Below are 72,089 nucleotides of genomic sequence, written 5' to 3'. Positions count from 1 at the left end.
CCAATATCACCAGAAAAATTAGCTAGATTTGTTGCTAATCGCTTTTTTGAAAATAAGTCGCTAGAGGTGATTGAAAACTGTAAAAGGTGTGCGCCCTTGTTCTTTAGGCAGCTTAATGAAGCCTTGGCCTTGCCTTCGCCCCCTGGTGGTCGGCAGACTACTGGTTGAGAATGTGTGTGATCAGAGATGCATGTCCTTAACCTCGTAGAAAACCTTTGGGGTATTGTAAAGAGGAAGATGCAATACACCAGACCCAAAAATGCAGAAGAGCTGAAGGCCACTATCAGAGCAACCTGGGCTCTCATAACACCTGAGCAGTGCCACAGACTGATGGACTCCATGCCACATCGCATGCTGCAGTAATTCAGGCAAAAGGAGCCCCGACTAAGTACTGAGTGCTGTACATGCTCATACTTTTAATGTTCATACTTTTTAGTTGGCCAACATTTCTAGAAATCTTTTTTTTGTATTGGTCTTAAGTAATTTTCTAATTTTCTGGGATATTGAATTTGGGGTTTTCATTAGATGTCAGTTATAATCATCAAAATTAAAAGAAATAAACATTTGAAGTATGTCAGTCTATGAGGAATGAATGTCTACATTATACACGTTTTACTTTTTGAATGGAATTACTGAAATAAATCAACTTTTTCAGGATATTCCCATTTTATGACGAGCACCTGTACATTCAAATCTACACTTTTCAGGGAGCAAGTGTAGCAAGGCCAAGGATACAGGCTGTACCTGTAGCATTCTATATCAGCTGGAAGATTTTTAATAAATTATTTAGACAGCCATTTAAGCCAGCATTATCTTGGTCCAGCCTGGATGTGATGAATAAAGCAATGAAGAAGTTTATAAGTAAAGGCTGTCTGATATATTAGGGCGATATTTCAAAAACTGCTGATCTGCTGGGATTTTCACACACAACCATCTCCAGGGTTTACAGAGAATGGTCTGAAGAAGAGAAAATATCCAGCGAGCAGCAGTTGTCTGAACCAGGATGGTCTGGTTGATGTCAGAGGTCAGAGGAGAATGAGCAGACTGGTTGGAGATGATAGAAAGTCAACAGGAAGTCCAACCAGCACTGGTTCCAACCAAGGTCTGCAGAACATCATCTCTGAACACACACGTCCAGCCTTGAAGCAGATGGGCTACAGCAGCAGAAGACACACCGGGTGCCTCCTGCCAGCTAAGAACAGGAAACTGAGGCTACAATTCACACACACACTCACCAACACTGCAGGTTGCTGCTGGTGTGATGGTGGGGGGGGTATTCTCTTGGCCCACTTTGGGTCCCTTAGTACCAGCTTGGCCTGGTTTCAACCACCACAGCCTACCTGAGTATTGTTGCTGACCATGTCCATCCTTTTAAGACCAACAAAAATGCCAAATATGAAGCAACTGTGTGATGCTATCATATTTATTTGGAGCAAAACCGCAGAGGAATGTTTTCAAAACCTCTGTGAATCTATGAGACTAAGAATTAAGGCAGTTCTAAAGGAAAAAGTGGATCCAACTTGGTACTAGCAAAGAGGACCTAATAAAGTGGCTGATGAGTGTATCATTCTATGTTCTGTCTACTGGTTTTGAGTTTAAAGTTAATGTAAAACTACTATTGATGTCTTTGTGGTGGTATGAAGTAAACACTTTCAGAGATGGCTTTATCAGGAAGTGGAAGATGAATCCTGATTCGTGGGGAAAAGATAAAATGACTCATCTGTTGCAGCTGTGTATTTACTTCCTGCTAGCTTATCTCTCAGGATCTGATTCCCCACCTATTCACACACACCTGACACGGAGAAGTTGACGCTGTTTACCTTCATTTCTGTGGGCCAGGGAGTCAGAGCTTCCTAGTATTCAGCTAAACGACTGGTAGTGAAGCCAGGTTGGATGGAAGTAAGTGTCTGGTTGCAATGGGAGGACGCTGTGGAGCAGCAGAGCTGTTGTTTTGATGTGAGCAGGGAGCTCTTAAATGTGATAAAGAGCAGGAGGGCACCTGATTGGCTCTGCTATCTGAATGAGAAGAGTTACTGTAAATAAACTCATCTGTATCTAAACACCCCAAACCCAGAGCAACCGTTCCCTCTTAGAACCTGGAGTCAGACCACCCAATGAAACCAGTGATGGAGGCTAAAATAATGCTTCCATCATTGTCCCACACCAGCAGTATATGGCTGAATGTTTACCTCTGTCTGAGTCCAAGCTTATCGCTGTCTGTCAACGTATTGATCGGCGGTCTTAGCGGCGTATTGTGTGGGGGGCAGAAGGGATCAGTCATGTGGTAGGAAAGGCCCGTATGCTTGTGTATGTTGGGTCATAACAGGGATTCCTGCATGCCCATCTTTGTGGTCAGTCACGTGTGGAATGTCAGATATGTGTGAGTGAGCGTCTGGGCCGAGTGAAATGCCGACAGCGTGTATGTTGTTATTGTGTTTGCAGCAGGGGGGCGGAGCAACCCACCACTCCAGTGCTTAAGGTCGAGTCAGACTCCCAGTCTGAAGGTTGACCATTCATTGGTACCTCGTTTCTTTTCTGGAGTTGTTAATTCTGCTGCATGTCTTCTGGATTGTCTGAAAGATCAGTTCTTGCAAATATTTTCTGCTGATGTCATACAATACTTCTAAAGAAACCCCCAATAATCTTAATCCAGCTGGAGCGCTCTGATAGAAATGAACTGTGCAACTTGTAGACACCCGGAGAGCCAAATGAAACAGTTCAGCTCCACTGATTGTCTCAAAGCGTGCTTCAAAATAATATAGTTTTATTAGATATAAAGCAGTGATCAGGAAGTTAAACCATCTATACTTGGTTTCAGCTTGCTTAAAAACAACCATGATTTTCTATTAAGTGGGGGAGGAGCAACACTTTTTGTATGTAACAGCAAGAATTACTGAAGAAGTAGAGACAAACACCGAAGAAGAAAACTGGTTCGTCTGTTGGTTAATGCAGAACAACTTGTTTCCACCACATCACAGTAAAACATGGAGCTGCATCAGATCCCAGCCGCCTTGTGATGATCAGATTTCTATCGCAGCTTTTACCGAGTTCTTCCATGTCTGACTGCGAGACGTTTTTCCCGGCCAGAGCCTCCCATCTTCCCACACACGCTTGTTTTGGTTGCCTTTACCCACAATGCCCCTTGCTTTGTAGTCCACTTCCTGTATTTGGTTCACTTGAAGCGGACTGGATCAGCTACTGATAATGAGACGCATCAACAGTTCTTAATGTAACACTGTGGATCAGGTTGAATCTGATTCCATGGAATCCATGAAAAGTGACCTGATCGTGGTTTATAAACCGAGTGTGATGGATCAGGTCATCATGTGTTGGAAAAGTTGTATAATTTGAATGAAATAAAGGACAAATTCCTGAAGTTGGTTGATCTTTCTTTCTTCCTCAGCTCTTCACTGATGGAACCACCAACAAACTCATGGGCTGCTACGTGGATGAAAGTCTTGAGGATGTGGTCCTGGTCCGGGTGTACGGGAATAAGACAGAGCTGATTGTGGACAGAGATAATGAGCTCAAAAGCTTTCAGGTGGTCTTTGTGTCATTCAGCATTATTTTCGTTCATGAAGATGTATCTTTTACCAATTCATTCTTCTTGCCTCCTCCAGGTGCTACACGCTAATGGCTGTGCTCCCCGTCTCTACTGCACCTTTCAAAATGGCATCTGCTATGAGTTCATGCAAGGAGACGCCCTCGGGCCGCAGGATGTCAGGGATCCTACCTTACTCAGGTCAGGACCAAACCCAGTCGTGGGACTCTGCAGCCAGCTCTGACAGAGAATGATGATGATTCCGTTCTTTCTCTGTCCCCCTCAGATTGATAGCCAGGGAAATGGCTCGCATCCATGCCATCCACGCACACAATGGCTGCATCCCGAAGCCCAACCTTTGGATCAAGATGCGGAAGTACTTCTCCCTCGTGGCCACAGAGTTCACCGATCAAGCCTCCAACGCCAGGTAAACCCTGTCACTGCTGCAGCCCAGGGCCTCTGCCCGGGGCCTCTCCCAGGGCCACAGCCCCAGGGCATCTGCCCGGGGCCTCTGCCCGGAGTCTCTGCCAGGGCGTCTGACAGGGCCTCTGCCAGGGCGTCTGACGGGGCCTCTGCCAGGGCGTCTGACGGGGCCTCTGCCCAAGGCCACAGATAGCATTTTGGGTTCACAAAGCACAACTGATAGATTTTTAAGGCAAAGACGATTCTCTTTTTTGTGAAGTGACAAAATAATCAACCAGAAAATGTTTTTTGTGATGATTTTTTAAATACTATATATATTTATTTTCTTTTTACCGTTCAGGCCCCGTTGTAGGCCTGTGCATGGACAGCTGTTAGTAAAAATAAAAGCTGTGGAAAGACTACACTGCATGTGCACCAACAGCCAAAAGGATGGCCAGAATGAGGGGAAGAATTTCCCCAAATGGACAAAAACCTTCATAATGATACAAAAAGTTTAATATTCTCGAAGTAGAGTTCCAGATACAGACTAATATCAGCCACAGTTTCACCAAATCATGTTGTAGAACTATAAAATAAATAAATCGAACACGATATAAACTTACCACCATTTTATCATTTATATCAATCATGATTAATACGTTAGTTTTTTATTGTTTCTGTGTGTTCATGTTTTCTGTGTGAGTGTGGAAAGACGACGGAGTGAGTCGGTACAGAGCTGCTCTTACAGCTGTTAGCAGCTGCTTGCAGAGGTGGTCTTTTGGTTTGTGCTTTTGGCCCACAACAGCCTGAGTCTGGATCACACTTCACCATCCAGAATGATCCAATATTTATGACTTTACACTGCCATGGTTATGTTTAAACAGTAGCGCAGCTCTTTTGTTGCCCTTCGTGCGGCGCTTGGTGCAGCTCTGCTGCTCCCTCAACACACTGCGGTATCTATGCAAATGTTGAAGGAAACGTGGCCTGATTTGCCTGTAACTTTAGTCGTGCCGAGAAGCTGATACGGTGGAGAAGGAGTGCAGCAGTTTATGTTGGTTTGCATCTTCAGATATCGAGCTCACGCTCCAGTCCTGCAATCAGTTGCTTTGATGAAAAATGTGTGGATAATGCTGTTTGTGCAGCGATAGCCCAACATAGCAGTTGATCAGGAATGAGGCGTTAACAAACTAATCTAAACTTTCTGAAAATAACCTTCGACATCAGATGAAGTTTTAGAGCTGTGAGTTAACATGATCATAGTGTGCAGTTGCTCTGGGGCAGGAGTGGGATGGCCTGGTCCTCGAGGGCCACTGTCCTGCAGGTTTTAGGTGTTTTCCTGCTGTTTTAAATCAAATGGATCCAACAGCTTGTTGTCAGGCTCTGCACGATGATGGTTTTAAATGTTTCTGCAGGGAAACGGCTAAAGCTTGCAGTCTGTTTTGCAGCTTCATACAGCCTAAAAGCTGCATTTAACGGTGGAACAGCTGAGTTCTCAAAACCTTTTAGAGGGAGCCTGTTTTCAGCATTTAGGAGAGGAGAAATGGGCAACTTGGAGGCTTTCCTGGTAACATAACATGAACTATATCAACATAAATGATATGGTTTTATTCTAAACCTTGTTTAAAATGATACCTCGGAATAATCTAATGACTTGTGTGGGCTGATTTTCCTCCTGCTGCATCTCTCTGCGGTACTCACCTGCCAAAGCAACCACACCACTTCCAGGTCAACCACACCGCTGACCTGTTAAAGGGAATCACTCAGCTGCTGATGCTGCACTTGTGTGCAGCATTTTTACATTTATGATTAACAACAGATTGTTAAAGACTTATAAAAATGTTTGGTCCCTTTCATTCCCATCTTTTTTTTTTCTGGTTCCTCTCTGGGTGAAAAAGAAGGAGCCCTTCCACAAGCTGGCCAGCTGCTCATTTCCTGCTGATACCTCTGTGGTGATGGCTATTAGACTAAGCCCAGCCTGCGTCTTATATAACTGGAACAATAAAAGCTGACTGGATTAGGGAGTCTGAGGCATGTACCTGGTCAGCAGATGTTTGCTTGGCTCCAAGTGTTGGCTCAGTTCACTGCCTTCCTTAGTAACTCAGACAGGTGGCATCCTGTTTTCAATTTAAATTTCCCTCTAGGATTAATAAATAATTTTTCATTTATGTTTCTTTAAGAATTTAGTTTAAACTTAAGTAATCTAGGTAGATGATAGATCCACTCTCAGATCAGTTGAAGCTGAGTCAGTCTGGAAGAAGCTGCTACCCAGGTGGATATCTGCTGGGGAAAGGTGTTTGATCCAGCCAAATGGCCTGTTTTCTCTCTTCTCCTACTATCAGGCTGGCTGTGGATTAAGCACCATAAGCCCATTACAGTCAGCACAGGGGTCTTTACTCAGCACTCGGGATTTGGTTGACTGACACATTAACTCAGTGACTCAAATCTTAGTCCACATGCTGGTAACTCACTTTCAGCCCACTTTAGAGGCAATCTGATGCTGACTGAGTTGTCAGCATGAGATCTGTGCAATACAGAAGATATTTGCACAAGAAACAGCAGTCCTAACATCAAGCATAGCAACATGACGGGGAGAAACTCAGCTAAAAAACTCTACCAAGCATCGCATCCAAACCAAACACAGTTCAAACCCCAAGCAGTTCTATGGGAAAGTAGAAAACCAGGAGAACATCTCTGTCCACTTTAGAGCTTCTGCTAGTTTCTCCACTTCAAGCAAACCACACAAACAAGGAGTCACATGACAGCAGAGACTCTGCTGGTTACAAAGACGTCTGTCTCATCACTGTGGGACAGAAACTCTGGAGCTAGCAGCCAGAACCAGAAATCATGTCTTACTTTTGCTGTTTGTGGTGAAAAGTTTGATTCCAGCTCTAAAACCTCTGCTAATGTTTCTCCTATGACTCTGCCTTGTTTGAAATGAACCATGAAGGTCCTGCTGGTTTCCATGGAGATGAAGGAGGTTTATAGTGAAGGGTTCACTCTTCCTGTCATAGACTATCTTGGCTTCACTTCTTCCTGGACCCTCATGGTGTTTCTAAGGTGAATGTGGGGCTATCCCTGGATCCTCCTGACTCTGACCGTTGATGGAGGCGTCCATCATCATCATCATCATCATCATCCTGAGATATTTACCTGCCTAACACCTCAATTAAACACCTGGAAACCTGCTCAGCTTCACTTTTTATCTTCTACTGTAGCACAGTTCCTCACCAGATATTACTTTACTCATTCCTAGGATTACTTTACTCATTACTAGGATTACTTTACTCATTCATACGATTACGTTACTCATTACTAGGACTATTTTACTCATTCCTAGGATTACTTGACTCATCCCTAGAACTACTTTATTTATTCCTGGGATTACTTTACTCATTCCTAGGACTACTTTACTCATTCCTAGGATAACTTTACCCATTCCTAGGACTTATCTAGTAATATCACATGTCTCAGCTTTCTGCAGAAGCGGCTCTTGTTGTGAAGACAAACTTCATTTATTATGGGCCTTATATTTCAGACGGGAGGCAGAAAAATAGGGCTCATCTAGATGAGCTCAATGTGTTCCCAGGAGCCAGCTGGTGGAAGCCCTACCCAGCCTGTGTGCTGCCTGAGCGTGTTCGTGTCAGTTGTTTTCAGTTCACATATGTTCCCACTTTACAATGATTCCAAAACAAAGAAGGCAGCTTGCTTTGGTTTATAACATGTAGGGAAAATAATTCTGCCATAGTGTTTACAGACACCTGTCGTCGTCACGGCAGCAGTAAAAAAAGCTGACCTTTTCTTCATCTCCTTCCTATCCAGAATCCAGCAGGAGGTTCCCAGTAAGGCGGTGCTGGAGCAGGAGATGGTGTGGATGAAGGAGCATCTTTCCACGCTGGGATCTCCTGTGGTGCTCTGTCACAATGACCTGCTCTGCAAGAACATCATCCACAACAGCAAAGAGGGTAGGTTGTGGCTTTGCTTCCCATTTTCTTCCATATTGTTATTATTGTTTTGTTAGTGATTTCCAGCACGTTTCCCAAACCTGAAGATGCTGACAGCTGTCAGGTATCCATTTACATCTCAAAGGAGAGACGTGAGTCCAGTGTGTTTCTGGTTTAATGTGCATGAATTAGTCCTAACCATCAACAAATCACATGGAGAAAAAAAGGGGAAGGAAAATGGAAAGAGCTTCTTTTTTTCAGGCAGTACTTTAAGTTCTGGGAACGCAGGACTCCAGACTAACTCTTTTTTACGAGGAGCACAGGGGCCCCTAACTTAAATTTTTAGGAGCGCAAGCAGAAAATTTAGGGGGGCATACTAAAATCGCCTTGCAAAGCAAATATTCACATTTCTTCTCATTTTCACTGTATTAGTGATAATACAGGCAATGACCGGCAAATGTTTTGGTCGCCATTGCGCAAGTAGATGAAAAATTCACTTGCGCTGTCTCACATTTTAGTCGCAAAATGCAACCATTTGGTCGCAATCTGGACTCCAGGAACGGCTGTAATGTTAAGACATACACACAAAAAAGTCCCCTCCTGGATTTAATAAAGAAAACAGGTAAGAGATAGTTACTGCATAAATGATGATGTTTCAGCTGCAACAAGTTCTTTAACCCCAACTCATGCAGTGAGTATCTTTTCATTTCTGAACCATGTGTGAAGACACATCCTTTGTTTATGGAAAAGATGTTAGTCTGTCTCAGAAGGGTCAGATTACTGGCAGCAACAGAGGAAACATCTAAGGAGATGCAGAAACTATTAAAACTAAGTTAGGAACTATCCACCGCATTATTAAAACCTGGAAGGATGGTGGGAAACTATCGTCTTCCAGGAAGAAATGTGGCCAGAAAAAAATGTCCTGAATGATGGTGATCAGTGATCACTTACACATTTGGTGAAATCAGAACTCAGGACTATGTTAAATAGTGAAAGTTAGAACATTTTCACATGAACGATGTGAGGGAACTCAAGGGACTGAACAGCTGTGTAGCCAGAAGAAAACCACTAACCAGTGAGGCTAACAGAGAAAAAGACTTCAGGGAGTATGAAGACTGGACTCTGGAGCCATGGAAGAAGGTCATGTGGTCTGATGAGTCCAGATTTATCCTGTTCCAGAGTGAAGAAGCATCAGGATAAGAAGAGAAGAGGATGAAGTGATGCAACCATCATGCTTAGAGCCTAATGTACAAGCCTGTTGGGGCAGTCTGTGATCTGGAGTTGCTGCAGTTTGTCAGGTCTGGGATCAGGTCTAGGACCAGGTCTAGGCTCAGCAACGTTATGTGTCCAAAGAATGAGGTCATCTGATACCTGAATACACTGAAGGAGCAGGTTATTCCATCTTCCCTGATGGCAGTGCCAGGATTCATGGGGCTCAGATTGTAAAGAGTGGTTCAGAGAACAGGAGACATCATTTTCACACAGGGATCGGCCACCACAGAGTCCAGACCTGAACCCCATGGAGAATCTTTGGGATGTGTGGGAGGAGGCTTTGCACAATGATCCATAAGTAGCTTTATAAACATTTTTCATGCATTAGTGAAAGTTTACTTTTCAGTTTTTGCCATTTCCATTCAGCTTTTCACATTCAGTCTCTCAAAGTTTGCTTTCTTAAATGACTTAAAACGTTCTAGATTAAACTTCCTACAGATGCAGGATATGGGCCACTTCAAGTGGACCAAATTCAGGAAGCGCACTACAAGGCCAAGTGCATTGTGGGTAAACACAGCCACAACATATGCTTACGTAGGACGATAGGCAGCTCTGTCTGGGAGAAAAGTCTCGCGGTCAGATGTGGAAGAACTCAGTAACAGTTCTGATAGAAATCTGATCAACACTGGATGGCTAGGATCTGATGCTCCATGTTTCCTCTGAGGTAGAAACAGAAGTTCTGCATTAACCACTTTTCTTCTTCATTTTTTTTCTTACTTCTCCTTCAGTAATTCTTGACGCAGTGCTGCCTCTGGCGAGGAGGGGAATAGGTTATTTACAGGTCTGATTTGTTTGAGTTGTGCAGTATTAACTTTGTCCAGAAGGATGTTTCAGCCCCCAAATGAACAGAGTCCCCAAAAGTACAGAGTCTATCCTGGTGTGAATACACCCAGAACCTGCATACAAACAGCTGAACCATGAAGACAGATAAGTGATCGAATCAAACCCACCCAGCTCAGTTTTAAGAAGGAGTTTAAAATAAAATCAACAAGAAATTGAAACTACAGGAAAAATGCTGCGTATCAAATCCAGAAATCAGTCAGGGCGATTTTTCTACATTCCCAGTTATGGATTTGGTTTGTTTCACACATGAAAGCAAATTTTCTAAGACAGGAAAGTTCTGGGTTCTGACAGATCAGACAGGACATCGTTGGGGGTGTGTTGTGGTGAAAACATAAAATCTGAGCGTGCACACGATGATCTGCCGTACACGTGATGCCTCTTCTTGTCTCTCAGGTCATGTCCGCTTTATCGACTACGAATACTCCAGCTACAACTACCAGGCCTTTGACATCGGAAACCACTTCAACGAATTTGCAGGTTTGCTAACCGCAGCGTGATTTCCTTGTGAGCGTTGATGTGGCGTCTGATGTGGCACAGATTATCAAACAGCTGTGTCCTTGTGTGTGATCAGGCATGACGGAGCTGGACTACGGACTCTACCCCAGTCGGGACATGCAGATGGACTGGCTGAAAGAGTACCTGCAGGCCTACAAGTTCTTCTCCAAGAAGACGGAGGAGGTCAGCCAGCGAGAGCTGGAGACGCTCTACGTTCAGGTCAACAAGTTTGCTCTGGTGAGGGGAAAACTGCCGGCTAACACACCAGACCCACAGTGTCTCACGTTACTTCACCACATCTGATATCTAATGTGTCTCCCTCAAGGCTTCTCACTTCTTTTGGGGCTTCTGGGCGCTCATCCAAGCCAAATACTCCTCCATCGACTTTGACTTCCTCGGGTAAGTCTTTGTGTGTGTGGAAGGGCGACCCTTTGTCCCCGCCCCCCCACTTGTGCTGTATGTTGCGTAACTAATGGGTCAAAGCATTTCTGAAAACAATCTGTCAGCATGGCTGAAGAAGAGCATTGAGGCAGAATGAAACCAATAACCCCAAAAGCAAACCGGTCTCACGTTTCTTTTATGAGCCTCCCAACATTTAATACACCCTGTTCTCACACATGCAAACACACACAGAGCCCAGGTGGGTCTCCCCTCATTGTGGACTGAGGGTTTTAATGGATGCAACTCCTCTCATCTTCTAAACTGATTTGTTTTCTTAACAGTAGATCTGCATTTATGTTGATGAGCAACTTTTTCTGATTATAGAGACTAAAACTGAGCAGTAAAACCTTCAAAAGAGCCCCGTCAGTTTCAAGATCTCGCATTAAAATGTGTATTTATTTGCTCGTCCAAATAAAAAAAAAAAAAAAAAAAAAAAATGAAAAGCAACAGGAAGTCCAACCAGCACTGGTTCCCACCATCTCTGAACACACAACACGTTCAGCCTTGAAGCAGATGGGCTACAGCAGCAGAAGACACACCGGGTGCCTCCTGCCAGCTAAGAACAGGAAACTGAGGCTACAATTCACACACACTCACCAACACTGGACAATAGAAGATGGAGAAACGTTGCTGGTCTGATGAGTCTCCATTTCAGCTCCACATTCAGATGCTAGGCTCAGAATCTGCTGGAAACATCCTGGCTCACCCATTAATGTGGCAAGGTGTAAGCGCCACATCTTCCTGTAATAATAATAATAATGTAGTAATTTTGACCATTTTATATGCAATAACTTGCTAATAATGTACTTTATTATGCCACTGGTTGGTTATTGGACTAGCATGACAAAATCCTTTGAAAATGTAATAATAATATAATAATACATAAATAAGACTATTTCTCAGAAATCCAAGATTTTTTTTTACATTTTTGTGCAGCTTGCTCATCAAAAGTAGGTATGATGACATTGTTTGTCAGTTATTATGTTATTGGCTTTATTATATTTAAAATTGGAAAAATGATCATATTAGTGGTTGCTACACGTGCACAAAAAAATCTTAATCTTGTTTGAGCATAAAACGTTTCTCCAGAAAGCTGCTTCTTCCAGAGAAGCTTCTTCAGCCTCCTAGTTCACGGTGACGTAACTTCCATCACCAGGAAGCTGCTTCGTTCCTTCCTGCAGTGCCGTCACCTCTCCGTTTCTCCTGTTGGTTGCAGGTACGCTGTGCTACGTTTCAACCAGTACTTCAACACCAAACCTGCATTGATGGCCCTGCAGATCCCAGAATGAGCCGCCATGACAGGAGGGGAAGCTGCAGCGGGTGGGATGCTGGGACTTCCTGCAGACTGGGACCGTTCTCTGAGCAGGGCGTTGCTGGATGGCTGCTCGGTCCACCATGCATCTCTTCTCTGCAGCAAGCGCAATTACACTTTTCATTCCTTCAGACTTACCTCCACGTCCGTCACGACTCTAGCTCAGAAACTGCAGAACCTCCAGGTGTATGTTTGACTGTCTTTAATTTATGTGGATGAACCCGGGACGTTTGTCTTTTCCAGAATGAGCTCCTCAGCCTGCGTTTGAAGGTCAGCAGAGACGACTCTGTATGTTTGATGCTGACACTTTGTCCAGATTGCGTTCTGTGACTTACGCCTCCAGGAGCGTTAACCTGGTTTTACTGACACTGTGTGTGTGCAATGAGACCATTCTTCCCTCCGTCTGCTGACACTTCACCACTCGTAGCTCTGATCTTCGTCACCTCTCCTCCTCTTCCATCTTTGGTGCTAAGCGCTGGTAGCCGCCGTGTTTCTACACGAGCCACGGATCATTAGCGCGTCAGGTCCTCCGGGGATGTCTTAGCTCTGGTTTTTCTCGGCTTTTCCTCAGTTGCTCTTCTGGTTTTCCCTCCTGTAGCAAACTGTTGCTGCTTCTGCTGCTGCTGGAAATGCAGACGCTATTTATTCTGTGTGCCGAAGGAAAGACCTGATGGACAGAAACCAAGTGTCTGCAGGTTCAATCACTATTGTGTTCTAGCAATGAGTGATAGCATAGCGACGTGTATTTATTTATGTAAAGATGTTATGGAATATTTACCATCTCAGGTTAACGACTCCTTATTTTGGGCTGCTTTGGAAAGCGATGCGTGTTAAATTGGGAGGAGGATGGTGGTACCGTGTGACGTTAACTGGGTGATTTTCTAGCTTCTTGACTTTTATGGTGTGAGGGGAAATGCATCGCACTGCTAACTTTCCATTTAACCTTTCCAGACCTCCTGGAAAATCTCAGCTTCTGATCCTCCTCCTGCTCACTTTCTCCTCACATGTCTGGCTTTGACCTCCTCCTCGTTTCCCTCCATCATCTGAGGCCGAGCAGTGGCACCTCTTCTACAAGTCGGCCTCATGCCGATCATTTCCCTTTCAGACAGATTTTGTTTCAGGTGGTGAACAAATCATTTCTACGGTTGAATCCACAGGACTGTGCAAAAGTCTTGAGCCTCATTTCTTTCCATATTGGCAGGAAAACAGGAAAAGGTTTTTATTAAATGCAAAATGAAGCAGGAACAACGTTTGAGTGATCCTGAGAGTGAATATTTGTTCTGAGCAGCTTCATTCTCCATCAGTCAGAACCTCTTAGAGAAGCTTGCTGGAATAGTTCTCCAGGCTTCCTGAAGCACTTTCCAAAGCTCTTCTTTGGATGTTTCTGCCTCATTCTGCAAGTTAATGTCATTAGAAACTAAACCCATTAAAACCAAATATGTTAGATGTCAGGCATGGTGTCACAGAACATGACAACAGTCGGAACGAGAGCTGCATGAAGGCAAGAACATTTATATCATCGAACTGTTGGCATTATTTGCTCTGAGGCGGATGCAAATATTTAGAAGTATCGGCCAACGCAGAACACCTTGACTCCTGGTGAAACTCCTGAACATGGCTTTGCAGCATCTGCTGCACGTGTTGGAGGTTTTATTTGTATTATTTGCAGCTTCTGTACACCTGGCTCCGCCTCCTCCACCTTCACCTGCCTCGCTGGTTGTTCCTCTGCCAGCTGCTGCAGGAACCTCGATGTTGGCATTTATTCCTGTAGGGTCCAGTATGTTGTAAGATACAGAACAGGTCATCACCATGTAACGCAGAATACTCCATCTGATTCATTTGGATGAAAATTCACCCAGTTTGAGGGAAAAGTCAGGAACCAGTAAGGCTTTATGGTTTTACTGGACAGAATTATTGAATGTAGAAATTTGGAACTGGTCAAAATGACCTGAGCTGTTCTCCAGCCTGATAATATCCAGATAGTAACTTAACTGTGCAGTTATTTCAGCTTGACTTGCATCTGCGCTGATCTCCCACAGAGATGGATGCAGCAGAATGTCTGATGTCTCGGCCCACATGGTGTCTGATAACGGCTTGATTCGCCTCGTGTGCATTTACATTGATGGAGCTGCAATTAATAACCAGTTTGAACTCTAACTGGAGTTTCACTCTTTGGGAATCTTTTTATTGGTCTTTAAACTGTGTGATGTTTGGCATTTTTCATAGATGTAACTAAAAAAAAAAAAGCAGGATGCAAGTTCCAGTGTAAAGTAGCCAAATTCAGTGTAGATGCAGCCCTTCAGTTAGGAGCTGTTTAGTGCCTGGTTGATTCATGAGTAACAGGGAGGGAAGAAAGAAGACACTAACCGGACCGTAAATGAGTGAAAAGGTAAAAAGATCCTCAGAATGCCTAAAAAACTGTTAAGACTACTTAGAACGATCAGAAAGTCAGACTGCTTGGAAGCAAAATATGAAGAAATGAATGATGGCTCAAGACTTTATAGAAAAAAATATATTTCCAGGATTTGTTCAACGCTGCAGAAGCACCAGTCAAACTATTCATGTCGGTTTGTCCTCCTTTGCCTCAGAGATGGAAGCACAGAAGGTGTTTGTCTTCAGCAGAACCTGGAGCTAACCCAAAATTTCACAGGTTTTAAAGACTGAACAAGTCTGTTCTGAGTTTTAATCAAACTTCAAACTGTGCTGAATTCCAGACGGTGGAGTTGGTGTTTTCAGGCCAGTAGAGATCATCCTCCATCATCTCGGGCCGAAGCCTCGAACCACAATGCTGTTTATGCCCCTGACAGACATCCAGGCTGCAACCAGACCCACTGATGCAGCTAAATGTTGCTGCATGAGTGTTTCTGATTGCTCCTGGATCGGATCCTGAAATGATCCAGTGAAGTGATGTCTTCTCTATCAGCCGCTCTCCTCAGATTATTTACTCCCTCATAAGCCCAGAGGGGGGCGCCAGAGAGCCCTGACCTTTGTCCTGCTTTGCTGGTGTCATGTAACTGACGGGGCTTAATAATTGAGCAGGTGAGTGTCGGCCTGTCAGAGCATTAACTGATGCTAATGGCTTTCATTCAGGGCAGTTAACCTCAGAAGCTATGAGGGGGATGTGTGGGTGCTTTTTATCTCAGAAAGGCAGGATAACTGGGACTCGGTTACCCAGACAAACACTAACTCACACTGATGGCACATATTTGGAAGCAGGAAGAAGTGAGATTGACTCGAAGAAAGCACACTTTTAATTTTAGAGAAGCCATCAGGTCCGAGTTTAGAGGGTCGGGTAGTCTGCTTGTAGACTTCTAGAGGCCAAATTAGTGAAGTTGCTGCTTGAACGCACAATTCCAGTCCGGTTAGAAGTGACCCAGGACACATCAGGCTTCTGTTTGCTCATCAGAAGAGACCCAGGGGGGTCGGCAGATCCTTCAAAGAAAACACGACTCGGTTTGAACTGATGCTGTAGGGTCAGTGATCTGAAAACTCGTTCCCCACAGAACCCAGGTTCTCCTAAAACACTCCGTTAGCTGAGGTTCGGACCGTTGGTCACCTTCACCCACACTTTGCTGCCAAAACGTCTCAGTCTTCAGTCTCAGGGCGGATGTATGGAGGGCGAAAAGTGCCACAATGTGCCACATAAATACAGCGTTGAATAATTAAATGTCAATTTATTAAAGCTGAAAATAAACACATTATAAATATTGCTGGTAATTAAGTGATATTGAAAAATATAATCACACATAGTTAATAAAATTTGGAAATAGATTTATAACTATAAGTAATTTAACTTAGAAAAACTGATGTTAAAACAACGCAGGAAACATAATTAAACTCTCCTGAGCTCATCAGCAGATGGTCTGACTAGTTACCCTGCTCCACACGTCTACAAATTGGTCCCAAATAAAATTACAAATATTTTATTAATCCTAGAGGGAAATAAAGTAACGGGAGAAAAAAATAAAGTAAATAATAAAATAAATAAAAATTAAAAGATCCCTGCAGAGCCTGGTGAAGTACTCGGATCAGGTGGCAGTATTTATCTACACATAAAATTATCCATGTTTTATATAAAATAAAATATTTTAATTATTTTTTTATTAATAAAATGTCAGATTTTAATAAATTGAAATATTTAATTATTCAGTGCTGTGCTTACTCATTTCATTGTGGCACTTTCTTCCTCCAAGTTAAGTTTATTAACTAGACCAGGTAAAACCTTTGTCTCGAACGACCAGTAGAAACCGCTTCTTCTGCATCGTAATGACTTCACTTTGTTTCTCTTGCCGCTTTTTGATTTGCATTAATGCTCAACTTTATCTCTTGAGGTTGTTTTTGTTCATTTCAGAAGAAAACTTGATGCACTTTTTGCTGTCGGACATTTATTTCTGTTCAGGAAAGCTACTTGTTTTCTACAGCGCCCCCCTGTGGTGAGGTTTTTATGGCATTAAAATGAAGGACATAATCACATGACTGCAGACTGGTTTGAATTTTATGAACTAGATTATATTAAAGTGTAAAAATGTCGGGGCTGCATCACGGTCGGCTAACTAACTGAACTCCTGTGATGGCACATATTTGGAAGCAGAAGAAGTGGGATTGACTCAAAGAACGCACACTCTCAGCGAAGCCATCGGGTCCGAGCTTAGAGGGTCATTCCTGATGCCAAGCTGCATCCTAACAGCAGTGGAGCTGCTCTTGGCATCAGGAATGTGGAGTAAGTGACCTATCGGACACAAACGGGACTAATGGGAGCGTTCAGCCGGGAAGGTGACGACAAGCCAAGCGAGAAATCGGAGAGTGTTTCTGATTAGAAGACCAACAAACGTTTCTTTGTTTTTGAGGCTGTCAGATCTCACTATCTTGCCTTTCAAGGTCTTTAAAGAAACATATTTATTGAGTGAATCTAACATATAACCCAACTTTATTTCATTTTCTGACTGTACCAAAATGGTTAGCTTCAGAGTTTGCATTGCAGTTCCTTTGATATTTAACTATTTTTGTGTGAATGTACTAATGTAATTCTAAGAATCACTGTTCAGAAGAGATTTCTTTGTATGCTATTATTTACTTTTGTAAATGCTTTGACTTGAACTGTAGAGCTCTGAGGATAATGAACCTGGTGTTTGGCTTGCAGATGTGACTAAATGTTCTGATCTCTTGAGTTGGAGGATGTAAATACTGTAAGAAATACTGTGAAAAAGCTTCAATTAAAAACAAATGATTTGAAAACGGTTTCATGGCCTTCCATGTTTTAATTGTGGTGTGAGACGTGCTGCGACGCCATGAGGCTACAGATATACGAGTTGTGTTGACGCTCCAGTTTTCCTCCGACTTCCAGCTTCCGCCCTGTCGGGAGGAAGGAAGGAGGGATCTTAGATGTGGAATGCCCTGCTGAGACCTAGCCAGCATAACACAACGAAAAGGATCCCGTTTTTCTTTTTCTAAACCGAGGGGACCATCACTGCATTCGATTATCGGATAATAAACGGAGGTGGCTGCCTTCGAAGGCGGGCCGTTATTTTAGATGTTAGTACATATGACACAATTCTTTGTAAGGAAGTCTCTCTTTACAATTTTTAGACTTCAGCTGACAGTATTTTATGCTCAGGGCTGTTATGGAGCTGGTTTTAGAGGTAAATTTAAATGATTAAAATCCTTAAAATTCTTAGCTTTGAGCTGGGCTAAGGTTTTTCTAAGATATTTATGTAGAAACAAGCAGAACAAATATGAATCTTTAAAGCTTTTTGGGCATTTTTGTCCGTAAAGACTTTAGATGGTTGTGAATTAAACTGATGCCTGAGTCTTAAGTAAAAATTTGCATTGGAAATAAAGAGAATTGCGCTGGTAAATAAGGAAATTGTTTTTGGGGCACGGATGAGAGGGTGTGTTTTGGGGGGCCCCACAAAGTGGTTGTGCTTAGGGCCCCCAAATGGCTAGCACCGGCCCTGTTTGGGAGTACATAGTTTTGAATGAATACGTTTTGTTTTGGCTTCGTTTTCGTTACAAAACGACCCTGTAATGTACCATTTATTTCTATTCATCTAAAATTCACCTTATATTCGGGACTATGTTAGTCCCCAAAATAGACAGATGTTAGTTAGATTTTGTTATACAAGATTAACAGAAGGTTTATTTTCTCTTTCAAAGGACAAAAAATATGTGAATGAAAGCCTTTTTTGGGGGGGAATCTGGCTGCACTTAAACATCTTTTACAGTTCCTGCAAAAAGTGAGGAGCACGTCGGAAGCACTTAAACCCATTTAAGTCCAGTTGAATGCAGGAATAAATCCACTTGCAGCTGCATTAGCATGACTTTTTAGTCTGCTGTGAGAACTTTGATTCAACGTGTTTACATGCGTTTTAAAGTTTTTTTTTTACTCAGAGTAACACTAATTTGTTTTTTCTGGTGTCATGTGCTGTCACTTAATTTACATTGTAATTAGTGCTGGGTTATTTGTTATATCATTATATTACTTCAAGTGAGGTTTTCTAATAAAGATCTGTTAAATCTGTTTAGAAACAGTCACTGCTGCTTTTCAAACTAACACATACATTGCTGCAATAAATCAAGTAATATCAGGGGTTGTAGAAAAAGAAAATCCAAACATGAAACACAATTAATGCAACCAATTTATTGTCTTTCAAAAAGAAAAAAAATCTGAAAACAGAGAAATGTACACCTTTAAATTACACAAGATCTTATAAACAAAATAAAGTCTCTTTCTATATTTACATCAGCAGGGGTAAAGACAGATGGCTCCTTAGCATCTTTCCAGTAAAATAAGAAAAACAACATCATCTGATATCCATCTCTGTACACAAAACTCAGCATCTTTAGAATAAACCCTCCCAAACTTCAGCGGAGGGCTGAAATAAATATTTTTCCGCCAAAATGTTTTGATTTGTCAACCTTGCATTTAGCTAATGGTGGATTGAAAGTTTTAACGCAGGCACACAAGCTTTTAGATTCAATCACTCTGCTGGTCAAAACCGTCACTGAGTGACGAGAGCAAAGACACCAAAAGTTCGTCCAAAAATTTTAGCTTCAATTCAAATGAAACAACTAAAGAAGTGACGTGTGACTTTTTTTTTTTTTTTTTTTGTTTGTTAAAATAAACAAACAACAAAAACATAAAATAAAGAATCTGAATACATTTAAAGACTTAACTTTTAAGCTATTTAAATTATTCAACTTAGAAAGTCATACCCAATTAATACAGCGCACGCTAAAGCGTACACTGTATTAGCGTATTACTATTACACGTACATAATAATACGTATTATTATAGCGTATTATTTAGTATTAGCAACATTAGCGTAGGGCTAACAGAGTTATTTCTGTAACTAACAAATGCTCTTTTCCTTTTCTGCGCTGGGGAAATGTCTGTTGTACCAAGAGAAGGATTCATTTTGCAACCACTGCTAGCTAAACTTACTGAGGAGTCTCCATGAACTCCATCCTCAACTTCCCTTCAGCTGGAAGAAGCTAAAGTAGCAGCTAATATGTTTTGCCTAAAATTTGGTTTAAAATGTAAAGTGTTAAAAGAAAAAAAGATCTGGAATAACTTTTAATTTACATCTAGTTGATAATATAAGTTATTTTAAAAAGCCACTATGTATTCTCAGGACCTACTGCCCTGCACGTTTGAGAGGTAAGCTGACTTTAACACACCTGGATGAAATGAATAATGTTCCATTTGACTTTAAATCTAGTGAATAAGATACATAGCCATTTAAGACTGTGTATGCTAAAGTGTTAGCAACATTAGCATGGAGCTAACAGAGGAACTGAAAAAGCCCGATCAGGTGGATTTGTCAGCCTGTTAAACCTGGTTTCCAGCTTCATTTAACCCCTTGAAACGGACTGATTTAAAAGTGTGGAACCAGGCAAAGCAGGCCTAAAATATCATTTTTAACCTGTTTTGATTTCTTTTTAATTATTGTATACTTCTGTGGCCTATGTACATTTTTCTTACTCACCCACAATATTACCTAAAATTAAGTGCTCATGAGGTTCCTAATAAATCTCAGCAAGCTAACCCACAAGCAGTGCAGGGATTGTTTTGGTATCTGTACTCTCAAGGTGACCAGTTGCTCCCCAAAAGTGGATTTTTATAGTTTTGAATTGTGCTATGACTCATATTGTGTGTCCACCATAAAACAGAGGAGGGTTTACTTCCATCCCATTAGCTCACTGTCCAACGCAGGTAACAGCCTGTCCAAAATCGCTCACCACTATATGCTGCACTAGATTTACCTCTCATATGCAGCTCTATAATATTCCACAGTGAGAACGAGCATGTCAATTATAAAGTAAATGCCAAGTGTGAGCGTTTACAGGACATAGTGAAGGAGGGATTTTGGACACAACCACATTGATTTTGAAGCGACTTGTCTCTTATTAGATGTCTGAACAGGAACATAAAAGATGACAAAAGGACAATACTTTATCCCATTTAAATGAAACGTCAACTTTAACATCTTTTTTCAAGATAAAAAAACACACTAATCATTCTGGAAGGAAAACACAGCAGATACTTGTATAAACAGACAGGCTTAACACAACAACTAAAAAAAACACTCAGAGGCAAACGCAGAAACAACGGTGACGTCAACCCACTGTGCTATGGAGCGAGAACTAATGGACACACCGATACATCTTACACAGCACAGCTCAACAGAACGATGTAATGATGATGATGAAGGAGGAGGAGGGAGAGGAGGGTCTGATGATTGATTATCTGGGCTACAACAGGGATTTTATGGGTAATGACAGAAAACCACCAGGTGAAAACCTGCCTTTTAAAAATGATTTAAAAAGACTAAATTGGTTTACCTGCATGAACCCACAGCTTAAAGCTAAACGTTTCCCTGAATGCATCTGAAATCTGATTCTAGTGTTACTGAAACTGTTTTCTTAAAACATCTGGAGAACGTCTCCTGCAGCTAAAAACAAATTAAATGATGTCATTAGCAAAATCTGACCAAAAGGTCAGGTGTCAGATGACGAGTTCAGAAGAGGCAAGTGCAACGAGATGATGAAGATGAACCTGCTTCCATTACACTTTTTTTTCTCATACTTTTCCACGTCATCTAAGTGTAAAAACTCCAGACAATCTCTGTTCAGTAATAAATAGTCTTTACCACAAGGGGGCAGTGCCTACCAACTGATTACATGCAGAGGCCTTTTCCACTTTATGGTTCAGTTGGTTGAACTTTTGGAGTTCATTTTGGAGTTTCATCCAATGGTTTCAACCCTTCTGGGGATTATTGTTTCCCAAACCTTCTATAAACCTTCTACATCGATGTTCAGGTGATGACATGAGACCTGAAAAGATGAATGATAAGAGCTTCCCTTTGTATGTGAGTGTTGGGCGGGTTTTCATTGACGATTGTGTTAAATTACAAGTGATTGTGTTTGACCTTTTCTCAACTGCTCCGTCCATCGGTTCGTTGGTTCTGAGTAACAGCTGAGCCTCCTGTCCCATCCCTCATCTTTATCTTTTCATTCATCCCCTCTTCCACTGGCCCTTCTTCAGTCTGTCAGGAGCACCAGTTCCCCCTCGCTCCTCTCTCCCACGTCGCTTTCCTCACCTTCGCTGTACGGGGGTCGCTCTCTCTCTCGCTCCCTCTCTCTGTCCCTTGCTATAGAGGTGGGCGTGGCCTGGCCTTCCGCTCTGCGTGGGGCAGGGGGCACCTGGGGCAGGTAATGCTCCAGTAGCGCAGGGTGAAAGGGCATGCTGGAGATGGAGACTGAGCCGCTGCTGGGGTACTGGCCGTCACTGTGGGAGTACTGGATCTGCTGTGGATCCGTCTGACTGCAAAGACAACAGGTGACATTCAATCTCAGTCCAGAGCGGCCGCTGGTGTTCACAGAGTCTTTCACATGTGGATCTCAGGAGGTTCAAACAATACTAGCTGCCTTTTCCAACAAGTTAACAAGTACTTGTAAATGTTTATTACAAACTCAGTAATAATGCACCAAAATTTCAAAACAAAATTTCTTAGAAAGAGCTGAAATAACTTAAAATGTTTAACTAGGGCATTAAAACCTAAACAGTTTCCATAAATGACAGGAAACCGCTGCAAAATGCAGTTTTCTGCTGCAGTTAACCACGCTAGTTTAGCAGTAGCACAAGTCTAAGATTACTAGCTTAACAGAACTGTATTTTCACAACTTCCTGTTGCAGCTATAAAGCAGACGTCCACATTTTGCAGAACCAAGCCAGCAGACACGCTCTTCTTCTCTGCATGGGATGCAGGAGAGCTTGTTTCATCTTTAACACGCACAACAGCAAGCCATTTTTCTTTTCTTTGGTTTGCCTATTTCTTTTTAATGTAAAAATGCATGCAGAAGCTCAGCCTTTTTATTCCCAGTAAACATTCAGACATGATGCTTCCAGAACAGCCTCAGTTGTCAGATTATGAAGTTAAAATTATGTAAAATGAATGTATCATTAGATAGAGTTTTTTTTTTTAGCGCCACCGTGCATCAGAAACGTCTTCTTGGCTTTATTCCAGCCATAGAGGAGCATTATTTTTCTTCTTTTCAGACACACATAGAACTTTCTGCTCACTGGTTGATCTTTGGCTGCTCCTGATTGGACGTTACCGTCAATCTAAGCTCTCTGATTGGTGGAAAGTTTGACAGGAAGTGGCTTCATCATCATGTCCAGGTCTAAATAGAGGTCTCTTAGCAACATAGTAGTGATAGTTTTTTCTTTTTTATTTTTCCAATTATGACAACATGTTAACTACATTAGTTATTAGTTATTTTACAGCCATGTGAACCATCAGAGTCAGAGATGATCTGGTTTCTGTGATGTTCCAGAGTACACGTTTTGGTCTGGTAAGCCAGACTGTAGGTTTGACCTAAAAAGAAGTAAAAAAAAGTAAAAAAAAAAAAAATCATGTGATTTCTTCCAAAAACCATACAGCTCCTCAAAATAAATCTGGTGACTTTTAAGGTCCAGTGCGTAAGAATTTCTGCCATCTAGTGGTAAAGATGGGCATTGCACCATTGTGAATGGACGGTGCCTGTCAGTGGCCAAAACATAAATGCGTTTTTATGTGTATGAGTGGATGCAGTGGCCTCAGGTGCAGCGTTAACTGGACTACAGGTAACTACTTCAACATTGTCTACATGTGCACTGTCTTCTTCTAAGGTCCTTTAAAGGCGTTGCCTATCAATCAAAGCCGGTACGGCAGTTTTAAAGCTTCACGCTGACTTTGTCCATTCAGAAACACCGTAGTAAAAATGGTGACAGCTGCATGTATGTGGACCCACGGCAAACAGATATTAATGTTTCATTCTAAGAGAATAAAACCACAGGTTCTTTTAGTGATTAGGAACCAATAATAGATACCAATATGAAAGGTCATTGACCTTTGATTTTTTTCCACAGTGCTCCTTTAAATCTTCATATCTGCGCTGTTAGCCGCTCTGTCAGAGCTGTACCTGTGTGTGTAGGTCCCTCTCTGCTCCTGTCTGCGGCTCTTCATCATGGCTTTGTACTCGCCCACCCTCAGCCTTCGTCCCTCCACAATGCAGGTGCGTTTCGGCCGGGGTTTGTATTTGTAGTCGGGGTAGCGCTCTAGGTGCTGCCTGCTCAGCCTTGCCTGCTCTTCATAGTACGGCTGCTTCTCCTGGTTCGACATGGCCTTCCACCTGGAGCCTGGAGGCAAGGATGCATCAGCACAGATTAGGAGAGTTTGATCCCCCCCCCAAGCATTCTTTATTTAGCCTCAGGATTCAGTGTTAGTCACACTCATTCATGAATTCATTAAGAAGCCTGTAAAACTGAATCACCTGTAATTAGTTTTAACTAAAATGTAAAACAATCTTTTAAAGCTGCTTATCTTTTATTTTTTCTAAAAAAAATATACCTTTACAAGATTCATACTTGTGGCCATGTGGACAAAATATATCTGCACAGATGTTTGGGGCCTCACTTTTCCTTGTGTATCATTATATTATCTGAGAAAAATATTATATTAGTTAGTTTAGAAAATGTTGAGATGATTATTAAGATCACTGTTACGGTGGTACCCGAGTTAATACACTACATTTCTGCTTTAGTTTAAGACAGTAGAAAATGTCAGTCTGATATCAAATGTTAAATACCAGAAACAAGAAGTTAAAGCTGCCAATGATTCCAGTTAATGTGGGTTAATATTTGTTTACATTAAGAAATAAATGAACTATAAAGCGTTATCTATTAATGGTTCCATTTCCGTTAAGTCAATGAATTACTTCACCACTGAAAAAGACGTAAAACTCAACGATTCTCAGCTCGTACACAGTTTTTTTTTTCTATTACTGAAATCTGGTTTCTAAACCTGCTGTTACAACAGTTTTAAAAATAACGATAAAAACAACAGATTTCATTAATTCAGCTTTAATTTACCCTCTTGGTCATATCCCCACCTACAACAGTTTAATATCTCAGACATTTTTTCTTTTTTTTTGCTATAGTTTTACTCAGGTTTCACATAATCTACACAATAATTTACATTGTGGATTCGTAACTCCTAAAACACCAAGAAGGATTCAACAGGTGAAGTTCCAGCTTCGTATGAAGGCATGATAAGAGCGTACTGGATCAAACTATTCTCTGTCCAGGAATCATTTAACAGGTGTTTACTTCTAATACCATAAAACTATGTGCTGAAAGCAACACAAGATATTCTGGTCATTTTTTGTTCTTGTCCCTTATGTAACACCACTGCTGGAAAACCTATTTCCTTCTCAGCCCTGCACATGCACAGCCATACAAATAAAGATGGCAAAGAACCCGCCAGAAGCAAACCAAAGATGTTGGAGGACAATGTGGTGCAACATTACAGGATATAAGACATAAACATGCTCACAAAAAGAGAAAATGTTCTAGTTTTTCTGTAATACAACATTTTCTGACCTACATTTTAGAAAGATTTGAATGTTTTGCATGTGTGAAATTTACGTTGTACGTATGTCATGTCGCAGCGAATCTTTTAAATGATCAACCTGTTTTGATTTAGAGAAAGAAATGATCATATTCTGGTTAACCTGCAAATATCAGAGCAGGGGTCAGAGCAGTATAGCTGATGTAGAACCCGCAAAAGGAACAAAGAAGAAGAAGCCAGGACATTTTTAATGGCTGCACAGCCCACCACTGTCCACTGCGCTGCCCATTTTTATGTCTCTTTTACAGAATAAACGCCATTGTGATCTCCATCACCGCGTTTGTTGTTGTCTGAACCTGTGGTCGGAGTTTGGAGGTGAAAACTCTACACTGCTCTCTGGTGGATGTACCGACAACCAACCATGGCAACAGAAGTAGAACTGAAGTATGAGAGCAGTGACGTTTAATACCAATGTACCTGTTTACGCGTATAAATGGACTCTGGCCTTCTCTGCTTTCTCATGCTTCGCCTCTTTATCACCGGAACCCATACAGACTTTCCTCCTTTTACAGGAGGAACGTCCTTCACCTTCTACCACTGGACTTTCCTGGGCCTCTCCTGGATGTGATCTGCCACTGGAGGGCTGAGCAGAAATAGAACTGCAGATTTTCCCATGCAGCAGAGTATCTCCGGAAACAGGGCCATCACAGGGCTAAGACTTGAACAGCTCCTGGTTTGGACTTGTGTCTGCACCGCAACCTACTTCAACTCTGGGACCCACCTCCGTGCTTGCAATCATCCTGGAATTCTCTGATTTGTTGGAGCTTTGGCTGTGCCACTGCCAGTCTGAGAGTGGGCCTCTGGTGGAGGGGTGGGAGTATGACATGGTGCTGGGTCCAAGGTTTCAGAATTATGCACTCCTTCCTGGCCTTTAACGTCTAGGTCTGTGACAATTTGAAGAGTCCCAAACTGTCATGCAGAACCCGACATTACTGCCAGGAAGTGAGGCTATACCATCCTTCCAGTCCAGAACACCAATCATGTCGAACTCAGCTCACTGGGAGGGTCCATTACTGGATGGTGTCAATCATTCCCACTCCGTTGATATGATTGATATGACTTTTTCTGTTTTATCTCTTATTTAAAGGCTGGACAGAATGATGTGCATGCATGTAAGATGCACTGCTTTGGTGGTCAGTACCAGGCCTGTGTGCACTTACCCAGCGTAGACAGGTGCTGGGTAAGTGCACACGGTGCACAGCTGTGTTTGCTAGCTGCCAAGAAAAAAGCAGAAGAGCGTTTCACTGCTGCTAGGCTCGGGTACAAAGTGTGTGAGGCTGTGTGATTTGATGCTAATGGAGTACAAATATTAGAAACATGCAGAGTCAAAGATGACAACCACCTAGAAGTTCTGTGCGGAACCAGTTCAAGAAAATAAAGGACACTGAGCTTCAGTTCAACCTTAGCAGGTACCGCTGCATATCATCAATCTACCACAACTATGAAGAGTCAGTAGAGCACAAAACATCCAACAAAATGTTCATCCATAAATCAGTCGCTGGATGAAGTTTGAGGTTAGACAAGAAGAGCATCTCAGAGTTGACAGGTAAAGATACGCTTCGCACCAATTTTCTTGAATGTTTTCCACGTTTGATGCATTTGTTGAGCCTGAGCAGCATTTTCCAGAAAAACTTGTGAATGAGCTTTCTATAGCTACTGAACATAGGAGACTAAATACAGCATGTATGTGCATGACAGCACCAGCAACATGTTTGAGTTCACAGCGAGACCCATGCCCAGAATAAACCAGATGTGCTGGTGTGTGTGAAGCAGGGTGTTCTTGGTGCCCTCAGTTAAGCCAGGCAGCATCTCAGAATGAAACCCACCCCTACCCAGAGCTGGGCTCACCCAGGATCTTGCTGATGGAGGAGTTGTGCATGTCAGGGAAAGCCTGCAAGATCCTCCTGCGCTCATCTTTGGCCCACACCATGAAGGCGTTCATGGGTCTCTTTATGTGGCCAGAGGAGGGAGTGGGCCGGGCCTCTGCGTAGCTGCCTGCGACGGAGACGGGAACAGCACCTACAGGAAACACGTTTAACCCTTTAATGCATTCATTTATTTACAATTATATAGAAAAAATATAGTAAAAAATCAGAAGAAAAATAAAATGAAAAAGACTGGAATAAAATAAAATCCATTAAATAAATTAATACAAATAAACATAAATAAGAGTAAATAAAAGCAAATAAACAAATTAGATAAATTAATTAGATTAGATGTTACTTGTGGTTCCTTAAAATAGATTTTTTTTTTTTTAAAAAAAGGGCAGAATTCGTTTGTCAAGTGTCAAGGGCGTAAAAAACAACATAAACAGCGTCTGGGATTAATAAAGTTTTTTTCATTTTCACTATATTAAATCCTCCTCACTATATCACTAATTGCTAAATATCTTTCGAAGCAGTTAAAACTAAAGGTGGTGGTTTTTTGTATTTTTGTATTTAACCCTTCCCTTGCCACAGAGGTTTTCCAGAGATTTTTTCAGGTGTGTTGGAGCAGGAACACATTGAAAACCTGCTGGACTGTGGCCCTCGTAGGACCGAACTGAGTGGCCCTGGACTATATGATGTACGTTTTGAGGCATTTAGAAGTAACAGCGACAGAAAGAGAGTCCAAAGTTGAGGGGTTCAAGGCACATAACTTGGGCAACGTTCACACTGTAGGTCTTAATGCTCACTTCCCATCACTGACATCAGATTTTTTTCCTGTACTTGTCCATTAACAGTTTAATGCGACCACTATCAGACTCCAGTATGAACTGTCTACGGAGGTAAATTTGATGCTACACATGTCAGAGTGAATCAGTTTCAAAGTTTTTTAGTAGTCAGAGCTGGCAAAATGGTGATAAAATATTGTTCCATCCATGTTTACTTGCGATCTTACCATGTCCTGCCTCCTCCGGTGCAGAATTTCGATTCTTACCTCAGACATAAAAGTTGGATAAAACGCAACATGACCGTTTGGAATGCGGTTACTTTTAAAAAGGTCGGATAAATATCTGGTCTAGCGCCACTGCAAAGCGACCTGGGTCTGGCTGAATAAATCAGGTTTGAGCTGCTCAGACTGTCATGAAAGGATCAGATATGGGTCACATATGGACAAAAGAAAATCTGACTTGAGCCACTTTTGCCTGCAGTGTGAACGTAGACGTGCCAGAAGTTCGTTTTGGCTTCTGTATAAATAAATAAATAGATGTTCATATAATTATTTACAGATCCAACACAGCATGAAAATACGTAAAGTTTATGTGAAACCTGCTGCTCTACGAGAAGATTTGCTGGCAAAGTTTTTGGTGCCCCTGGCATTTTGAGTAATGTTGGAAAATCTTCAAACTGGCTATTTTTCTTGTTGTTGTTATTATTTTGTCATTTTGCTGAAAATGAAAAAGAATAAAAAATGTAAATAACAAATGCAATTTTATCGTGAAAATGAAAGTCTTTTCAGAGCTGGGGTTCTGATGGCATGTATTCCGTGTTCATATATCCCTGATATATTCCTGTGGCCTTTCAGAGATTAGTGGATATGATCAAAAAGGTTGGCAGTTTATTCAGATTTCTCTGGTCGGGAAAATGTTAATTGTGATGTATTGCTGCAACAAGATGATATTAAAATATGTCTGGATGGTAACATTGGTGCTTAGCATGTTATTTTCCAGCAACGAAGAGCATCAGACAGGCTCCACCCACTTTCTGAGTCACTGCTGAGGTGGTCCTCAGTGGACGGCAGGCCATGTCTGTCTTCCCCCCGCTCGCAGTGAGAAAGTCTTTCATTGCAAGGAGAGCCTTTGTATTCCTGCAGACATAAAAAATACAAAAAACAAAGACAGATGAAGTCAAACCTGCTGTAAAGTCACGCTAACATTCATACTTCAGAACAGAGACAGTATTTGAATGTGGACTGCAGTAAAAAGATGATTCAATGTTCAGTGTGTGCGTTGAAGGCATGCGCGTGTCCAACAGAGCGCTATTTAAGGTAAAGACACGGCACGCTCGCCATATCAGCTGCTGTTTAAATGCCGTAAATGCAAAGACAGGAAATAAAACAGTATGGAGGAGGAAGAATGGTGTTTATTGTTGGGAGGAGGAAAGGTGAAGGAGACAAGGCAGAAATGAGAATGTAGCAAATCTGAATTTGCACAACTACCATACCATGGGCGTATTATCTAGCACCTATTCTGGTGCTGTAAAACGTCAACACGGCGGCGAGCAATACCAAAATAGGTCAGTCAACAGTATTGGTGTTAACACAGCAGCACAGGCAAGATGAAGCAGGATAATGGATGTGAGGAGGAGGAGAGCTATAGAGTACAGTATTACTGTGGACAAAGAGGGAGGGCAGGTGGCTCGGTCAATGCCACATTGAGGCCTCTGTGGTATTGTGAGGCTGCAACAGCTGTTGCTCAGGACGAGGCCAAATCCAGAGCTTCAACCACCTCAAAGAATGAAAACCAAGACCAGAATAGATGGCCATTTTTCCAAGAAACAAACTTAAAATAACAAACAAGTTTTCCTACAACAAGATTCCAGAGGGAAATCTACATTTTTCACACTTTTTAATAGCACTCAAAGATTCAATCCTTACCAATCTGCACTTCAGTAAAGCAGCCGACTGTAGTAGCCATCAACAGTTTACATGTACAGCAATGTGCTTCTGTGTGGTTATGCCACATCTGGGATATTTGTTCATCAGTTTAATCCTGCAGAGGAGCATGACTCGCTGGAAGACTCTGGCCCAACAATCACATCCCTGATTTCAGGCGCAGACAGGCATTTTACCACTATGCTAGTAACACTATCTCCAGAAATGCTTGCTGCTACCTTGCTGCTAGCTTGGGAACATAGTGAGTCATTTGATAACTAAAACCTTATTTTGCTAAAGTTAAGCCAGGTGAACACAAACATGATGGCAGGTGATTGGTCAATGAGCTCTGTACATCTCCAATAAAGCAACCAACTGCTTACATGTTAGCCAAATGACAATAAGGTGTTCACGATTAGTTTCTGCTGCCCTCAGTGTACAAAAAAGCTATATTTTTTTCTCAAACAAAATAGAGGCACAAAGAATAAGGCTAAGCTAAAGAGCTAAGCTAGGCTAGTTAGCCACCTAGAACGTCTGACCAGCCAAAAGAATCTGCATTAATAAAATGAATGGAACTGAAACTTCTAAACCTACTCCTACAAGACATCAAAAAGCATCTTGTTAGTTTTCAGGACTTCTAACTGCATCGCAGCAACGTTAAACGTAGCATTTGATTGAAATTTATTCATGTCAGGTCTTTTAATAATTCTAGATTTTCCCAACGGAACATTTTCTTCGCAGACTTCAGGTTTACTTGTGGTTCCTAGAGGTTCTAAAAGTGGAATGAGAGGCAGAACTTTCAGTTATTAGGATCCCTTCAATGGATTTAGCTTCCAGTTTGACCCCAGTTGTCAGATTATGAGGCTAAAATGATCTAAAATGAATGTATGAATAGATGTAGCAGCATAAAGGCCGCCCAGAAGAAGAAAGTAGAATTTATTACTAACAGAACTTTGTAGAAATAACACACAGATCAACAGTGACCAAGCCTTTTCTCATCTCATCGTTCTCTCAAGTCTTAGCTTTCAGGAGAAAAAACACACAGAAACAGTTTTGGGGCGTATTTTGCGATGTGCTTTCTGTGAGCAAATCAGGGACTGTGCGAAGAGAGACAAAATCACGTGCAGTTTATAATAAACACATATCCTCAAACTGTTTAGTTGTTTAACTAAAGGATAAATAAACCTGTGCTAAAGGAAAGGTCTAAAGGCAGGCGGGCTGTCGTCCTGATGTAACTGTAGGGAAACACTGCTATGAGAAGCATTCAGGAGCCAGACGTTGGAATTATGCTTTGCTCATTTATTCATCTGGTGGATCTTTTTCTGGTTGAAGTGCAGTAATGCATTAATAAGCATCACAATGCAGTGGTCAGGGTTTGTTTTACTGCATTCTTGGTTGACTTCATGTAAACATCTACAGAGATTTTCTTTTAAGTGATGTTTTATTTTCCATTTTTCAGACCAGATCTGTAGGCGGGGGGCTGTGGCTCAGGAGGACGAGCCGTCGTCTACCAACCAGAAAGTTGATGGATCGATTCCAGGCTTCTCCTGACTGCATGCCTAAGTGTCCTTGCTCAAGACACTGAACCCCACGTTGCCTTCTGATGTGAAAAAGCACTCTGAGTGTAAGCTACTGCAGCATAGTATAAAATAAAGGATAAACGGCAGGTTATTTAGCTTTATTACAGACCTGTGATGAAGCTGACAGCAAGGCAGCGCTGGGGTGCAAACAGGGAATCAGAGAAACTCAACTCAGTTCATTTCAGTTCATAAGCTGGTTTCTAAATCTTTTACCAAACTCAGCTGGATATGTGATATTTTCAATGAAGTCTGCGTGAACCCAGCTGACCTATGCATCAGTAGCAGCCATTACAGTTTCATTGCTACGATAATGCTAATTTATTTTCTCATGGGTTTGATGGCTGGCGGGCTTATTCAGACAGGAGATAACAAACCCAGCCATTAGTGGCTCACCATTTTCCCCCCTCCATCTCTCTCCCTGTTCCTCTCCCTCTCTCTCCCCCCGCTGCTGTGACTCCTCAGCAACTGCTGAGCATCGTGGATGGCCTGGGTGACCACATCGCCGTCGCCCAGGAAACCTGCAGACAAAAACAAAGTACAAGCAGAAGCAGAGAAAAAATGACTGAAATGATAATGAAGGACAATAAGAACATGTCATATATGATCCGGAAAGCTCTTTTAGAGAAACACCTCAGACTTGTCAACGTTCACCTGGACAGCGTAGAGGAAAATAATTCATTTTATGAATTCTTCTACGAACATGAATGGAGCCCCTTGTGGGCTCCTTCCCCATCCTCGGCTGGTTTATGCTCCTTTTCAAAGAAACAAATTTTCAAAGCCATCTTGGCTGTTTGGATAAAGTTCTCGACCCCAGATAGCAGACACATTGGGCCTAATCCCAGTTACCTTTGGCTCAGTTCCGGCCCAGCAAGTGTTGCGTGGGCCGGAAGTGGTCCAGATGTCAGTAGCCGGTTTGGGACATAGCCCACTTTCTTGTGCTGAAACTCAGAGTATGTTACCCTAACTGAAGGAACCTCTGGGTTTTCCATTCCAGAAAATAGCGAGGTAAGCCAAACTCTTAGTCTGTTGCCATGGTAACTGACTCCCACCTGAGGCAGCTGTCAGACATGGGTTGTCTGTAGCAACGTGAGATTTAGCTGGATTAATACACAATGATTAACGTTGGAAGAATTTTCAGAGCTCTAAGAGATGATCCACCATTTGCTCATCAGATGGTTCCGTTTTTGAAAATTAGAGGCATTTTACGCATCTCCAGATTTCACTAGACAGAGCTGCCATGTTTCGTTCCTTGGGGAGCAGCTGGGAGGTGAAGAGCTTTGCTCAGGGACCCAGAGATGTTCATCTCTGTTGGCACACATGGGACTTGAGCCACTTCTGCGTCCACTGGGCTACCACTACCCCCCAGGACGGTATGTCTCAAAACATCATTTGTTGGGGATTTAAATCACTAGATGTAGAAACGACTACTGAATATTTACTTTGTATATCAGCTAGTGTGAAATAGAAATAAAAGATGTCCAGTCCTGGTCTGGAAGAATCTGCCTTACCTTTCTGAAAGATGCTGGTATTCTTTTCTCCAGTGTGACTGCACCTGAGTTAAACTCTGATTGTATTTTATCCATTGATATTTTAGCCCACATGCCCCAGTTTTAATCAGGTTAAATATTCAGTCAGTGAACCAGTGGATTCCATTTTCCAAATTGACCCAAGCAGCAGTTTTTTCCCATGATGCACCTCTCTCAGCAGTTTTCCCTTTTTCCCCAGAATTCTTTTTCGAATTCCTTGTTCGCCGCTGTGAGAGCCTCTTGCTCCAATGGGGTGAAATAACTGGCACACTTTTTGTCAGCGGTTGCCATGGTGACTCCAGCTTTTGGAGCTCCATTGATGATGGCGTTTTATTGTGGCTTGTGCATGTGTCTAACTCTGAATAAACCTACATGGTAAAAGTGTTGCTCAACCTAGAGTTTCTGTTTAGATTCAGAGTTAGTTGAACCTGCTTCCTCGAACGGGCCACTAGACATGGATTACGGACTGTGTTATGTGGGCCAGAAGAGGTCCAAAAATGAGGAGCAGACCTGGACATAGATCACAGTGAGTTCTTTGAGGGCTACATTTACATTAAGGCAACGCTGTAAGTCAATGCAAACAAAACTGCAACAGATGGCCATATATAGGCCCAAAGTTTTTTAACTGGGACTGCCCAGTGTGATCTAAATATCCAGCTAGAGCAACTCCTCCTTGCCTCTGTGCATTCAGAGCAGCGTATCTATCTGGTTTCTACTTACTGAGTGCAGATCTGGGTGGGCTGTGGGACACCTCTCTCTGAAGATCTCGAGGTCTATAGGATGCTTGCAGCGCCAGCGATCCCAATTCCAAGCTCTGCGGACTGGATGTTTTCCCCAGCTCCAGGCCCTTTGGCTTGGAGGTCAGGTTCAAGGGCTGACTTGCCTCCTAAACACACATCAAGAGCACATGAGAAGGTGTGGCCCCCACTGGGACCAATTCAGATATAATCACAAAGGATAAGGGTGTGCAAGTGTTCCGGTTATGAATAGCACATTTGGCAGGTCAGAGCACATCTGTCACACCTTTGTGGCATTTTTGGCGTTGGTGTTTTCCTCATCGTCTCTTTACTTTTGTTTATTTAAGCCTTGTTGTTCTATCCCGTCTTGAGAAGTTGCCATGCAAACAGGGTTCATGCTGCGTGCACACACACCTGCACCACACGCATCGAAGCTTTAAACAGAGGGTGTGGTGTATTCCTAAAGCTTTTCAGCCTCCCAAATTCCAGAAAAAATATTCTTTGTTCAGTCCAGAGGGATTCACTTTCTTTAACATCCCTTAAAACACACACACATATACAATACCTACACCCGCTCTACAGTAAATAAACACACTGCCATTATTCACTTCCCTCTTAGTCATGTGTGCTTTAGAGTCCTAACTCACAAAGTTAGCTGACCGAATAAACATTAAAGTGCTGTTTTACCTGTCGGAAGGAACCACTGCTCCTCTTGACAGGGGCGGGGTGACTGTTAGGCAGCAGCTGCATGGAATAATCCACGGCTACAAGAAGGAAAACATGTTTTCAGTTGTTACAAACCAGATTTTCACACACAGAGTCACATGATATAAAGGCAGAACAGCAGCATGAGACAGCGTCAGCAGCAGGTTAGGTGACGAAAACAAGCGCACTTTCACTTTTCATGCCATTTCTTTCCCATGTATACAGACATGGCCAGTGAGTCAAACGCTGTGTTTTACTGACTACGGTGCATTCATTTTCACACTGGTGATTCACCTTGTTTTTATATTGTTGTACTGAGCGGTTCAAAGCATCTTTCCAAATTCAAGGAAAATACTTTTGTAGAAATGTTAACACTATTACAGAATCCTCGTTTATGTACTTTGATCCTGACATAAATTTTTCAGCCGGCATTCTTTTGGTATCATGATCAGCACAGGAGGAATTCAGCTGAAGTCCCATAACTGATGTCCTATGATAATCAGGTTACCGGCCAATCATCACATTTAAGGACAAAATGTCCACTTCCTGCCTAATATATCCCAGCCTGTTATATCTGTCAGTATTTATGGTTGATTGGTGTATAAATAACAGCTACATTCATGGCCATTATCTCCTTCATGCAGAGATCCCTTGTTTGCATGTTAATCACAAGCTGTTAGTTAATAATTCTTCAGAGATAGCAGTGTTACGGGTTAACCATTGGTTAAACTGGAGCACCGACAGTCACATGCAATAACATTTAATGCAGCTGTTGTGGTTCGGAGACAATACAACAGTCAATATCTGAAGTATAAAAGATACTGATTTAAATTATGTAGAAATTCAATAAAATTAAACAAATGGCCTGTTTCTTTTAAAAATATTGTATAATAACTGGTTTGAATGAACCTAAGAGCGGTCAGTGTTTTAACTGTTTTAACTGACGTGATATATATTTTATCTTTTATATCTGACTTCTGGATCTCCAACAGGTATAGAAAGAGTTGGGGTGCCTGTCGGGTGTTTATTTTTCTTTATTTAGTTGCACTCCTATAATTCCACATTTTGCTCAGTTGAAATCCATTCAGTTTTTTACACAACAGACCTAAAGCTGTTTGCAGGGTTGTCCTGATGGGGACACTTTCTGCTGAATGTTTCTGGCCTTCATATCTCCAAGTGGATCTCGTCTGCAGTGTCTCTAAGACTAAGTTCTGACTGAGAAACATCTTGACCGATTAATAGAATATAATCATTTACCCCACCAGAAATTATTATAACTGCACACAGATCGACACTAGAGAACTTTAGGATTTGATTTTTGGTACTGATGTTGTGCTGTGAATGTTATATTCAATATCTACTTAATTTTCCATTTTGACATTCCAGCAGCAGGACTCACTCGGCTTGCAGGGGATTGGCTGCAACGGCAACGTCATCGTCGGGTCAGAGGTGACCGGGAGGGGCTGGGTGTTAGGGTGGAAAGCTGGGATCATCACGTAGGGCATGTTCACCTGCTGGGACAAAGCAGAACAAATCCACCTTACAGAAAAGTTCCAGCCTCATTTGTTTAACATGCTAACTGTGCTAACTGCTCGCTGTATATGTATGAAGACGTGAAAATGTGTTGAGAAGGAGCTGACCTGGATCTGCTGCTGAAGCAGGTTGATCTTGTGCTGCTGCTGGATCAGCTGTTGCTGCTGCTTGGCAATCTGAGACATAAAGCATGTCTATTAACCCCAAACCAGCCCCTGCTGTTCCTAAAGACGCTTGTTAATCTGTCTGATTTGCTTCGTATTCATATGCTTCCCAAACACCAGCACTGATGCAAACGGCGGGTTTTTGGTCTGTTGGGCTGCATTATCATTTTCATCAAGATAATGGAGGTTGCAGATGGGTGTTTGCATGGCGTCATGTGTATTTTGGCGTACTGGAAGGGATACCTGTTCCTGTTGTTGTCGAGCCAGCTCCATCTGCTGCTGCTGCTTCTCCAGCAGGAGGGCGGCCATGTTCCTCTGCTCCGAGTGGGCGCCCAGCAGCTGCTCTCTCAGAGCGTTCAGCTGGTTTATCATCATCAGCAGCTGGAGCTCCTTCTCTGCCAGAGACTCGGGGGAACCTGGAAGGTGTCAGAGGATCAGATGTCTGGAAACTGATTGACAGCGTTTTCCATGGACCGTTTAAGTTTTGGCTTTGGCCGTGACTCTTGTCAAACATCACCTCAATGTCCAAAACACTATGAAGCCGTTTTCATCTCTGAGAGAAAATCAAATCCTATCACCATTTTTCTGAAACTGTTTCATATTTATGGGAGGGTTTCTGTTGTTTTTAAGGAAAACGTTGTCATTACGACAGGAGGATTTTCTCATATTTACAGGAAACCATTTGACTCAAACTTATCACAAAGATGCAACATCCTAACAACATACCACGTCTAGCATTAACACTTCAGTGTGATGCTCTGATTTCCTGCTACAAAAAGAACATGTACGTAGTTGACATGTAGCTACAAGGCCTAATGTTTCCTGTAAAAAGGAATAAATCACCATGTTTTCCTCTTATAGCAACAAGAAACAATAGTGTTGCATTGGAAAGAATATTAATCACTGTTGCCATTATGGCACCACGACACTGCACCACCAGCAGTTTAAATGGGAACTTTACTAACATGCTGATTCACCCATGTGAGAAATGATCTGGACCTCACAGGGTCTGAAGTTTGCAGCGCTGGTTCATGCACAGCTTCAGGCTTCAGGCTGAGGTCTGGACTTTGACAACACTATGTCAACACTTCGATTCTTTTTACTTTTTAGTCATTCTGTTGTAGATCTGCGATAGTGTTCGGAAACATTGCCCTGTCGCATGAGGGAACTGCCTCATATTTGGCTCTAGAATACTTCATAGTCCACTTTGCCCGTTTACACGCACACCAAAAGTCTGATAATGATCTGATTTCTGGAGATGTCAGACAACTGAAGCGATTATGTAGACAGCATAACCTGATATCTGGTGATGAGAAATCAGATAAACATGTAGATTTCCCCCAATACTACCATGGATTTGTGCATGCAGACCCATATATCTGATTTATTTAGTTCTTATACATCTGAGGATGTGCGAAAACCTGCATCGCCGTCTGTTTTTTCAACATTTTAAAAAGATGGAAGCGACGGTGTCACAACATGAGTGGAACACACACGGGAGTACAAACGAAGAAAAGGATTCATGTTCTACATCTGATTAGCTTCCACATTAGCAGCTAACGCTAAGATCATGGGTCATCTTCATCGAAGACCGGATCTTTTGAAAATCCTAGGAAGTGCTGTCACTACGACGATGGACTAGAAAATGCTGACAGGGATTTTCTGAATATCAGAATTTAAAAGTGTACAAAGACGCATCATTTCAGATTATTAGAGTAATCTGATTACTCCCATTTTGTTGGTCTTGACTGTGGTCATTGACTGTGAGGTGCAGAACAAGCCCAGATCATCAGCCCTCCACCACCGTGCTAGACAGTTGGTATGGGGTGTTTCTGCTGATCTGCCATGCTTGTTTGTTTTTGTTCATTCTGAACAAATATTTGTTTGGTCAGAATCCACTTTGTTCTGGTCTGTCCAGAGGACATTGTTCCCGAAGTCTCGTAGTTTGTTCAGATCCAGCTTTGCCAACCTAAGCTGTGCTGCCATGTTGTTTTTAGAGAGAAGAGACTTTCTCCCGCAACCCTTCCAAACAAGCCATACAAGTTCTGTCTTTTTCTACCTGGACTGTCATGAACTTTAACATTTGACCTGCTAACTGAGGCCTGGACAGTCTGAGAAGGAGCTCCTCGGATCTGGCCTTGGGCTGAACTTGCTGGGACATCCTCTCCTGGGAAAATTGGCAGCCATCTTGAATGTTTTCCACCTCTGGTACAATGATGGACTCCAGATAGTTTGGAAATGACCTTCTAAGCCTTCCCAGATTGATGGGCAGCAACAGCTGCTTCTCTAAAATCACTTCTGATGTCTTTCCTCCTTGGCATCGTGGTAACACACACCTGAATGCTGAAGAGAGGAGCTCACATTGATGATGACAGAGTAATCAGTGCATTGATCTGCAGTACCTGGCTGAGTTTTTGTTAAATAAACAACAACACAGTGTTTTATGTCTTGTGTTATACCTGCCTAACTTGAAGGTTTTTTCTTGTCCTGATATATAAAACCTTAGAACTTGTGATTTTCCGTTTTACGGGACTGTGAAGTGTTGTAAAAAGTCAAATATATACAAATATATAAAAGAATAACATTTAAATGAAAACTTGAGTGGAAGAAAACAAAATCAAGCCTTCACAAATGTGATTTTCTATAAAAGGCACACGCAGTAAATGGTATAAAATCATGTGTAAATGTCTCAGCGCTGACCTTTCAGCTGTCCAGCCCCCGCGCTGCTTTTATCCAGAAGTTTCTCCTTCCAGTCAGCATTCAGCAGCTTCTCAATGGTGGGCATTACTGTTAACAGGACACAACAGGTACTCAGCAGAACTGCACCATGCAGCACTAGATGGTGTGAAAAACATATTCTGCCATAAAAAAATAAAACAACAAACACCTAGCAGTACTGTGAAGGACTCTCTGAGCCTCCTCTCTGCCGGTCTAATAGCACTGATTGAAGAAGACATCCAGAGTGTCGAGGGGCCAGAGGTTGTTTGTGCATCAGGGAGAAGTTTTGAGTGTTTGAGTGGATCGATATTTGGACTGAGAACAACCCAAGGTCAGCGAGTGGAGTGAATTTGAGAAAAATTTCATGCGAGGAGTTCAGGCTTGTGAAAGACTTGAGGGCAGGGAGAGTCTGAGAGAAGCATTTCACTCCATGTGAGATGGACTGAACAAAATAAGACAAAAAAATAAAAGACTCTGAATCCCCTTAAGCTCATTCAGGAACCAAAACAACACAAAGCAAATGGGCTTTTCTCTGCATCAATTCTCAGCAGAATGTGTTGATTAATGCTGAATGGCACCATGAACACAGCGGTTCTACGTGCTGGCTGGTTGGAAAATAGCATGGATGGATTAATGTGTGGTAAAGGGAAGAACAGAAAAATCACATCAGCTGCAAGTCTGATAAAGTCTGAGAGAAGATACCACCGGTGTAAATCACAAGTGTGATCACAATACAAAATCAGCTGAGTGAATAACGATTAATTAATAACCATGGCAGTAAAGTCTGACTTTATCATGGTTCTTCAGAGTCTTTAGGTGAATTCACACCAGCATAGTTGCTAGACTCGGAACGACTGGGGACTCGGTTCAGTTCGGGGTTGCAACATTCGAGTTATTAAATAAATCCCCCTCCTCACCAGAGCTGCATCAAGAATTACTGGAGAAGACGAGACAATGAAGAAAAAACTGCTTCATCTATCAAACTGTATGAACTCTAAGCACAGCTGTAAGGAAACAGTACCAAACTGTATTGTCCTGTTCAACTTAAAAAATTAATAAAACTTAATAAAAAAAGGACTGGACTATCTGTGGAAGCGGACGGGGGTCTGTTTAAAGCGCACCAGGGTAAGGTTCTGGCTGGCTAAGCCAGATAACTGTTTCTTTTGTTCTTAAACTTGTTTGCTTTCCATCTCAGGTGAAGTATTTGGGGGGGCTTCTGCTGTTCTCTAACACAAGTCGGGGAATGCCCACGCTACGAGTTTGACGAACCTTCCTTGAAGTTGGATTGTCCCTCTGACCGATCTGGAATCCTGGCCTCCTTCAGCTGCCGGTGAGGCGGCTCCTTGCTTGGAGAGCCCTCCTGTAAGAAACCAGGACAAGAAGAGAAGATCATCAGACCAGGAGAGAAGAATCTCAGGCTCTGCTGTGATGTTCCGACACATTCTGCATGATTATGCCTTTCATAAGCATCCTTACTGAAGGAGAGCGTGACAGTGGTGGGGTCAGCTGGCGGGCCTCGAGCGCCTGATTTCCTGACCAGTCATGCAGAGGAGACGACTTGGGAGGCTCAGAGTTGGTGTTGACTCCACCCGCTCCACCGCACTCCTCCTGTTCTACTTTGACACCGACGTCTGCCATGCTGGCATCGCCGCTGGAGTGGAGGTGCAGCGCTGTAGGGCCGGGCTCAACCATTCTGTTGACAGACAAACACATAAAGCCGAATGTCATAAGGGTGTGGTGTCAGCTTGAGTGCTTGCCATGCTAATCTTTTCATTTCTTGGTCTGGGAGCTGATTTTATTTACAGAAGAAAGTGGAAAAACAAATAAACATCAGAAATTTAGGGATCAATAAAACCATTTTAAATGGAAATGTTTTGATGCACTTTTTGTCTAAATTATTGCACGTCAGAAGTATCTAATAACTCCCAATTTAAAGGCAGCTGGATTACAGAGCTGCTAACATGGCTGACTTTTCAGTCCCAACTCGTAGACCGCTAGCTTCGGCATGCTGAGAGTGGACTTTTATAGGTACCTGGGTGTTCACCTAAACAGTAGAAGGACTCCAGATAGTATTGTTTGTTTCAGATTTATTTGGAGCAATCTGGAAAGAGTTGCCACCTCGGCATATATCAGAGCGCTGATTTACTTTCAGCCAGATCGATAGCCAACAGAAGAGCTACGACTTTGCCTCACTAGCTTGAATTTTTTCTGTGCTACAATTATTAGTCTATTTCTTACAATTCTGACTTCTGGAAACAAGAAGACTGCAAAGATCCACCATGTCAGTATGTTCAGGTATGTGTAGAAAACAACAGAGACCTTAGACTACCTTCACACTGCAGCTCTTAATGGTCAATCCTCATGTTTAGTTTGTTTTCATTATGATTTAAATGCAACTTCCATCACATCTCAGTGTGAAATGTCTACCGCCCTGAACGGACCCGCATGCGTAGAGGAAGACGAGAGGTCACACGAGGCACGCTGTCTTTAAGTAGGTAAATATGGATGCTACACCTGTTAGCGTGTGTATCAAAGTAGCTGTGCAATCAGAGCAGGATAAAATTATGACGTAAAATTGCTTCATCCATTGTTTACATTCGATCTCACCATGTCCTGTCTCCTTCGGTGCAGATTTGTGATGTATGTCTCACTACAGTGACATAAAAGTTGGATGAAACGTGATGACCATTCTGATATTTATCCCATTTAGTACCACATGTGAAAGTGGCCTGGTTCGGATTTGAAATAATCAGTGGTGATCAGAAAGATCAGATATGGGTCAAATATGAGCAAAAAAGTTGGATTTGAGTCACTTTTGCACAAATTAGGAATGAAGCCTTAGTTAAATAATTGTTCATGTTTGCATTAGCATCTGGGGTTTGTTTCATGATCTGGCTCAAACCCAGTTTTAGATGGCTCAAGAAGTCAAGGGTCATGTAGCGGTTGTGTTAAAGTTGCAGCAAGGCATATTGTCGGAGTGTGTGCGTTTCCACGAGTGTGTGTCAGAGAATAATAGGAGGCTGTAGAGGCAGACAACACCTTGCGGAGGGAGAAAGAGGAAGAGAGGACAGGTTGAGTGAGAGTCTGGTTTGAACCATGGTGAACTTGAACCAACTCAGGCTCCTGCGTGTGTGTGTGTGTGTGTGTGTGTTATTTCCCAGCTCTACAGCAGGAGGAAAGAAAAACACAGCAGACAGCAGAACAAAACAAACAGAACACACAAGGGCAAAAAGTGCACATATATATAAAGAGGCTGAAAAAAAGCCATTGTTGGAGCAGGGGAACAAAGGAAGCCAGGACAATGGGGGAGAGGCTGACAAAAGCCGCCGGTCGCAGGAAACAGGCCGGATAACAATGCCAGCGGAATGTGCCGACCAGCTCGGGAACACTGTGAAAAAATGCGGTGCGCCACCGTTCTGCGGAAGGCATAATAATGACGCCCCCCCCACACACACACACCACCCAGCCTGTTTCAGAACAAAGCCACCTGTCTGACAGGGTCCAAGGCTCCAAGCCTCAGTGATGTGCATGAAGGTGCACGTGCATTTAAAGCTGCTCTATAACTCTCAGGTATAAATGTGATGCAGTGAATTTTGACTCTGTGGTCGCAGCTGGAATCTTCTGAATAAAAACTCATCGTCAACATCCCGGTGCACGAGACACACAACCTGCAGCAAGTTGATGCATCTCGACTCACAGTCGTTCAGGATGACAGAGCAACACAAACTAGTGTTTACTTAAAGCCTTTTTTGGATTCATAGGTGCTGTATTTTCTGACAATGAAACAATTCTTGCCATGTCATTTTTCTAGTTAGGCTGGAGTTGGGTATTCTTCATTCATTTCCTTCCATGAACACAAAGCTGTTTGGAACTGCATTGCTGACATTCAGGTTTGCTAAGTGGTACTGTTCTTGCCGTTAGCATTTTGCAGATGGATTGTTATAGCTCTGAGCGACAGCCATCAACTTTCAATTTAAAAATTTTTGCCATACCACCTGCAGGCTAATGTATGAACTTGATCCTTATGGCATGCAAACCATGAGATCAAAGCAGTAGTTCTTAGTGCTCCTTTGACCTGTAAGCCCTGGCCATATTTACAGAAAAGAAATTACTAAAATACATGTAAACAAAGTAAACCAACAATTGATCCACAGTAATAAGGTTCATATTTACGCCATGGACATGAAAGCCCTGTTTCACCAAAGGGATCTGGCTCAGTGAAGGTTTCCACAGCTAATTGTACTCTAACCAGAAACACGATACACAAAGTAGGTCAAGACGTGATGATACAAGATGTGTATCGACCTGGACTTGTTGGTGGAAACAGCTCTAAAGACCTGAAAGAATAGACTCAAACTATCAAAAATGTTACTAAGCCTCACTAAATTGAAATAAAATGGAGGAGAAATTTAAAATTGCTAACTTAATCTGTTTTATTCCTTTATTTTACATCATGCTAACAGTGACTCCATGCAGACAGAAGCCACTGATCACCTACAGCAACATTAATGTTTGCACAAAAACACACTTTTGGTCTTGTTTTGAGAACATTAGGATCTAAACTTTAAGCAACAGTTAAAAAAACAGGATAATTTTTCATTTTAGGTGATGATGTCTGTCATTTCAGCCCTTATGAGGACCGACTGGGTTTCATGTTGAAATCTAATCATTGCTTTACAACTGGACATTTTGGGTCATCAGTTCAATCAGAGAATTCAGAAATGAGTCGTCCCATTTTCTGTATCGGTGTCTTGCTTCATACCCACCCCCACTCACAATACAAAATATATGTTCAGACCATCCAGACCATGAGGAGGATGGTCCTCATGGTCTGCTTGTTACGTGCCATCCAGTGACTTTCTTCCAGGGATGAATTAGCAGCGCTGGTTAAGGTACCACTCAGCCTTGGAGCCAATTTCTCCAAACACTTACAGTGAAAAAAGCAGTCTAAAGACCATTCCCATATGGTCTCTCTTTACAAACAATGTGTGTTAAATGCCGACTGTAAACATGGTTGGTTTTGTTCTGTCGTAAATTTTTAAAGTTCTGCCTTGAGACAACTTCCAGTTTTTATCGACTATTTTCTGACCAAGACGAGATGATAATGAAGACTGCATTTGTGCAAAAACTCAACAGAGATGAGATTCAGGCTGGATTTAGTGGTGTTGAAAGGCAAGACAAGTTGGGACTTTAACTCCATATGTGATAAGGAGGATGGGCCACACATCATATCTAAACCTGAGAAGGTGGTACAGTTAGCTCTGAAATACTTTCATTTAGCCTTAAAACTCTGCTAGATCCTCGAGCACCATCACTTCTACCACCACCAGCGGCTCAGGAGCGGTAGTGTGTAGCTTTGTGGGGTAAACTGTGATGGAAATCTTACCCTTTAGATGATCTACAGAAGTTTTTCAGGCATTTCTATCCTGTCCAGGAGGTTTACAATCCAGCCACAAAATGTAGTTTTTATTTAGAGACTCTATATTGCAGGCTTTTAAGGCTATGTCCACACGGCACTTAAGCCGGTTCAAGTGTGAAAACGGTGGCGAAAACTAGAAGAAAGGCTTCAACATCCGTACAAAACCGCTGTAGTACACATTACAAGGCTGTGGGGGGCGCTATGATAATTAAAGCGTAACACTCCAAAGCTAGAACAAGACGTAGCGCATGCACAGATAATGACATGTCTGCTTGCTCCCGCTGTTGATGGTACAGCAGCGCAGCACTGTGTTGCAAAAGCCATACATTTTGATGCTAAAGCTGCCAGAACTGTCTGGAGCAGCACCATAACACAGTTGGTCACAGACACCATTAATGTTGTGTTTGGAATGTGTTCATCACACTGACGTCATATCCTCTAGTGGTGTGGTTACACTGTCCTCACAACACCACAGACGACAGAGGTTGCAAACCTATCCACCTTGGTACCTGGTTTCAGACATGATCGGTTTCATGGAGGCTAATCTCTGGCTTCGTGGGGATGAAAGGGTGTTTTGCTAAAATACTTTTGCAGTTTCACTGCAGTGTGGCATCATGGAAACAGCCCCTAAATTTGGTCCTACAAGGGCAGTGTTTCCTGCTCCAACACACCAGACTCAAATTAAATGGATCCAGCAGCCTGTGAAATTCTGACCCATAAATTTGAGACAGATGTGTTGGAGCAGAAAATCTGTAGGATTGCCGACCTTGTAGGCTATCTGGTAAATCCACAATGATCCATGATAACATCATTATTTATCACATTTTCATCATTAAAAGATCACTATCACTACTATGTTGCTGAGAGACCTCTTTTTAGACCTGGACATGATGATGAAGCCGCTTCCTGTCAGACTTTCCACCAATCAGAGAGCTTAGATTGATGGTAATGTCCAATCGGGAGCAGCCAAAGATCAACCAGTGAGCAGAAAGTTCTATGTGTGTTATGTGCAGTGTACGGTGGGTACCACCTGCCCAACATAACAGAAAAAGGTAAACCCCAAATAAAGGGCCATGATTTTAAAAGGTAGTTATCGATAAGTAAAGCCATATTAAATAATTCTTCAACCAGGAAACAGGAGAAGGATCAAAACTGATCACCACCCTGATAAATGCGTGAGTAACAGAGAATATCATAAAGCTGAATGTTGCTAAAAAGCCATGTAGTGTGTTAAACACCGCTGCAAGCAGGAGGAGCAGCACCACTCAAACTCACCTGAAGCCACCTGCCTAAATACTGTTGACTTCAGAAATAGTGGTGTGTAAATATGTGTGTGAGGAATCTTGTCCAAATTTCCCAACAGTACAAGGAAAGAAATCTGTTCTGGAGTTTGATTTAGAAATTTAGCCTTATTGTCTAAATGTTAATTTAAGCACACCGATTCTTCTTATCTTTTAGCTGTGATAAATCACCCAAAGTTTTAAACCTGCAAGAATCTGCATGACCCTCATCCTGTTTGTCGGCTATTCAGGTGTGCTGTGTGAGTTTTGTGGACTGTTAAGAAGGAATGAAGGTGGAGGAATGAAGGCAGAGAGGCGAGACACTGTTTAGCCAACACTGCAGCAGCCGCTGTCGATGTCGGCATGGGGTTGATTGTGTGGTGGTGGGAGGTGGGAAGGGGGGGGGTTCACGCTGACAGCAGCAACATACCGAGTTCAGTCCCACGCTGCAAGTTATTCCTGGGTCTCCCCTTTGCGTTCCACAGGGGCTGGACTGTAGAGCTGCCACAGGTGGCTTCACACGCCTCTGCAAAGACTGAATATGTGTGTGTGTTTGTGTGTATCTCCCAGTGCAAAGGTATGTACAAAAACTCAGCAACCCACAGCGCTGTTGACAGCAAGGAATGCACGCTAAGGTGCAAGCATGTTGTACAAATACAAAGATTTAGTTTTTTTAGACAATGCCTTTATCGTCTTAGCACGTACAATGCAAATCAGTCAAGGTTATCACTTCCGTACACATCACTCTCATCTTGTTAAACACACTTAGTTTGTCTGCAGCAGACCGCACATATGTGGAACCTGACCTTGTTTATGCACGTATTTAGTGTGAGTGTTTGTGTTGCAGGATCTGAATAGCATTGCCTTCTTACGAGGTTATCTGATTGAGACCTGTTTTTCGACCACCTACAGGGTTGTTCAGCTTTTATAGGCTCCCACCACATGCTGCTAAGAAATCACAATAAAACAGACCTCCGAGCAGCTGTTGGGCTAAACAAAGTAGAACAAAATGACCAAAAACTTCTATTACTGATTCATGTAATCATTTCAGCTGTGAATTCGGCTCAAACAGAAAACAAACTACCTGAACAGATGGATTATGCTTTCAATGCTAAACAATCTTTCTAAATTATTAGCATTTAACTGCTTTAACAGAGGTCCAGATAAACACAAAAAAAAGAAAGAGATGCATGTACAGCAAAAAAATTTTATGACCTCCAAGGCGGAGGTTAGGTTTTAGTCTGTCTAACTGATAAATGTTTGTGTTAGCCTGTTAGCTTTAGCCTTTTACCCCATTTACCAGTTCTGTTTTTCAGCTATGAAACAGATGTGTTTAGCTAAACAGCTGCTACAGCAGCTAGCTGGGGCAGAAAAACCGCCTTATGGTTTAAATATAAGACATTTCAGTTGGTTAGCTGTTCAGTCTTGTGTGAAAAGAGAGTAAATATGACAAAAATTATAATACTGAATCATAGCTTAACAATTTCTGTCAAATATGTAAAAATGTTAGCTAAACATGCTAGCTACGGCAGCTTCACTTGATAAGTTGATAAGGTCCATAAAGGGTCAAAAACATACTTAATGCAGTTATTAAAGTGAGAAGTATTAAATACATCTCTGTTAATGACTGCAGATTTCTATTTATTTAGTTTTTGATACCATGTTTGCAGCCTTCAGCTAAAACGTTAGCTACCTCTGGCTTTGCCTCTCAGAGATTTTTCTGTAACAATTAAATTTTTAAGTTTTATATTTATATATATATATATATATATATATATATATAGTGTGTGTGTATCTCACAGAAGTGAGTACACCCCTCACATTTTTGCAAATGATTTAGAATATCTTTTCATGGGACAACACTCTAGAAATAAAACTTTGACATACAGAATATCAAAATATAGAAATATATATATATATATATATATGTGTGTGTGTGTGTGTGTGTGTGTGTGTCAAATGGACAGAGGAAGCATGCCTCTGCTCTTAGATAAAGATCAACACCTCTCTTTTGAGCATTGAAACGTTACACTTCCCACGACACAAGAATCACTTCACACAAAACCTTCAGTTACCCAACAAGCTGTAACATGTAAAAACTTGAATTGGCAAGGTACAGTCCTTGTGTTGTTGTTTTTTTCTTTTCTTTTCATCTTTTGTATTCTTATTCTTGCTATTCTTTCTCTGATGTTTTGTCGTTTTTTTTCTTTTGCATTCACCCTCCTGACAAGAGCAGCGTGTTGAGTTTATACCATTCTTGTTGCTTTCTAACTCGTGCCTGAGGCAAAATAGCAGAGATAGCACAATACGCAGAGCGTGAGTGCCAGGAGCCTTTCTCAACAGTTGGGAGCAGCAGGATAGTGTCAGACATCTAAAGAAGCTTACTTGGTGATACACAAATAAAGACATTTGCATTTTCAACCCTGTGACTGACAGCTGTAATAGCAGAAGGTTCACTGCAGGAATGTACCAAAGACAAAAGCAACAGGCTTGTGTACACCAATCTTTCTTAATTAAGAAAAAAACACCCTGATCTTTGCAAATTTACACACATGAATTTCTCACTTTATCCTTCACACATTGTTCAGTTGTCAGCAGCATTTCGTGACAGAGCTCTCACGGTGAGTTTCCAACCTGCTGTGCAGTCGTGTTAAGACAAGTGCGAACCAATGTATAAACAAATGTTTGGGGAAATGTTTCACAGTTAGCAGTATTTGCTTAGGGATGATAAAACAATCCAGCACTCTGCACCAGCTAGAGCCAGTCTGCCCACAGGGCCTGGCTTACGCTTATCACAGCAAGAGCTTCCAGCAAACTCAAAACGTCACTTAAACAAACCACATCTCAACTATAAAACCCTTTTAAACAATCCAGCTGAGACTAATCTGCTTTTGCTTGACATGCAATGTTGCTTTGCTTCTAGTTAACAGGTAGGAAAGTACAGTAACACTTATAAAACATAAAAAAGAAACTTATGGCTTCGTCTAAATGCCCATGCTTGCTGTCATTCCTGCATCTAAACTCTTCTTTTTTCTGTACTGACCTGGTAGTGACAAGTGGATGTGAGGAAATCCAAAAAGGCTCCCTGGCTGGAACTGTGTTGCTGACACAAGTCATAGTGACTGGCTCTCCCTCTACTCCAACGCATATCTTTTCTATTCTTCCTTTACCTCTGACCCAGCCACCCCTCCGCCAATCCACCCTTACCCCCTCCATCTCTCCTCTTGAGAGGGAAAGTACAAAGAGCCTCTTTAATCCCCACCACACAGATACTTAATTTGCATAATTAGCATGCTGTTACAGGTAGCCTTTACTGAAACACAAACGTGCCTGATACAGATCATCCTACCAACAGGTGTGATTGCTGTGTGATAAGAGTATTCATCAGCTTCGGACACTTTCTAACAAAGTCGGCTTTATCCTGCCTGTAATTTCCTGGATATGCGAGTGCAACTCGAGAGAGTGAGGTTGGAGTGAAACCAGAGAGGTATTGTACATTTGGGGGTTTAAAATATCATGCAGATAATACAGTGAGATGGAATCAGACACCATTGTTGCTGCTATTTAACACGATTCCTAAACGAGAAGTGAAGGACTTCAAAGTTGTAGCTACACCATTATTAGATCATTATTCAGTGATGCACATCTGGATTCTGATGTGGTTAGCTCTATGTTGGGCGCTGTCAGGGTGCTGATACTAGAACTGGGGGTCCGGTTCCGTCTGATCTGTGTCTTTTTATAAAAACATTGAAATAATCTCCCTTCCTCTTCATTCTTATATCTTCCTCTACAAAATGAGACTGGTTATAGGATATTTTCTCCATATTTTTATGCTGTAGCCGCTTTAAAATCTACTCGCAGCCTTGCTAGCCTCTGTAGCATTAGCTTAGTCAGTGCTAAGTAACGTGGAGACTGAGATTCTCTTTGAGCATCTTTATGGTTTATTTTCAGCTCCAGTGTGAAAACCCTGATGTGTAACCCCTAAAATGCACTCACTGAAAACTAAATATTTCCCCACATTATCTTAAAACAATTCTAGTGCTAGCATATAACTATATTAGCGTTGCTACGTAGCTTCATGCCCTCTAGAAATGTACAGCCACATGTCAATAATTTTAAAGGATGGATAAATAGGAAATCATACCCCCATTTAATATGTTATTACAATCCACTTATTTACACTCCATTAATTTCCTATATAAAATTATACCTATTTAACAATCACTCTGTCTTATTTGGAGTATTTTACACTATGCCTATTCGATTCACTGCATTATATGTTTTTATTTAGTATTATGTTCAAACTTGTTTATATTCCTGCATCTTTTTAACTCCTCATTCACTCTGTTCAACAAATTCCCTCCGCAGACCGCTGTGCACATTCTCCTCATTATTGCTCGTACTTTATTTTATCCTCAACCAAATCAACAGATTTGAGGTAAAGAAAAGTGAGTTTCTGTCTTCCAGATATCCAACCTTATTGGTTGACTTTATTATTATTTTTTTTTATTAAACACTTCTTAATAACGCGGCTGTTGCCCTTCCAGCAGTTGAACTCATTTTTACCTACTGCCTGGGTGAGAAGACAAAAAAACCCAAAAGCAGCTTTACAGTGAAATTTTAAGGCCCTTGAACACAACACGCAGGATAGACACTTTATAAAGATCGTGCAACCAAAGTTGCAAATAACTGCCAACATACGATCTGTCTTTTTGGATTTTTTAAAAACTTTTTTTAAATTCTTTTTTTGTTTTAAAATATCTGAAGGTCGGTAAGATGACAAAACACACAGGCACTCAGAGGCACTCACATCCACGGACACACACAGCTCTCCAACAAAGCTTCCTCTCGGTGCTGACTGAGTCTCATTAGAGAATGAGCTCTCAGGACCAGAGACACAAAAGCCTTGCTCTCTTCTCTTTTCCTTCCCCTGTCTTCCTCTGTTCCCTTGGCCTTTTGATGTCAAGGGTACCAAGCCATAGTTCATAGTCTAAAGAATAAGCTCATCAAGAGTACATGTGCATTTATTTTAAACCAAATTGAATGTTTGTGTGATTGTGTGTGTACTAGGCAGTGAAGACAGAAAGCTACAACCCTGATAAGCTGCTGTTGTTCTGTGGTCGCCTGTCAGTTCATCACACAAAGAGCAGTGTTGGGAACTGCAGGACTGCGATTGACTGATAGAGACATCACAAAGACGCCTTTTTACTCCACTTTTCCTCATGGAGTTCAGGGACTGCCCCCCCAGAGGCCCGCCCACTTCATGCACACACAACACACACACACACACACTGACAGTGCTCTCTCATCCAGCTCACCTCCCACACACACACACACACACACACACACACACCGACAATGCTCTCTCATCCAGCTCCGGTAGTTGACGGTCCATTGACTCTGAAGTTCATGTCTAAAAATGCAAATCCAATCCCGGTTATAACAATTTTCTCTTAACAATACATAAAGAAAATGAGCGCAAGTCTTCACCTGCAGGCAGATTTTTCTTTATAAATACTCTCCATGACATTTTCAATCATGTGCATCAGGTCATGTAACTACTCACTTAGAAAAGTGTCTGAGGCTCATTCAGGAACGGAGGCTGGACCTGATTACGCTGGTAGCTTAGACGGCACCGGATTTAACGTCATCACAAACTATGAGGGGCAGTATTGGCCATAATCCATTCTTGACTCTCACACACACCTCTAAAATCATTCATATACAACTATAATTATTTGCACACATACACATATGTAACCTCTCACGCACACACATACAAGGTGTCTTGTAAGTATGTGCGTGGGGTTTTAGTAGTATGTATGTGTGAATTTTCATTAGTTTATATGCAATACATTGCTCAAGTGTGTATGTAGGAGTTGATTTTATGTGTATGTGCAATTAATTATAGTGCAACAGCAGCCATCTTGATTTGTAAAGATTTCCCAGATAGTCACTTTGCTGCAACAGTTCATAACCAAAAATCCCCATTTACGTACCATAAAGATGATGTCTGTACAAGTGAAGCTACATAGATGTTCGACAAAACAGTTAAATGTCTTGAAAGTTTTTTATAGGTAGATAAGAAATCTCATGTTTTTCTTTGAGACTAAACTGATATTATTTTAATGAAAATAGTTCTTTTAATACAAAATGAAAATCTTTGGAGATCTGCACTGATTATATAAACAGTGCAGTAAAAAAATAAATAAATAAAAACACCAATAATCTATCCACAACACAGTGAGGAAACAACAGTATGTTCAGACAGAGGCTTCTTCAAGTTCACTTCATCACAGAAAGGTACAGGATGTCATTCCTGTCAGCAGCCGTCGTCGTCCAGAGTAGACTTTAACTGACAACTGATTATTTCTAAAAAACTAAATGAAAAAAGACCGACTACAACATTAGAATTTCCCTCAAGTAATTAAATTATATTATACCATGGTCAGGGTGAATACTCGATTCTGATTGGCTGGAGGGTGTCCATTAAAATGTGATAATGGACACCTATAAAAGAAGTTCCAGTCAAATAGACTTATTGTTGTAAACTATTGCGCTGACTGAATGCTAGTTGTTAAGCGTGGCAACAGAAACTTAGACGCCGGGCTGCAGACACACCAGATCATGTCTGTGACGGCGCATCATTGTTAAAGCAGCTTGCAGGCTTTTTGGGCTCCCTCAGTCCAGGAGAGACGAGAATGGAGCAACATTTTGTCGTCCCGCAATGTCCCCACTAGGCGTGAACCGTCCTCATTAAATTAAATTAAATTAAATTAAATTAAATTAAATTAAATTAAATTAAATTAAATTAAATCAGTTGGTGGTTAGTACCATGCCCTCACAGCAAGAAGGTCACTGGTTCGAGCCTCGGCTGGGGGGGGGTTTGAACAGTGGCCTTTCTGTGTGGAGTTTGCATGTTCTCCACCGTATATGCGTGGGTTCTCTCTGGCTTCCTCCCACCGTCCAAAGACATGAAGTTAGGTTAACTGGTCACTCTAAGTCCTACCTAGGAGTGAGCATGAGTGGTTGTTGGTCTCTGTGTTGGCCCTGCGATGGACTGGCAACCTGTCCAGGTGTACCTGCCTCTCACCTGCTAAAGGCTGGGTTAGCCTCCAGCTTCCCCGCAACCCTTAAGGGACGAAGCGGTATAGATAATGGATGGAAATTAAATAAAATTTGAGCCTCATGAGTCCTGGGTGTTAATCAAAATTTCACTTAATTGTAATTTTCAAAATTATATCAGTTTTATTGGAATGGATTTTTGTTTGTGTTTGTTTTCCATGTATGACTTGGTGTTTCTGAGAACTGCACATTGTGCAAAAAAGAGACAAAAAACTATTTTAATGTTGACAGATTGTCAATTACATCCCCTTTCTCCACAGAAGAGATCAGAACCAGGTCTTTGTCTGTAAGGATTGTGATGGTGTTGCTTTTCTCCATCAGGTCATCTAGCATGACATCTGACCCAAGTGTCCTCCATCTTTTCCAGTGAGGATGTGGTGGGTGCTGGTCTTAGTTTCAGACATTCTTGGCTCTCCAAAGCGGTTAACAGTTAAGGTGATGCAGGAAACTGCTCATGTTGCCTCCTCAGGTGACGTCTGGTTTAACATCATCTTCAGTAGTTGTTGAACCACGTCTGACATTTAAACCCAAAGTATCTCCAGAGAACAGATTCAACTTTAACATCTGCTTCATTTTCTGAACCTTCTCTGTCCATTTTCCCCATCAACATCTCCAGTAACGCAGCTGCTCTGCGGCAGGTTTAGTGGTGCAGCAGTGAAAAAGGTCCCCCTTTAAACAGTTTCGTGCTGCACCATGTTCTACATAAACTGGTTAAACTGGTGTTGCAATGTAAGACAGATATACTGATTTACCGCCGGCACAATCTCATGTTGATAAATTCACTTCATCAAACAGCCTTTTAACAATGGAGGACAGTTTATTATCTCCCAACACACAATCGCCATGTTTGTGCAACGCCACCTGTGTGGCGGCTTTCTGGGTGAATTAGACTCTGCTTTATATTTCCAAGGCCAGACATTATTAATATTATAAAATATAAAGCAATAATATCCAGATAATTGAAGTCTGATGCCAAGATTGATCGATTTAAATACATTTTCTTGTAGAAAAAAACCTCTGAACAGCCATAAAGATGAGTTAGATTTGTACGTTTCTGTGGGTTTTTTTTGTTTTTTTTTCTGTCAGATAAGTTTAGTCTGCCCATTAATTTAAGAAGTAAAATCATTGCTATCTGTTCTAAGATGACTCATTACTAATAAATGACATAACTGCACAGTTATGGAAATAAAAGAAAAAAGCTTTGAATTAGTTTTCTGATAAGAATCAGTGGGTGTTGCTGGGATCTGAGTCATGCTCAGTGTTCCCACCTTGACTTCCTCTGAGTAAATGATTTTCTTTTCTTTTACTTTCCTGTTCTTTCGAGTGACTGAGGAGGTTTGTGTTCTCTGTCATTTGTTGTTAGATTTTTATAAAAAAAAGAACATATAACACCAGCAGACTTAAAATCTGCAAGAAAACAGGGTGAAAACAGGTCTTTTCACGTGGTCGAGTGTTTCAGGATGTCCGTTAACTGAGTTCTAGGAGTTAAACCATGTTTCTGTAGAAAACTAAGCTCTTTGAACAATATTTGCCACAAGCTGGAACAAAAAAGGTACAAAAATGCACCAATTTCCAAAACAAAACAACTGTCTACCAATAAATCCACAATTTAAAGCTTAAATGGTAGAATTACTGTCTCTGTTTCTGTTGCATTTAAGTGAAATTGGGCTGAATTTATTTGTTCTTTCACACCAAATGCCAAACTTGTAATTTACACAGTTTTAGAAGAAAAGCAAGTGAATCCATCCTCATCTATGGGGGAGAAAAATAAAGTTAAAGTACAAACACGTCTTCGATAGCTGTTTATTTTGCATTCTGCTTCATTTATTACACCAGAAACAAACTAGGCCACTTTTATGGCTGAGATCTGCTGACCATATGTAGCTGTATGTCTCAGATTCGGGAACAATGACCAACCGTACATGTCAAACAAATATGACCAGGCTCCTGGGTTTAAATCCTGGCGAGGACACTTCGTAAGCCTCTCTCTCTCTCTCTCTCTCTGTGTGTCTCTTTCACAAAAGCTTTCTAAATAAGATGTATAAATAGGCCGATGACACAACTGCACCCTTCACAAAGACACCGAGGAGGGAGAAAGGAGAGGAGAAGAGGACTCTGGCTTTAGTCAGAGCCCCTTTATTCTTCTGCTTTTCAGAAGCACAGGTTAAAAAGCAGCAATTTTTTTCTTTTCATGCCTCCCTCCCTCTCATCCCTCTCTCTCTTCCCCTCTCCCCTTGCGTTCGCTGAAACAGGTCGTCCATTGTGGCAGCGAGCGAAAGGCTACTGTGGCATTTATCAGAGAGGAGGAGGAGGAGGCGGGCTGGGTGGAGGGATTGGGAGAGAAGACAAAACACACTCCCAATAAAGAGATAGAACAAGAGAAAGGGAAGAAAAGATGTGTATGAAGGCCACTTTTTTCCTCCTTTTCCTTTACAAAGCCCCATCCCCACCCCCAATCCCACTCCCTCCCAACCCTCTGCTCCTTCAGGCGAGCTCAGACAAAGGAGGCCTGACTCTCACAATGTGCTCCCTCCTTTAGCCGGCATACTCTATATTCTCACTCCATTTACTGCTGCTTCTTGAGAGCACACACATGTGCATTACATGTGTGTGCGCATGTTTTCAAAAGTTTGTAATGGTCTTAGTTGTGGTGGGCTGCAGAGAGAGAGCGAGAGAGAGAAAGAGAAGGTTTATATTTGCTGAGGGTCTTATTGAACAAGGGGCCAAGGCTCTAAGACGTTACTATGGAAACCCCTTTGAGCAGCGGGAGCACAACAGGTGATTCTGCTGAGGGCCTGTTCGTCTCACTGAAAAGCTGCAGGAGGTCGCTGCTGCATGTCTGACGAGTACAGCTGCTGATGCGGCAGACACCTCAGTGCCGTAAGACTTAACCAGCTCCAATATGGTGGAGATCATGTCTGAAGTTGCCAGCTGACCCGGTAATGACAGCATCCTGGCCTCGCTCACAGGCACCACTACACAGCAGATACAGGTGGACAGCATGTGAACACAGGAAAACATGGAAGGAGCAGTGGCGAGGAGAAAAACAAGACCTCCTCCTCTTATGTTAGGCCTTATACAGATCTGCTCCGTAAGGAGGATGAAGTACTAGAGTACTAGAAAGTAAAAGTAAAGGTAAAACATTTACAGTACACTCACTGTCCACCTTCTAGTACCGAGCAGGACCCCCTGTTTACTCCAGAACTGATTTGATTCTTGGTGAGATAGATTGAGCAAGGTTTAAGTTTTTCTTCATATTGTCATGACAGCATCACACAGCTGCTGCAGGTTTGTCGGCTGCATCCATGATGAGAATCTCCCGTTCCACCACATCCCAAAGCTGCTCTGCTGGACTGAGATCTGGTGGCTGTGGAGGCCGTTGGAGTCCAGTGAACTCATCGTCATGTTCTAGAAAGCAGGTGGAGATGATCTGAGCTTTGTGGCTGCTGATGACGAAAGTGGTTTTTTTCTTTTTTTAAGAGGGTTTTTGGGATTTTTTTTCACACAAACATTAACAGCGAAGTGTTGACTTGTCACCAAGCAAGCTGGAAAAAGGAGATTAGTGTATTATGGGTATTTTGTGTTTGTCCTTTTTAATGAAGTTATGATATTTTCAAAGTGCAACCAAATAGTTTTAAATAGTTTAACAAAACCTAAATGTTACAAAATCAAACCAAGCAGCAGTCAAAACCAGAAATGAACCTTCAAGCTACATTAAGTACACAGAGGACTAGTTTGGGACATGAAACTTATAAGACAGTGAGTCTCGTATGCAGTTAGTCTCCGGTTTCTCTTACTTAAAGGAGCTGCGAGGTTCGCTTCTCTGCTTCTCTGCTTCTCTGCCTGGCGAAGAATTTCTGCTTACAACTAACGGAATCATGTTTGATGCTCACATACAGAGGGGATGTTACGGATTTCCAGATGAGATGCAGACACTGACTGAATCATGTGACACTGATAGAAGGCAGCAGATTCTGCTGCATCAGCATCAGGCTGCCAGGACCTGGATGGAAGTGATGAGGCTTGGGGAAGCAGCCCAGAGGAGATGGGAAGTTTGTGCTGTATGTCTTGTTTTCTTTATGCAATTCATTGTTCATGTTGTCCATCTTCTGCTCTGACATCTCTGTTTGTCAAAATGAAAATGTACTTTGTCAAACAGCACATTTTATAACTTAGAAACCCACAAGCAGATCCTGGAGGTTCTGTCTGGTGTCCTGTCTGATTCCCCAGCAGTAACTGGCCAACTCTACTTCTGTTATACTCTCATATGTGACTGTAAACTTTTACTGTACAGGAAAACACTGCTGAATCTCCACCAGTTCGTCTCACCCCACAAATTAAGTTTCTCTAATATTTATAATTGTTTTTATGTCTATCTTTATAACACTTCGACTCTAGTCAGTCATATGTGTACACCCTGTTCTTTTATTGTTAAACTCATCCTAGTTTGACCACTCTTCCTTACACTACGTAACTACCAAGATGTATTTTTATAAGGAGGTGAAACAATCCTCTAATACTGAATCTAAAAGCCACGACCTACTACATGTTTCTACACTTGAAGTCACTCAGTTTATAACCCTGCAAGCTGCACTTTAATTGTATTTGTAACCCAGTTTTATTTATTTATTCTCCCAATATAAATTAAAGTGGCTCCAAAGTTATAGTTTAATTCAGTTTTCTAACTTTAATAGAGAGTTCAGCATAGGTTACAGTCAGCAATGACCTTTGTTTTTGTAAGTGATGGACAGATAAAGAACTTCAATACTGCGTACAGAAATTTCTTAAGGTGGTTTCTGGTGGTTAAGGTGTGCTACATTCCAGTGAATGATAACTGACTGGACATGAGAAATATTTTAAAGAAAGAGATCTCCTCACTCCTGCTCAAAATGATGTCTGGACGAGGTGTAAGTACACGTCAAGGTTAGAGAACTAATGTGCCGTTAAACAGCAACGAGGACATGAGGTCAAATGTGGAGAAAGATCCTCTAAGATCTTTTAGAGAAAAGCACACAAGAATCACATGTCAACTTAAAAGAGAAACACCTGCAAAAACACATATGAAAACCTAAACATGCCACGAATCATAATTAAGACTTTATCATTCCAAGAAGTAGAGGAGAGCTGGCGTGTTTTATATGTTGCAAACAAGAAATCGACTCATACAAACCGGCAAATAAAGGCCTGCTGTCGCTTTAGATTCCACTGATTTTCACAGGAAATGCAAATCCTGCCAGTAGGACGCTGTGCAGAACACAAACGGTCTCTCATCACTTGCATGTAACACTATGCACACATGCAAACACAGGAAACAAACAGGCATATAGTTTTATGTTAAGAGAAAAAACCTTTGCTCAGTTTTAGTATAACAAAACAGTGTTGTATGAGCTTTTGGGAAAGTCATGTAAATGACCCAGGAAACTGCATCCAGACCTCAGGCATCAATAGAGTGTTTGTGAATTCGCTCAATCCTCAGCGAAATAAACAAATCGGCTGGAAAAGGGATGGCAACAGGCTAATTATTCCTTTATCTTCAGCTGTGTTGAACAAAAAACATCTGTCTGTTCACACGCCATTGATGGAAATGCAAATGTGTTGGTTAATGCCACAAAAGTAGTAAAAGGTGCTGAAACATGTCAAAGACCTTTTTGTCCAAGTGTCCAAAAGCTTATTCATGATATCATTTAAAGAGTTTTTAACTCAATGTTCCTCTTTTATCATAATCGAAGCAACACTAAGCTCATCAGATGCTTATTTTTTTCCTGAAAAGGCTGTGAAAAGAAAACACACATAAACCTGCTCAATCATGTCCTGCCAGCCGAACAATACAAGGCCGTTATGTGAGGAGAATTACGGGAACAAAGAGACAAAAGAAACCTGCAGTCACGGTGCTTGAATCTCACCGCATACTTCCCAACAAAAACTTCTCCCTGCCTTCAGTAAAACACACCTTCGTCCTGTAGGAGCTTGCATTTTGACATGGCGTGCTAAAAGAAAACACACACGCATTCAGCTCTGTCGTGCAGGTAAGAAAAGTTCACAAAGCAGTTTAAATTTTTTTTAGGGATTAGAAAGTGTTTAAAAGTAGCATGAGAAACGCAGTGTGGCATTCACGAATGCTTCCGCTCTTTCTCCTTTCAAACTGATTTACAGCTGCAGAGAAATGGCTCGCAGTGGCTGAGAGCGCAGGCTTCACCCCGCCGTTATTTGCACATCATTGTGTGGTTATGACAGCGTTCACGGTCGAGTGGCTGCACACTGAGGGCACAGCTGGAAGAACGTAAATGAATGGCATGTGCACTTCACAATGAGCAAACTCCTGTTTATCCTGAAGATGTCATAGACCAGAAAACGAAACAAACACCTGAAATTCCTTCTATATATTCAACCTTGTGAGCTGAGAGAAAAATGCATCTCACTCAGGGTTAAACTCAGTTGTTTTTGTGACTGCAAAGCAGAATCTTACCTTCAAGGTGTGTAGATGCTGACAGGGTTGTGTGTGCATGCACGGCTGCTGGTGTCTCAGCCTGAAAGTGGCCCATCACTGGTGCAAGACTTGCATTTTATCAACCGCCCAGCATGAGCCACCCTGTGACCTTTCTATGTGTGCGTTTCCTCTCGAGTCTGCACACTTTTCTTTTTCTTTTTTTTGTCCTCCCCTGTAAGGCATCAGGTGGAAAGTGTCATTAAGAATTCCCTTAATGACTGAGGAGAGGTGTTAAGACGTTAAGGCGAGAAATCTTCACACTTTTCTGTTTCCGCCACAAAGATGCGAACTGGAACGGCTTCTGATACTTTTACGACTCTGCTTATAATTACTGCTTTTCACACTGTTTGCCTCAAATAGTGTGAAAAGAATTAATACAAAGTGCGCCTTGACACTGGCAAGGTGACCAAGAACTCAGCTGAGTCACTCTTTGAAAAGCAGCGTTTTCTCTGTACTCAGAGTAAGTGTATTAGAATTGGTCTTTATGGCTGTGATGCACAGAACCATTAAATGCTGCATGTTCAAGATTCATAATGGTTTAACATGAGCAGAAGAAGCTGTTAGATAATGCCAGAAAGGACACTGAGGTGTAGAAACTAACAGCAAGATCACATTCTTATCAGTGAAGAATTAACCTGACTAATCTCATTTTATTCACTTTGCAGCACAGAACCGAAGCACCTTCACAAACACTGAAGCCTCAATAGAAAAATGAATATAAAAGATTTAAGTCTTTATTTTAACATTTTAACAACACTGAAAATTGATTTTATTTTTATGATTTAAATTTTATCGGAAAATTAACTCATTGAGATTGAGATCCTGACCAAGACATCAGAACAACTACAACATAAAACGTGCATAAAACACTATCAAAGCTTAAAAATAAAGTACCAAGGTACCTACAACATGCTAGACAAAGTAGCTACACTCTGAATTACCAGGAGACCATGAATTTACAGGCAATCACAGTGGTAGTTGGTAAAGACACTACGTAACTTTTAAACCTTAAAGATGTTCTACAGAACTTAGGTCGATTGTCTCAGTGGTGCGCCCCCTACCGACGGCTAACCCAGCATCCATCTTCATCCCACCTGTACTGTGAGATCTCTCCAGACACCAAAAGTCAGTCTTAACTTGACTCTTGTCTAATCTTTTGCTTTCCCTCTTTCTCTTCCACTCTTCCACCAATGAAGAGTTTCTTTACTGTGTTCAAAACGACCAGTGTGTTTCTGTTTGCTAGCGTGTGACACGGAGCATAAAGTGAAACTCGGCTGCAGCATCACATGGCATCCCATAAAGAAAAAAAAAAGTAGTGAAGTGGTTTTTCAGTTTCGGGATGCTGCTGGGTAGCGCCGGCTCCACAAACGCACATATAATGCAGTGTGCTATCAAACGAGTCCAGGACACAGTTTTAAAGTCGGAAAGTTATGCAGTGCGTCTTTAAAACTCCACATTTCTGACTTGTTTGATGGCACAGTGACGTTTATTATGTTTATTAGTGACGTTTATTATTATGTGCATTTCTGGAGCCGTCACTGCCCAGCAGCATCTTTAAGCTGAGAAAATACACAATACAACTTTTTAATTCGGGACACTGCGTGATGTTGCTGCCAAGTTTTGCTTTCACAAGGCAAAACTTTGTGATATAAACACACACAAAGGTAAAAAAAAAGAAAGAACAAGGGCTAAGATGAGAGACAATATATGACTCAGTTTTACTGGCTGAAAAGAGCTCATAGTACAAGTAGGACGCAAGATGGTCGTCACTGGGAGGGCACATCACTGAGAAAATTTGCAAAGTTCTGTAATCTGTCTTTAAATAACCCCTGGACCACTTTCACAGATAGTCCGGTTCGTTTGGAGCAGCGTGGACACTCTTTTGAACCAAAGAAGCGAACGCTGCTTGGCTTGAAAACTGGGATCTCGGTTCACTTGCAGTGTGAAAGCAAACGGAGCTTCCAGAAGAAACACAGAAGAAAGGAAGTAGATCAACATGGTGGATATCTGGCTGCCTCTCCTGCTGCTCAAACTGGGCACATCCTGGTGAAAACCAGATCCGGCTTGAACACCAAAGTAAAACCAGAAACCAGACCGAATAAATTTATTGTTGCTTCATTGTCCACTTGTGGTGAACGAGCTGTTTTCAGTCAATGAGCCAGATTTTCTTCTTCTTTCTCAGTCAGCAATCATTTCTAAGAATAACGCCCCCTAGTGAGCAGTTGTTGTAACTGCATGACGTTGTACGCTTGAGTAAAGTTCAATGTGAAAGGTAAACAAACCAAGGAAGGTGTGACATTTTTCTGAAGTCCCTGCTCAATCAAACTGACACTGGACTAGTCTGGTGTGAATACAACCTCAGATTTCATTAAGATCAAGTGGTAAAACCAGTTCCTTCAGTTCAAGGTCATTTTGCAGGTTGTTCTAGGGAGATACTTTGGGTTTAAAACATCGGACAATGTGTGGACATTAATAACAATATCTCTAAATGGTCAAGGCCTTGGGGGACCCCCTGTGCTCTTTGGGGGATCCCAGGTTGGGAACCACTGCTTTAGAGCATCAAGAATGTCTGAAATTAAGATCAGCACCCTTCACATCCTCAGGTAAAACTGGAAAAGATGGAATACATGTGAGTCAGATATCAAGTGTAGATGTGTATGTTAAAGATATTGATAGTGGTGTCAAGACAACCAACGGCATCATCATCCATACAGCCAAAGACACGAGTCTGCAGAGTTCTGTGGAGAAAGGCTGATTTAGCCGCTAACCCACCGAATGTGGCTTAAAATTCAGGTTGGTGGGTATAAATAAAAACTTCCAGCCACTTTGGCGGGTGATTAATTAGTGAAGCAGATAAGAAGAGTCAAATCTTCAGCCGCTGCTGCTCTGCAGGCAGGGGGCGGGACCTAGTTTGACTGACATTCTATACAGCCAATCACATGCTAAGAAGACTTGGATCGTCAACACCACTGAATGAGGCACGATCCATCCAGCTGACTTCAGCATACATGGAGTCGTTCAATAGCTGTCAGAATAATTGCAAAGAAATTTAAATAAACTAAGGACAAAAACAGAAATGTGGTGGTTGGACGATGTAAATAACTACACTGGTTAGTAACTGGTTAATAAGTTACTTTGTTCCAGGTTGGAAAAGGCAGTGATGAGAAAATGGTTTTGTGGTTCATCATTTTAATAAAATGTCAAAAAAAAACTATTTAAAGAAGCACGAATGACTAAATTGTGGCTACTGGAAATTCTGACGGGCCGGTAACTTAAAAACTTTACCAGCCACGTTGGCTGCTAAAGTTCATTTAGAGCCCTGCTGGTAAATACTGTCAGACTGGTATAATTCAGGAAAAAACCACGATAAATCATTTCGTCATACCCCCAGCACGAGATAAGCTGGATTTATACTCAGGCGACGTCTGCGTAAGGTCGGTTACGCCGTCACTGCCGTATGCAGAGGCTAGGCACACACCTCTTCCAGACCTGACTTATACCTCTGATACGCAGACGGTTACAGGATGTACTCCCATGTGATTGGTCAGTTTGGGATTATGTATTTCCAGATTTCTGGATCTTCTCGCTGAATTTGTGTGGTAACCACCATTTATAAAAACAAAAACCAGTGGAACAAGTTGATTAGAGGCTGATCGAAAGTATTTCTTCGTTTTCTTTCACAACCTCATGACGACACTGCACCATGTTGTTGTTTAAAACGAGAAATACATAGCCGAGCTGGACCATCAAAAAACTCCGACCCGGTGAGTTTACTGGCCGATACCACCCCTGCTGCCAACTTCAGGTTAGGAGGAGAAACTACAAGACAACACCAAAACGAAGCGCACCCCCTACGCTTGAGTGTTAGAGCAAACTCACCAGCGTCACCTAAACGACCGCACGCAGACGCCAGTATAAATCCATCTTTGAGTAAACAGGAAGTAGATCTAAAGTAACAACAATTCAAAAAATTTTGAAAAATAAAACAAAATGAAATGTTAAAGCACCAATCGCACAGCTATTTGTCTACCAGGTGATGGTCCATCAGCAATTTGCATGTCCTCGTTTTATGTTTTTATTCATTTATTTCCATAAAAATCCACAAAAAACACTTTATCCACCATATTTATGGAGATTCTGACAGTTTTCAAGCCTTACATTCATCATCGGGTATTCAGAACCGAAGTTACACTACTGCTGGTGCTTCTTAAAATATACGAGTTTGGGCTGTTCTCTGCAAGGAGACTTTGATTCGGCGATGCGTGTGCTTCTTCACAGGAGTGGACAGAAGCCAGTAAAAAGCACTTCATCCTTCTTATTTATCAAGATTCTGATAGCTATCTCATTTAATTTGATTTGTTATTTACTTTGTATGTAAGTACAATGTTGAACTAATCTGTAGTTTATTTAGTTTTCAGTAAGTGGCTCAGCAAGGTAGAGTGGTCGTCTTGTAACCCGAGGGTTGCCGGTTCGATCCTCGGCCAAGTCGTGTTCATGTCGAGGTGTCCTTGGGCAAGACACCGAACCCCTAGTTGCTCCTGATGGGTCGTGGTCGAGCGCCTTGCATGGCAGCTTCCGCCATCAGTGTGTGAATGTGTGTGTGAATGGGTGAATGTGCTGTATACTGTAAAGCGCTTTGGGTATCCTGGTACAGAAAAGCGCTATATAAATACGGACCATTTACCATTTACCATTTTACAAATGCTTTAAAACTGGAGTATTAAAAAAAACTGAGATCTGAAAAAAGGAAGAGATATAAAAAAAAATACCTTTTTTTTTTGACATATCGCCCAGCACTACTGCAAACACAACACATTTAAACAATGTGGAGACATTTACGATGAAATTTACGATACAATGAAAGGATTTGGCCCAAGGACTGATCCCTGAGGTACACCACAAAATATATTGTTTAACTCTTGACTTCATATTATTAATTAGAATCTATCTGGGGAAAAAAAAAAGAAAAACAAAGCCATACCCAGAACTGCAGATCAACTAATTCAATTTCTTTCACACATAATAATAGTAACCCAGAATTATTATTATTATTATTATTATTATTAAAACAACGAACAGACTGAGATTATTTACCTGAAACAAATATGTATTTTTGATGTAAAGTTCTGATTCTGAACAGACACAACTGTAAGACGCCGTCATCGGAGACGCGACATGGATTAAAAAGAGTCAACTGACAGCATGTTTATGGCTCAGTCAACCAGCTGAGTGCTTTGACATTCACAGCTCTCCTGATTCTTCCAAAGAAGACAATAAAGCCTGAGGGTCTTCTTTTAAAGAGATCACACGGCTTCCCTGAACTCCAGCATTGTTCTGTGTGATTGGCTCGGCCTCACACTGCGCTAAAGGCCAAGCTGAGGAACAAACACACACACACAAAAACGCACGCAGAGACACACACCATTATTCTCCATTGTGGTGTTTCTCTTTGGACTCCCAGCTCAATAGGATTCAGAGAACAATGTCCAGAGGATACAGGAGGTCAGGAGGAGAGAAGGGAGAAAAACCTTTGTCTGTTCTGCTGCCCTTATGGAGACGTTCTGTGTATAGGAAATGCTCCACACACACACACACACACACACATGCAGTTTCACTTCCACTTGCACACATGCAGGTTAATCATCCTGGGTTGTATCAAATTTAAAAGTCTAATAAAAATATTAAACAAAAAAAATGTAAAAAAAAAAAATTCTGTTACGTGTGCTTCTTTATTTTCTATATTTAGATGCCGTGCAGTACGGAAGCCCAGAGTGATCATTTGATTATTTTTAACATTATTTCGAAATAATAAGTCAACTATCTTGTGCTGTTTGTTGAGGTAACTGAATAATTCATGTTATTATCTCTAGAAGACTATTTTGTTTTCTCAAGAGAAAACCACGTTCATGACTCCTAAATGATCAGAGCTGTGTCTCCAACATCTGCCCAGCAGCAGTGATGCAGAGAAGATGTCTCCTTGCTTCCTGTGGCTGTTTCACTCTCACTAGATGTCTGAACCTCATCTTCGTAGATGTGTTCATGGATGTCTGATGACCAGTGGACTTTACAGCTGTGTCACTAAAAACCTCATTAATGCTGAAAGTTCTATGAAATAAAGACAAACCACATCTAACTGAAACAGGCTGCTGTTATCAACATTTTTCCTTCTTCAGCTTCATGTGACCGTGACATGGATCTGACAGACTGATAAAATTAGGTTATTATTGCTACTGAGCCCAAAAACAATACTTATGCAGTCCAGGCCTCTTCCTCCATGTCTGGTCCTGCTGCAGCGGCACACCTGACGTAATCAGGAGAGAGCAGCTTTAAAATGAAGAGACGATTTTTGTCTGGAACTTAAGAAAGAAGAAAAAGAACCAGCATTTCTCTTTGTCTGTCAAAACTCATGCAAACGGGCAGAAAATTGTCATTTTTGGATGGGAAAACTGCTCCCAAAACACAATGACAAACATGGTTTGTTTTGTTTTGGGTTTTTTTTTTTAGTTTTTTTTTTTACTTAATGCAGTGTTATACTGGTGGAAGTTTTGAGGTAAGACGGCAAAAGGTAAGATATGTTTTCTAACTTTTACAAACGTAAAGAATAAATCGGGTCTTCTTCTGCCTCTGGTTCGGTGAATCTTGGTCATAGCGAGATTAAACTTCTGTGAGATGTGAGCTTTCAGTAGAGGAGCCGTTTGTTCGTGTTCATGGGGAAACATCATCTGTGTTTACATGTTGATAGAAATGGTTTTGCTGAGCTGGTAGATTCTGGACTTTCTGTGGATACCACACATGCTTAGAGTTACATCTACAGACCTGACACTACACCCGGAAATGAGATGCTAACCCCTTAACTTCCGGCAGCGGAGGCTGCAGGTGCAGAGGTGAAGCTAAACAGTCAAGCTAAGAATGAAAGTTTAGAGAATTTATAGGCCAGAAATCTGGATGATGAAGCACTGAAGGTGCATGGATGGAAGTTATTTTGCATATTGTGAATATTTCTCTCTCCTCACCATCTAGAAGCTGTGCAGGGGTCTGCAGCCTTTACAATCCAAAGAGCCATTTTTCCCTCAGCCAGCTAAATAAAACTCGTTTAGAGACGCAGATGTTACCAGACCTTTTGAAGAAAGACAACTTATCATTTTGATAAATATCTACTTTGAGAAATTTGTTGTCATTTTTGAAGAGACACATTTTTATTTCTATTTTTAGGTTAAAAAGAAAAACATTAAAGTTTTGTAGTAGACTGACTTTCTTCTATAGGATGTAGATATCTGTGAAAAATTATATAAAAAAAAAGAAACATGTTCATATTTTCCAACCTAATGACAAGTAAAATAGATAAAAATATATATTACTGTTACTTTCAGTGTCATTATGTTCTGGAAATTTAATGCAATCTGTCTGCAATTCTGTGAAAAAAACTATTATATCTATATTTAAAAACATTAGTTAGTTCTTTAGCATTTTTAGCCATGTATTTAAAGCCATTGTGGAAACTGCAGGTTGCAAATCCCTGATTTAGTACTTATAAACCAAAAGTTACTGCACTTTCTTCATATATCAGTAGACCTTCTTTAAAACAAAATACATATGGGCTAAAGCAGCAGAAGACCACACCGGGTGCAAAACACAGGTGGTAAGAAAAATGGTGATGACTTATCATAAGAATTTTCACTAACTATGAATAAATGTGATATTAGAAAAGTAACTGAAATGGTTGTTCTTTAAAAAAATCACTTTGACAGTGGAAATAATCAGGCTGGTTGGAGATGTTAGAAAGACAACAGGAAGTCCAATCAGCACTGGTTCCAACCAAGATCTGCAGAACAGCATCTCTGAACACACAACACGTCCAACCTTGAAGCAGATGGGCTACAACAGCAGAAGACACACCGGGTGCCTCCTGCCAGCTAAGAACAGGAAACTGAGGCTACAATTCACACACACTCACCAACACTGGACAATAGAAGATGGAGAAACGTTGCTGGTCTGATGAGTCTCCATTTCAGCTCCACATTCAGATGTTAGGCTCAGAATCTGATGGAAACATCATGAAAACATGGATCCATCCTGATTTTAATCAACGCTTCAGGCTGCTGCTGGTGTAATGGTGGGGGAAAAATTTTTTTGGCCCATTAGTACTAACGTGTCCTGGTTTAACCAGCACAGCCTACCTGAGTATTGTTGCTGACCATGTCCATCCCTTTATGACCACAGTGGAGCATCTTCTGATGCTACTTCCAGCAGGATAATGCACCATGTCACAAAGCTCAGATCATCTCCACCTGCTTTCTAGAACATGACAATGAGTTCACTGGACTCCAACGGCCTCCACAGCCACCAGATCTCAGTCCAGTAGAGCAGCTTTGGGATGTGGTGGAACAGGAGATTCTCATCATGGATGCAGCCGACAAACCTGCAGCAACTGTGTGATGCTGTCATGTTGATATGGAGAAAACCTCTGAGGAAGGTTTCCACCACCTGCTTTCACTTATCACACCAAGAGTTAAGGCAGTTCTGGAGTAAACAGGGGGTCCAGCCCGGTAGAAGGTGGACAGTGAGTGTATATGTGACAACTGCCAACAGTCCTTTAATAGAGACTTAGCAGACACCTGCTGGCTCATGAGAAACTACAATCTACTACAGCTGTAACGTAACTGACAGAGACAGAGGAGTCACCTTTCCCTCAACATGAACCTGTTCACCTGGGAAGACAAAGCTCCAAGAGACAGAGTGGGAGACGGCTGAATGGGGGAGGGGGTGGGGGTGGAGGTGAAGGGTGAAATGCCAAACCACTCCTTGAGATTATCCTGTGTGTGTGTAGAGTGAGAGGAGAAGCATATGGTGCACAGTGTTGACAGAAAGACTCTTCATGCTGGCACTGCTGTGTCCTCATGTCCACTGAAGGGAGACTGAAGAGGGTGGATGGGAGTGGTAGAAAAGAGGAGGAAAAGAATAGAGGATAGAGTGCAGATAGAACAGTACGGAGGAAAGAAAGGAGGCTGAAGGAGAGAAAGGTCAGGGACTCCCCGCTGATGGACGGCTTTGTATGCAGCCAGCCACTGTAAAGATAAGCACACACACACTCCTTCCACACAGATCCTGCAAGCTTTTACACACTTCTACAGAGCTCACTCTGGATCAGTAAACCGCCTCATTTAGAGCCTTTTCATTGGGGATCCCTGACACCTCCGACCAACAGGGATGCTATACTTTCTATACATCAACCATTTTTCCAGTCAGCCCTGGAAAGCAAATGACACTTGTTCAGCTCAAAGTTGTAGAACGTATAATTATTCAGTACCAAATTTTACTTTATCACAAAAAGTAGGATGGAAATGTTTACATGTGAATATATAAGGTGCTGGAATCTGAATTTAGGAAAAAGAGCTGACATTATTATCCTCATCATCATCACCACCCTGCACATCCCAGACCAGCAGATCATAACGTAGCAGAGCAGAGAGAAAGTTTCCCGACTTTCACACCTGACGGTAAAACAGTTTCTTTCAAAGCAGGTGACAAGAGAACCTGAACAGATCCGTAACAGATTCATGTCAAAGCTGCATGCGGGCAGCGCGTGTGAAGTGGGTTGCACTCACCAGTCAGTGCGCGCTGCGCTCTCCACCAGAGAGCGAAAAAAAAACCCCAAACAAACTTCCGTCCTCCTCCTCTTCCTCTCCCGCTTTAATTGCTCACCGCATGCAAAACACGGTGGTTTGGGAACGAGCTTGTTCGGAGTATGTGTGTGTGTGTGTGTCTGCTCCCGGTCCTTCAGAGTGGAGACAGCCGCTGCTTGGTGGGTGGTGTTGGAGGACAGACAGGCGGAACGCCGCTGCGGTGCGTAAATGTTTTGGAAACGGAGCGGTCTCACTCAGTCCCGGTGACTTTCCATCTACTGCTCTGGGCTCCAGCAATCCCCGTCCGCAGCGCCCTGCTTCTCACCTCCCACTTAAAGGGAGAGGGACTGATTTCCAGGTGGCAGCGGAGGACACGCGAACACGCACACAGACACGCGCAAAAAGCCAACTAAACCAGTATCAACCCAAATGTGTCCTCTCCCAAAAACTGCTTTCAATATTACAGATGGATATATTTTCCGTTTCTTTGCTCAGTCGACCTCAGTCCCAATCAAAACATCCAAATATGTCGATATTTAATTTATTTTAACCCTTTAAACGCCAGTTTGATCACATGTCAGTTACTGTGGGGAAAAAGTTTTTTTTTATTGATTTATAATTAAAATGAGTCATTTTGATGCATTGTTAGATATTTTTAACAGTGTCAGATTTATAATTTACTAACCTTTTAGATCACTGGACACTACAAATTCATATTTGTTCCATTTTTTTATTTCCCAAGTCTTTCAGTCAACTTCATTCCTCAAAAAGTGAAATTATCCAAATTATTTCAATGTCTTAAATGCTAATTTAATTATGTCACCAGTACAAAATAACAATAACAATAATAATTCCATGAAAATACGTGTTTCGGAGCTGGGAGATTTTTTCAGTGTTATATAAAATATTTTACTAAAAATTAGTAACATAATTGATTTTGATCAAATTTCCCTAACATGTATTATATGGAAAAGAACTTGTGTTTTATATACATACATGGGTTCTCTGGCTTCCTCCCACCGTCCAAAGACATGCACGTTAGGTTAAGTGGTCCCTCTAAGTCCTCCCTATGAGTGGGAGTGGCTGTTGGCCTGTCAGTGTTGGCCTGCCATGGACCAGCAGGTGTACCTGCCTCTCACCTGCTAAATGCTGGGCTAGCCTCCAGCTTTCCCGTGGCCCGTAATAGATGAAGCGGTATACATAATGGATATACACACACACACACACACGCATATATATATATATGCGTGTGTGTGTGTGTGTGTGTGTGTGTGTGAACATTTCAAAGCTTCTTACATCCTACTCAGCAACAGGGCCGGTTCTAGGAATGCATACATGAGGGGGCAGGCATAAATTTGAAGGGGGCATTATGAGTACATACTTCAGCATTTTCTTGTTGTTGTTTTTTAAGTGTTTCTTTAACGGAACTGTGCTGTTAGTGGAGTCCAACTTCAAAGAAATGGATTGCACTTTGTCAGGCCTCTACTCTAAGACCTGTCCAGCTTGGGTGTCCCACCTGAAACCAAAGCTCCTGCTGGTATAGCTCTTAGAGTCACTGAGGCACGCAAACCCCCTGACCACAATAAGGTGGCAATCCCTCAGGGGGGGAACAGAAAATATCAATAACAAAAATGAAGTAAGAAAAAAGAAAAGAATGATCCATTATCAAAGCTTTAACAACCAACAAAATAACAATTGCCCTATTGGACAGCCATTAGATGTCTAAGCATTTTGAATAAATTTGAAACTAATAACAATAAACTCAACTATCTGTGTGTTTGTTTCTGTCTGTATATAGACCATAATGATTAAAGAATCATAACTATCAAGCACAACAATAACAGAGCAAAAAATTAAACCCCCTACCAAAATAAGGCAGTGAACCTTCAGGGGGAAATAATGATAATAATAAATGAAAATGAGTAAAAACTAAATGATCCTTCATCAAAATTTTAAGAACCAACAAGGCATACATGAAGCTCTGAGCTGAACTGCTGAAAGCAGCGGGAATGTAGAGTGAAACTTTCTGTTATTTTTTTCTTCAAACTAGCATGCTGAACTAAAGGCTGGGCGGAGCTTGAGGGGTCTCATATGCGCAGCTCGTTTTCCCTCAGTCTGTATTGTACCGAGGAGGCAGTCACATCTATGGCCCGTGCGTGATTGATCACTGCATCTACTAACAGGCGTTTAAATAGAACAGAAACAAACCCCAGTTGACAGAATAGATGCAATAAATACGTCTGTTATTATAAGTATTTATTCAGTATCGCTACAACACATTTAACAGAGCTTTACTCTATAAGTTTTACCGCTGGAGCTCAGCAGCCGCTCTCTCTACGAGGGGGAGAAATATGACACCGCAAGATCAGGCTGTATGTCAACTCATTTGCATACTAAACACTGATTGGTTGTTTTCTGTGGTGGTGGGAAGGACTTGTTGAAGACAGTACAATGGATCCTGTGAAGCTCCGACACACAGAGTTCAGTACAGAGGGGAGAGAGCGTTTGGAGAGATTTGCCCATTTCGGCGCATTTGATTGAGGGGGCAGAATGTTTGTTTGAGGGGGCACTGCCCCCTCTTGCCCCTGCGTAAAGCCGGCCTTGCTCAGCAAGCGAGAACTTTACTCTTCTTCTCGAGGCCGCAAGAACAAGAAAAAAGTTTGTTTGTGTCCGGTCGATTCATTCCCCACTTCGTCTGAGAAGAGGTGGGTTGTGCACGGCAACAAACAAATAACCCGGTTATTTCATACTTAGCAGGGCGGGGGTGCATATGTGGAGGTGTGCAGATCTTTTGTCTTAAATGAAGACATAACTGAGATTATTCTGTTTGGTAGCAAAGAGAAGAGGGTCAGCATTGGTAAACACCTGGAGACTCAGCTCTTTGGTAACCTTGGAGTGTTGATAGACTCAGATCTGACTTTCAGCAGCAACATCAAAGCTTCACTAAGAAGCTTTTTACCAGCTCAGAAACATCAAAAGAATTAAAAGTTTAGTCTCCCAGAAAGACCAGGAGACACTTTATAATATGAGAATCATTCTGATAAAAAGCCACTGTTGTAGTAAATTGGAATGACTACAGACGACATTCAGCGGGCAGATCTGGGAGTCTTAGACATTTATGGGGTGATGTTCTTGTAGTTGAGGGAACAGAGGCAGTCTAATATTGGACTTGTTTGACTTTGGCCATATACAATGCAACTCATCTGGAAGCAAGGGATTGTGGTCCTGGAGTATTGCATTCTGGTTAGAAATTCTGTCCGACTTCACACTGCACCTGGACTGCACGGGAAAATGTGACCATACCACATGACCATAAAACATGACTGCAGTCGGAGTGCAGTTAGAGCTCCCGACATGCAGCTTGAGGGCCCCTCTTTTAATAATAATTTAATAATGTTAGCACAGCACAGGTGGTGCAAA

At 41.8% G+C, this 72,089-nt stretch overlaps 2 protein-coding genes across 4 annotated transcripts in view; one reads left to right on the top strand and one right to left on the bottom strand.

Moving 5' to 3' along the window:
- Window positions 1-16,203, top strand: part of etnk2 (ethanolamine kinase 2) — a 19,760-nt gene extending 3,557 nt beyond the window's left edge. Inside the window, exons 2-9 of the mRNA XM_041979927.1 lie at window positions 3,404-3,541; window positions 3,621-3,742; window positions 3,828-3,968; window positions 7,763-7,905; window positions 10,393-10,476; window positions 10,571-10,731; window positions 10,820-10,893; window positions 12,152-16,203. Coding sequence (XP_041835861.1) covers window positions 3,404-3,541; window positions 3,621-3,742; window positions 3,828-3,968; window positions 7,763-7,905; window positions 10,393-10,476; window positions 10,571-10,731; window positions 10,820-10,893; window positions 12,152-12,224 — 936 coding nt within the window. The 3' untranslated portion in view covers window positions 12,225-16,203. The remainder of the gene's footprint in view (window positions 1-3,403; window positions 3,542-3,620; window positions 3,743-3,827; window positions 3,969-7,762; window positions 7,906-10,392; window positions 10,477-10,570; window positions 10,732-10,819; window positions 10,894-12,151) is intronic.
- Window positions 16,204-18,864: 2,661 nt separating this feature from the next.
- LOC121636422 (transcription factor SOX-13-like) lies at window positions 18,865-68,957 on the bottom strand. Of its 3 annotated transcripts, none has more exons than XM_041979926.1 (14): window positions 68,652-68,957; window positions 40,212-40,428; window positions 40,005-40,095; window positions 38,718-38,804; window positions 36,261-36,433; window positions 35,961-36,029; window positions 35,720-35,834; window positions 34,303-34,379; window positions 33,599-33,764; window positions 31,746-31,870; window positions 28,881-28,986; window positions 27,046-27,216; window positions 23,711-23,927; window positions 18,865-22,070 (listed from the first exon to the last, which is right to left on the bottom strand). In XM_041979926.1, the coding sequence occupies exons 2-14, from the start codon at window positions 40,425-40,427 to the stop codon at window positions 21,788-21,790; spliced, it is 1,896 nt and encodes a 631-aa protein (XP_041835860.1). In that variant the 5' UTR covers window position 40,428; window positions 68,652-68,957; the 3' UTR covers window positions 18,865-21,787. The 3 variants fall into 3 exon arrangements, with proteins under 3 accessions (XP_041835860.1, XP_041835858.1, XP_041835859.1); XM_041979924.1 differs by lacking the exon at window positions 68,652-68,957 and adding an exon at window positions 48,478-48,567; XM_041979925.1 differs by lacking the exon at window positions 68,652-68,957 and adding an exon at window positions 48,478-48,567 and having other exon boundaries at window positions 35,720-35,831.
- Window positions 68,958-72,089: the final 3,132 nt, after the last annotated feature.

This window comes from Melanotaenia boesemani, chromosome 3 (genome assembly GCF_017639745.1).
Source record: "Melanotaenia boesemani isolate fMelBoe1 chromosome 3, fMelBoe1.pri, whole genome shotgun sequence".
Lineage (NCBI taxonomy): Eukaryota > Metazoa > Chordata > Actinopteri > Atheriniformes > Melanotaeniidae > Melanotaenia > Melanotaenia boesemani.
This window is presented reverse-complemented; position numbering and strand designations above follow the sequence as displayed.

Coding starts and splice junctions, on each gene's coding strand:
- LOC121636422 (XM_041979924.1), bottom strand. CDS start 48,551: ATGACTTGTGTCAGCAACACAGTTCCAGCCAGGGAGCCTTTTTGGATT. Junction 27,217..28,880: donor CCTCAGCAGTGACTCAGAAA/GTGGGTGGAGCC, acceptor TGTTTCCTGTAG/GTGCTGTTCCCGTCTCCGTC. Junction 23,928..27,045: donor CTCCATCAGCAAGATCCTGG/GTGAGCCCAGCT, acceptor CCTTGCCTCCAG/GCTCCAGGTGGAAGGCCATG.